General features: G+C 50.3%; 2 protein-coding genes and 1 pseudogene across 3 annotated transcripts; 2 read left to right on the forward strand and 1 right to left on the reverse strand.

Annotated features, from left to right (window-relative positions):
* Positions 1-31259: 31259 nt before the first annotated feature.
* Positions 31260-34856, forward strand: LOC103639378 (type IV inositol polyphosphate 5-phosphatase 9). The gene is made up of 5 exons (XM_008662130.3): positions 31260-31689; positions 31895-32130; positions 32316-32811; positions 32907-33097; positions 34018-34856. The coding sequence occupies exons 1-5, from the start codon at positions 31663-31665 to the stop codon at positions 34556-34558; spliced, it is 1491 nt and encodes a 496-aa protein (XP_008660352.1). The 5' UTR covers positions 31260-31662; the 3' UTR covers positions 34559-34856.
* A 1372-nt stretch (positions 34857-36228) lies between these two features.
* On the reverse strand, positions 36229-36743 carry LOC103639379 (uncharacterized; annotated as a pseudogene).
* Positions 36365-42723, forward strand: LOC100274822 (uncharacterized). 2 transcript variants are annotated; one of them, XM_035962164.1, is made up of 5 exons: positions 36365-36544; positions 36680-37233; positions 37833-37896; positions 37973-39914; positions 41871-42723. In XM_035962164.1, coding segments are annotated over exons 4-5 (684 nt in total). In that variant the 5' UTR covers positions 36365-36544; positions 36680-37233; positions 37833-37896; positions 37973-39912; the 3' UTR covers positions 42553-42723. The 2 variants fall into 2 exon arrangements, with proteins under 2 accessions (XP_035818057.1, NP_001142563.2); NM_001149091.2 differs by lacking the exons at positions 36365-36544; positions 36680-37233; positions 37833-37896 and having other exon boundaries at positions 39414-39914; positions 41871-42656.
* Positions 42724-71519: the final 28796 nt, after the last annotated feature.

Here is a 71519-nt window from a genome sequence, read left to right on the forward strand (position 1 = left end):
GCTTGGCATGCACTACAAATCCTGTCTTTCTCAAAATGAACATTTGTTAATCCTAAAATTTGTTCTCCCTTTAGAAGCTTATGAAAATTCTTCATCCCAACATGGGCTAGTCGGCGGTGCCAGAGCCAACCCATGCTAGTCTTAGCAATTAAGCAAGTGTCGAGTTTAGCTCTATCAAAATCTACCAAGCATAGCTGACCCTCCAACACTCCCTTAAATGCTATTGAATCATCACTTCTTCTAAAGACAGTGACACCTACATCAGTGAATAAACAGTTGTAGCCCATTTGACATAATTGAGAAACGGAAAGCAAATTGTAATCTAATGAATCTACAAGAAAAACATTGGAAATAGAATGGTCATGAGATATAGCAATTTTACCCAATCCTTTGACCAAACCTTGATTTCCATCCCCTAATGTGATCGCTCTTTGGGGAATTTTGGTTTTTCTCGTAAGAGGAGAACATCTTCTTCTCCCCTATCATGTGGTTTGTGCACCCGCTGTCGATGATCCAACTTGAGCCCCCGGATGCATAAACCTACAAAACATGTTTAGTTCTTGACTTTAGGTACCCAAATGGTTTTGGGTCCTTTGGCATTAGATACAAGAACTTTGGGTACCCAAACACAAGTCTTTGACCCCTTGTGCTTGCCCCCAACATACTTGGCAACTACTTTGCCGGATTTGTTAGTTAACACATATGATGCATCAAAAGTTTTAAATGAAATGTCATGATCATTTGGTGCACTAGGAGTTTTCTTCTTAGACAACTTAGCACGGGTTGGTTGCCTAGAACTAGATGTCTCACCCTTATACATAAAAGCATGGTTAGGGCCAGAGTGAGACTTCCTAGAGTGAATTCTCCTAATTTTGCTCTTAGGATAGCCGACAGGGTACAAAATGTAACCCTCGTTATCCTGAGGCATGGGAGCCTTGCCCTTAACAAAATTAGACAATTTCTTAGGAGGGGCATTAAGTTTGACATTGCCTCCCTGTTGGAAGCCAATGTCATCCTTGATGCCAGGGCGTCTCCCTTTATAAAGCATGCTTCTAGCAAATTTAAACTTTTCGTTTTCTAAGTCATGCTCGGCAATTTTAGCATCTAACTTTGCTATATGATCATTTTGTTGTTTAATTAAAGCCATGTGATCATGAATAGCATCAATGTTAACATCTCTACATCTAGTGCAAATAGTAGTGTGCTCAACGGTAGATGTAGATGGTTTGCAAGATTTTAATTCTACAACCTTAGTATGTAATATGTCATTTTTACTTCTAAGGTCGGAAATGGTAGTGTTGCAAACATCAAAATCTTTAGCCTTAGCAAGTAATTTTTCATTTTCATCTCTAAGGCTAGCAAGAGAAATGTTCAATTTTTCAATCTTAGCAAGCAAATCATCATTATCATTTCTACGATTGGGAATTGAAACATTACAAGCAATAGAATCAACCTTAGCTAACAAATTAGTATTCTCATTTCTAAGGTTGTCTATAGTCTCATGGCAAGTGCTTAGCTCACTAGATAATTTTTCATATTTTTCAACTTCTAGAGCATAAGCATTTTTAACTTTAACATGCTTTTTGTTTTCCTTGATTAGGAAGTCCTCTTGGGAGTCCAAGAGATCATCCTTCTCATGGATGGCACTAATTAATTCATTCAATTTCTCTTTTTGTTGCATGTTTAAGTTAGCAAAAAGAGTATGCAAATTATCTTCTTCATCACTAGCATTATCATCGCTAGAGGATTCATATCTAGTGGAGGATTTAGATTTAACCTTTTTCTTTTTGCCGTCCTTTGCCATGAGGCACTTGTGGCCGACGTTGGGGAAGAGAAGTCCCTTGGTGACGGCGATGTTGGCGGCGTCCTCGTCGTCGGAGGAGTCGCTAGAGCTTTCGTCGGAGTCCCACTCGCGACAAACATGGGCATCGCCGCCCTTCTTCTTGTAGTACCTCTTCTTCTCCTTTCTTCTCCCCTTCTTGTCGTCGCCCCTGTCATTGTCACTAGAAATAGGACATTTTGCTATAAAGTGACCGGGCTTACCACACTTGTAGCAAACCTTCTTGGAGCGGGGTTTGTAATCTTTCCCCCTCCTTTGCTTGAGGATTTGGCGGAAGCTCTTGATGACGAGCGTCATTTCCTCGTTGTCGAGCTTGGAGGCGTCGATGGGTGTTCTACTCGGTGTAGACTCCTCCTTCTTATCTTCCGTCGCCTTGAATGCGACCGGTTGTGCTTCGGACGTGGAGGGACCGTCAAGCTCGTTGATCTTCCGTGAGCCCTTGATCATAAACTCAAAGCTCACAAAATTCCCGATTACTTCCTCGGGAGTCATTAGTGTATATCTAGGATTACCACGAATTAATTGTACTTGAGTAGGGTTAAGGAAAATAAGTGATCTTAGAATAACCTTAACCACCTCGTGGTCATCCCATTTCTTGCTCTCGAGGTTGCGCACTTGATTCACCAAGGTTTTGAGCCGGTTGTACATATCTTGTGGCTCCTCCCCTTGGCGAAGACGGAAGCGACCGAGCTCCCCCTCGATTGTTTCCCGCTTGGTGATCTTGGTTAGTTCATCACCCTCGTGGGCGGTCTTGAGTACGTCCCAAACTTCCTTGGCGCTCTTTAATCCTTGCACCTTGTTGTACTCCTCCCTACTTAGAGAAGCGAGGAGTATGGTTGTGGCTTGGGAGTTGAAGTGCTCGATTTGGGCCACCTCGTCCTCATCATAATCCCCATCCCCTATGGATGGTACCTGTGCTCCAAACTCAACAACATTCCATATACTTTTGTGGAGTGAGGTTAGGTGAAATTTCATTAAATCACTCCACCTAGCATAATCTTCACCGTCAAAGGTTGGCGGTTTGCCTAATGGAACGGAAAGTAATGGAGTATGTCTGGAAGTGCAAGGATAGTGTAAGGGGATCTTACTAAACTTCTTACGCTCATGGTGCTTAGAAGTTATGGAGGGCGCGTCGGAGCCGGAGGTGGAAGGTGATGAAGTGTCGGTCTCGTAGTAGACCACCTTCCTCATCTTCTTTTTCTTGTCGCCACTCCGATGCGACTTGTGGGAAGAGGCTTTCTTCTCCTTCCCTTTCCCCTTTTTGCGGGACTCTTCCGATGAAGCCTTCCCGTGGCTTGTAGTGGGCTTTTCGCCGGTCTCCATCTCCTTCTTGGCGTGTTCTCCCGACATCACTTCGAGCGGTTAGGCTCTTGAAAGCATCTAGGCCCCTGGTTGGTTTTAGTGATTAATGACAACGTAGTATTATATGTGACTAACGTGTGTTTTGCAGAGACAAATGGTAAGTTAGGTCGCATGACAGGTAGAAGTACTAAAACGGTGAAAACAATCCCGGAAATAAGAACTCGAAGCGACGGCTAAAACAACGGAACAAAAGGTGAAGGTCTACGGAGTCCGAGTGTCAAGGAGATGTGGACACTCACGATTTAGTTAGGTCTTTTATTCTCTTTTAGCCGTACTATAAAGAGGGGTTGTCGATGAGTAGTTTGACCAAGAGAGTTCTAGTGTAGTGTTGGTGCACAATCACACTCATATACAGTGCTAGGTGTCACTCTAGAACTCACACACAAGTTAGAGCAAAAACCGATTTGAAAATCAGCTGAAAAACAAGAGATAGGGTTTCTGGCTTAGGGGCACCGGACTGTCCGGTGTGCACCGGACTGTCCGGTGCACCCTCTGCCAGGTGGGGCCAGGCTGGTCCACGGCAGTGTTTTTCCTTCGCAGAAACCCGAGAGCGCAGCGTTCAGAGTTGAATTTTAGTGGCACACCGGACACCGCACCGGACTGTCCGGTGTGCACCGGACAGTGGACTGTTCACTGTCTGGTGCGCCATGAGTCCAACGGCTCTCTGTCAGAACTAGCCGTTGGAAGTGACCGTTGGCGCACCGGTGGCGCACCGGTGGCGCACCGGACTGTCCGGTGCGCCATCGCGCAGTAAAGTGCCTGTAACGGCTAGTTGGTGGGTGAGGGCTATTTATACCCCCTCCACCCACCATATTCAATGTCTTGCACTCCACATTTATTCCAGCACATTGGTAGAGCATTGCAAGCACCAAAAGGCTAGTGAGGAGATTAGAGAATCATAATCCACGCTTGTTCCTCATTAGCGCTAGTGAGAGCCACCTAGAGCACACACCACTTGCATTAGGCTTCTCTTGGTCAAGCGAAAGTCTACGGCTTGTTACTCTTGGTGATCGGCATCACCTAGACGGCTTGGTGATGTTGGGAGCTCGGTGATCACCGTGAAGATCTTGTTGGTGACCCGACTCAAGTTTGTAAGCGGTCTCGAGGGATCCACCGCGCCGGAGTGGCAAAGGATCATCTCGTAGTGAGCACTTGGTTCTTGCGAGGACCAAGGGGGAGCGATACCCTTGCGCGGGTGCTCCAACGAGGACTAGTGGAGAGTGCCGACTCTTCGATACCTCGGGAAAAAATTGGAGGAGTCTTCTAAACTTTGCTTTACATTCCGCACTTAATTCAAGCACTTTACATTGTGCATTTGTTTAGCAAGTATTTGAAGTATTATCTTAGCTTTGTTACATTTCTAGTATTATATTCTTAGTGCTAGTTGTTGGGGTGAAGTTGGGCTCTTGTTTAGCTCTTGCTTAGGTTTTAATTAGTGTTGATTTTTAGAAAAGCCCAATTCACCCCCCCTCTTGGGCATCGTGATCCTTTCAATTGGTATCAGAGCCTTGTTGCTCATTGATTAGCTTAACCGCTAGAGTTACGATGTCCGGTGGGGATGGACCTCCTCCCGTTTTTGATGGTGACGATTTTCCTTATTGGAAAATTCGTATGGAAGCATACTTAGAGGCTATAGACATTGGTGTCTATAAAGCCGCCACACAAGGGTTCCCCGAACCTAGAGATCCCACAAATCTTGTAGGTGATGAGTTCAATTATGAGAAATGGAATGCTAAGGCCAAAAACACCCTTTTTAGAGGCCTTTGCAAAGATGTGTTCAATAGAGTAAGGAATCATAAAAATGCTCATGATTTGTGGATGGACATTTGTGCTCTACATGAAGGAACTAGAAGTGAACGTGAGGAAAGATATCACATAGCCATGCGAAAGTTAAATTCCTTTGAAATGCTTACTAATGAAAATGCAAATGCTATGTACTCACGACTTAATATTCTTGTAGAGGAAGTCAATGGATTGGGGCTTACTCAAATCTCACAACCGGATGTTGTGAGGAAGATTCTCAGTGTCCTCCCAATAGACAAATATGGACACATTGTCACTGTGCTACATCAAATGGATCTTTCAGTTACCACACCTACACAAATTTTGGGAAAGATCAATGCCCATGAAATGTACATGCACATCAACGACAAAGAAGAATCATCTTCCAAAAGAAAGGATTTGGCTCTCAAAGCAAATCATGAAAGAAAAGGAAAAGCAAAAATACAAGTTGAGGAAGAATCCTCAAGTGATGATGACCTTGATGCAAACATTGCCTTGATGGTAAGGAAGACCACCAAGATGTTGAAGAAGCTAAATAGAGAAGGCATCAAATTTGATTCAAGAAAGAAGAAGTTCTTTTCCAACAAAAGAAAGCCCATTTCTGAGATGGACTGCTACAACTGTGGTGAGCTTGGTCATCTTGCTCATCAATGCAACAAGCCCAAGAAGAACAAGTTCAAGGGCAAGAAGGAAGATGACAGCGATGATGAAAAGAAGGAAAAGAAATTCTTCAAGAGGAAGGATGGGAAGCAAAAAAGGTTCCACAAGAAGAAGAATGGAAAGGCATATATTGTTGGCGACTGGCTCACCGACATCGAATCATCAAGTGGGTCTTCTTCAAGTGAAGAAGAGGAATGATGAAAAAGTTGCGGCCATCGCCGGGGACTTCTCTTCACCACCACCATCGCCATCATCCACTTCTCACCTATGCCTCATGGCTAGGGGTGAACGAAAGGTACAAAATGATATTAATATTGATGATGATAGTGATAGTGATAGTGATAGTGATGAAGAATTTGCTTCACCTTCATATGATGAGTTAGCTGACTTACTTAAAGAATATACTCAAATCATTAGAAAGACAAAAGCTAAATGTGATAGGTTGAAAAATGAAAATGAATCTTTAAATGCCAAGTATGACATAGTTATAAAGGCTAGTGATGAAATAAAAGAAGAAAATAAAACTATGTCATCAACTGTAAATGAGCTCACAAACTCCCTAAAAGATGCTAAGGAAAAATATGACAAATTAAATGAAGCTAATAGGGAGTTGCAAACTAGACTAGTAAAGATCAAGGAAGACTATACTCAAATTAAATTTGATCATGACAATATTCTTGTTGAAAATGAACTTTTATCTTGCAAAACACATGAGGCTATTAACCCTGTTGTTAAGCTTGATGTAGCAACCTCATGTGATGATTTGATTCAAGAAGAGCAAACTAGTCTACATGCTGAATTGACAGAAAAAGTTGAAGTCCTGACTTTAGACAACCAAAAATTGAAGAATTACTTGACTGATGCAACTACTAGAGGAAAAGTTGCTATTGAGAACAATGATTTCAACAATGAGTTGGCAGTGGATAACCAAAGGCTTAAGAATGAGGTCAAGAAACTAAAAAGTGAAAATGAACATCTTGCAACAAGTGTGCAAAAGTTCAACAAGGGTCAATACCTCCAAAATGAGCTGCTTATGAACACTGTTATGAAAAATAACAAGAGTGGTATTGGATACAATGCTTTTGTGCAAAAGAAAGCTATCACTCAATACAAGCCAAAGCAGACTCACAAGCCTATCAAATGCTTTGAGTGTGGAAATGAAGGTCATTTTGCCCACAACTGCAAAGCTAAACCACCAACTCCCTTGCCTAAGCACTCAAGACCATTTGCTTTCAATGCTCATTATGTCCTAAGAAAGGTGGCAAATGGAAAGATTAAGGTTACATTCCTAGGTCCACCAAATAAGAGTAGACCTAGACAAATCTGGGTGGCAAAGTCCTTAATTGAGAGAGTCACTGGTCCTATGCAATATAGGGCCCTCAAAACTCAAGCTTGAATTGTCTGTGAATGTAGGTGAACTACAAGACTGGTGGGAGCCATTGGGTTATTGACAGTGGATGCACACAACATATGACAGGCAACCCATGGATGTTCACCTCACTAGATGAGAATGTTGATGCTCAAGATAAAATCACATTTGGAGACAACTCAAAAGGAAAAGTGCAAGGACTTGGCAAGGTGGCAATCTCAAATGACTTATCAATATCAAATGTTCTCTTAGTTGCACCCTTGAGCTTCAATTTATTATCAGTGGGACAACTCTGTGATCTTGGACTTCAATGCTTATTCACTCCATCAGAGGTTATTGTAACAAAAATAGATGATGAATCAATGGTATTCAAGGGATTTAGATACAACAACCTCTACTTAGTGGATTTCACTTCAGAAGATGCAGACTTAAGAACTTGCCTCTTCACCAAAGCTTCTCTTGGATGGCTTTGGCATAGGAGGCTTGCACATGTTGGGATGAGCACACTCAAGAAGGTATTTAAAAAAGATATGGTTAGAGGTTTAAAGGATGTGGTGTTTGAAAAAGACAAGCCATGAAGTGCATGTCAAGCTGGAAAGCAAGTTGCTAATACACATCCTACTAAAGATTTCATGTCAACATCAAGGCCACTGGAACTACTTCACATGGATTTATTTGGACCTACAAATTATGTCAGTGCCGGTGGCAACCTCTACTGTCTAGTGATTGTTGATGACTTCTCAAGATACACTTGGGTGTTCTTTCTCCATGACAAATCTGAAGTTGCATCTATATTCAAGAAGTTTGCCAAGAAAGCACAAAATGAATTTGATTGCAAGATTAAGAAGATTAGAAGTGACAATGGCAAAGAATTTGACAACACCAACATTCATGAGTACTGTGATGAAATTGGGATCAAGCATGAAGTATCTGCCACATATACACCTCAACAAAATGGAGTTGTTGAAAGGAAAAGCAGGACCTTGATCACCCTTGCAAGAACAATGATTGATGAGTATAACACACCGGAGAGGTTTTGGGCCGAAGCTGTCAACACTGCTTGTTATGCATCAAATAGGCTATTTCCTCACCGGCTACTTGCGAAGACTCCTTATGAACTGCTAAATGGGAAAAAGCCAGACGTCTCTTTCTTCCGGGTATTTGGGTGCAAATGCTACATCTACAAGAAACGCCATCACCTAGGGAAGTTTCAAAGACGTTGTGATATTGGTTTTCTTTTGGGTTATTCATTAAAGTCCAAAGCATATCGAGTATTCAACCATGCCACTGGCGTGGTAGAAGAAACATATGATGTGGAATTTGATGAGACTAATGGCTCCCAAGGAGCACTTGAAAATCTTGATGATGTAGGTGATGAGCCACTTAGGGAAGCAATGAAGAACATGCCTATTGGAGCTATCAAACCAAAAGAAGATGAAGAAGAGGTGCAAATCATTGACAGGCCTTCTTCATCAAATGTACCACAAGATGATGAAAAAGATGAGAGGCATGCAAATGAAGATACATTTGTCTCTCATGAACAAGCAAGGGTACAAGCCGAAGATGTTGATGCTCCAGGATCTTCTTCCCAAGTGGTTGATAGGAGAAACTCATCACTACTTCAAGCTCATCCTCAAAACCAAATCATCGGGAGTCCTTCACAAGGGGTTATTACTCGATCACATAAACATGCTAATTTTATTAAACATCACTCTTTTGTTTCTTGTGTTGAGCCTACTTGTATAGATGAGGCGCTACAGGATCCGGACTGGGTGAATGCCATGCATGAAGAACTTAACAACTTCACCCGTAACGAAGTTTGGACCCTGGAGAAGCCCCCCACAAGATGCAAGAATCATTGGAACAAAGTGGGTGTTCAGAAACAAACAAGATGATCAAGGTGTGATTGTAAGAAACAAGGCAAGACTTGTCGCAAAGGGATTCTCTCAAGTTGAAGGCTTAGATTTTGGAGAGACCTTTGCACCGGTTGCTCGACTGGAAGCCATCCGTATCCTACTTGCATATGCATCATGCTATGATATAAAACTTTATCAAATGGATGTAAAAAGTGCATTTTTAAATGGCTTCACAAATGAACTTGTATATGTTGAGCAACCGCCTGGATTTGAAGACCCTAGATATCCTAACCATGCTTACAGGTTATCCAAAGCGCTTTATGGGCTAAAGCAAGCTCCAAGGGCTTGGTATGTGCGTCTTCGCGACTTCCTCATCGAAAAGGGCTTCAAAATCGGGACCGTCGACACAACTCTCTTCACAAAGAAACATAACGGTGATATTTTCATTTGTCAAGTATATGTTGATGATATAATCTTTGGCTCGACAAATGACCATCATTGCAAGGAATTTGGTGAGTTGATGTCGAAGGAGTTCGAGATGTCAATGATTGGTGAGCTAACATACTTCCTCGGCTTTCAAGTCAAGCAAATGAAAGATGGTAACTTTCTCTCACAAGAGAAGTATACCAAAGACTTGTTGAAAAGATTGAACATGGAGAAGTGCAAACCAATCAAGACCCCCATGCCTACAAATGGACATCTCGACCTAGATGAGGGAGGTAACCCGGTTAATCAAACTCTCTACCGTTCTATGATTGGTAGTTTATTGTACCTTACCGCATCTAGGCCCGATATTATGTTCAGTGTTTGCATGTGTGCTAGATTCCAATCTAATCCTAAGAAAGCTCATCTTCGCGCTGTTAAGAGAATTCTTAGGTATCTCAGGCACACCACAAGCGTTGGTCTGTGGTATCCCAAAGGAGCTACTTTTGATTTAATTGGCTATTCCGATTCGGATTATGCCGGTTGCAAAATTGATAGGAAAAGTACTTCTGGGGGATGCCATCTGCTTGGTAGATCACTAGTTTCATGGACATCCAAAAAGCAAAATAGTGTTGCCTTGTCAACTGCCGAAGCAGAATACATTGCCGCAGGTGCTTGTTGCACACAGATTTTATATATGAAACAAACTCTTCTAGACTATGGCGTAGTTCTAGAAAAGGTACCTTTGTTGTGTGATAATGAGAGTGCTGTTAAAATTGCTAATAATCCTGTACAACACTCTCGCACCAAGCACATTGATATCCGTCATCACTTCCTTAGAGATCATGTTGCTAAAGGAGATATCATTTTAGAAGGAGTGAGGTCGGAAGATCAATTAGCGGATATTTTCACTAAGCCACTTGATAAGACCCGCTTTTGCATGTTGAGAAATGAACTAAACATTCTTGATCTCAGAAACTTTATGTGAAATGTCAAATGGTGTTGTCACTTGCATTGCATATTTAAATTCCTTGTACTGCATCTAGGATTTGTCTAACCTAGTTGAGATAACCGCCAACCAAGCGAGTGAAAAAGCTTAACTCGGGTCAAACCTGACAAGTCTTAGTTTTAAGTTTTTAGCACTTAAATTCTTACTTTTTATGCGATTATTGGTTCTTGAAATATGCATGAGGTACTGCACTTAGGGGGAGTATTCAAAACTCAAATCACTCATGAAAACCCCTAGTGTAAACCAAAATGCAAATTTCACCATTTGCCTATTTTCTCTAAAAATTATCTAGCCTATGGCAAAATATTTTGAAAAGTATATGAGGGTGCCAATACCTGTCCCAACAAGTGTTATTTTGAGTTATTATAAGTTGGGATTTGGTTTGGTTAGGAGTTAGATAGAAAAATTCAAAATTTTCCAAACTCCCCTCTGTCTGGGCTCACCGGACAGTCCGGTGTGCACCGGACACTGCACTGTGCAATGTCCGGTGCACCGGCAGCCGCGCGCTAAAATTCCTTTTCCTGTGCGCTGTCCGGTGGTTCACCGGACAGCTACTGTGCGCTGTCCGGTGTGCACCGGACAGGCACTGTAGACTGTCCGGTGCGTCCATATCGCGTTTTTAAAAAAAGGCCTCCAGCCCACACAGCCGAGCCAGAGGCTCTCTGTTTCTCCCTGTCAGCGCCTGCTCTCGGTCTCTGGTGTTTTCCCTCCCCTCTCCGGCGATCTCCTCACCGGTGGCGACTCTCCGGCGACCCTGTGCCTGCGCCTGTCCTCTCCCTCTCTCGGTCAGCTGCTCTCCCCTCTCCTCTCCCTTTACTCTCTTGTTTCTCTGACTGGAAGGCAGTGAAGCTCCATTTTCTCTCCTTTGTGAAAAATTCAAATCCTTGTGAAATTTTGTGAATCCAGTTGGTGGAATGCATTGCATTATCCCTTTTATGTATCCCTGCAAACTTTTAGCTCCTTTAGGAGGGCATTCCCACCTCAAATGGCCATTTCCCTAAAACCCTAATTCCTCGCCCTTCACGTGTTCGGTGAAATGCCCAAACCACCCATACTTGCTCCAATTGAACCCAAATTTTTCAGGCACCTTCACCACACTTCCAGTAACCTACTTGCCAAATTTCACGCCAATCCGAGATCCCAGGCTTAAATTTCACCAAAAATTCCCGTTTTGAGCGATCGTTTCCGAGCCGAGTGCCCAAATATCTTTTTCTTCGACTAAATTCAAACCAAGCACACACTTCACTCATATTCACCTATATAAACCTATTCGTGAAGTATCAGCTCAATTCCATATCATTTCGTGCCTCATTTCGAATTCCAAACCTCCTATGTCACTATTTGTCTGTCAAACGTCGTTTTCACGTCGTTTGACTTCTCGATCGTCCCGTCTCGTGCCATATCTCTCTGTGTATGTATTTATTCACATTTCATATGCTTATGACTATGTGACTAATACGTGCTCACCTCTTCTGTCATTTCAGTGACCTTGTGTGACCGTGTGCCGTCTCCCGTCCTGCCTGGATCGTCACCTCTCGTGTGAGCTTTCCAGGTAGATATCTCACTCTTTGCTAAATCTATCGGTCACTGTTGCTCTGTGCTTAGTCACTCTCTCTAATATGCAGACTTCAGATCAGGATGCCGCGCACGAAGAATGCGTCGGCGTCAGGGGGTGGCGACGATGAGGACCCTCGTCGCCCCTTCAGGCAGGTGAAGGGCAAGACTGTGTATTTGGAGCAGCAAGAAGGCCGCAAGAAGCGGCGTACGAACAGAGAGGCTCGTGCAGCGGCAGCAGCTGCAGCAGCCGCTGCGCAGGCAGCACTTGGAGATCAGCCGCATGTTCCATCCGATCAGATTGCATTCCGTGCTCGTCGTCTCACCTCCCGGTCTCGCTCCTCCACTCATACCTCCGCTTCCACTCCGCCACCCACTCTGCCTGCTCCCGTCACTCCTATTGCTCCATCCACCTCCACAGCCATACCCACTACCACCACTATGCCAGCTTCCACTGCTTCCCCTGCTCCCGCTCCCGCTTCAGCTCCTCCTGTCCCTCCACCTCGTTTCCGGGAGCGTGATGAGACTGAGGTCCGTCCTCTGGTTTCGGATCCTCGTCTGTTTGATCTTCAACGTGCTACTGCAGCACGGGTACGTCGGTTCAGGTACGTACCCGTGGAGTCTTGGCTGCCAGCTCAGAGAGACCCAGCAGCAGGTGTTCTTTTCAGCACACGGATTCAGGAGTCATTCTTCAGAGCTCAGATGTCTGCTCAGATAGCGCTGCGAGTGCACCGCCTTTTGGATCTTCCAGCTTTTCTGCTTGCAGCCGGTGCTGAGACTGAGGCGCATCTCACCTATCTGCCTGGCCTCTTGACCCTTCTGACTATCAGCGGCAGATATGTTGAGGAGTGGGTCTGAGTCTTCTACGCCTCTGTTTGGATTGACCCGGATCATCACTGGATGAGGTTCCGCTTTGAGCGAGAGGATGTCACGATCACTGCCAGTCAGATCCGTCAGCTATTTGGATTCCCAGAGTCGACGACTCGCCTTCACAGCCTCTGCTACGGCTCTTCTGACCCTCCTCGTCGCCCTCACGGCGGTGTGGCTCCAGGGACAGCTCACGTCGCGGCTCTGTTTCGCCCGCCTTTCACAGATGGGTCGCGACGTTCTCCAACAGACTTTACTACAGCAGCGAAGTACTTATATGAGCTCGTCAGACGGACACTCCTGCCGAGGATGGGATACAGGGAGGCTACCACTCATATTCAGCTTTGGCTCCTTGGTGCCCTGGTATCCCACTCTGAGTTTGATGTTGTGGACTTCCTGATCTGTGAGATCGAGGACACAGTTCTGGATGGGATTCGTGCTCGTCGGCAGCTACCTTATGCTCACTACTTGTGCCACATCTTTGCGCAGCTGATTCAGCCACCTCGATTTCAGAGCACTCTTGAGGCCTCACGCCTTGTGTTTGGATCTTACCGCCCTGCTCCTGAGATTCCAGTGCCAGCTTCCGCTTCTGTGTTTGACTCTCAGGCCGAGGATGCAGCTCTACGATAGTTTGACACTCAGGGTACATCAGCTGATGTTGTTGATGATGATGATGATTTTGGGGTTCCTCCTCCGCCTCCTATGCCTCCACGCTCACATGATCATGAGGCTGGGAGTTCTAGTGCTGCCCCTCCTCATCCTCAGGCTATGGACCCTGCCCTTGCTTCGATTCTTCAGACTCTCACCCAGCAGCAGCAGACTCTCACCCAGCAGCAGGCTCTCCTGGCAGCCGAGCAGGCCCGTTTATCCGACAGGATGCTCTCGATGTTTCAGAGCATACAGGACAGGCAGGATGCACTTCAGCAGCAGCTTATTCAGGATAGGGCAGAGAATAGGGCATTCATGGCTCTCATGCTCCAGCATTCTGGTATCTCAGCACCTCCGGTTCAGTCTGCTCCGCCTCCTCCGCTTCACGCTCCAGTGGTGCCTTCGATCTTGTCTGGACCCCCTGCTGGTACCTCTCCGCTCCGGCCGGTCACTTTGGCGTTCACCTCTCCGACTCTCAGCTCTATCTGTCCGCAGCCGTCAGTGCAACCAGCATCTGCTGTTACCACTACCGCTGTGGCAGTATCTGTGACCGCTTCTGTTCCGGTAGCTCCTGCAGCGCGGCCTCCGTCCGAGTCAGTACCAGCTCCAGCTTCTATCGCATATCCTGGATCCGAGACTGACTCTGACCCTCCGTCGGCGTTCGCTCTGCTACCTCGACCTCGACCGGATGCGCCCCCGCCACCTCCTCCTGCTTCCGATGTTTAGGTTCAGGTCCCTTTTGGTGTTTGACGCCAAAGGGGGAGAGATATGAATTGTGAGAGCTAGGGGGAGTTAGAGAGTTTGTAGAGAGTCAGAGTCATTTTGATTTAATATATGTGCCTGCTACTCTTTGTACTAGCTTGATGTTTTTGGCTCACAAACTCGTCATATACTCTCGTTGCGTATGATTGACTGTGTGTATTATGTTTTCACTTTATATCATATCACCAGTCTTCTAGCTCTTGTTTCATTAATTTACCTTCTCTTTTATATGAACAAGAATCTTATGATGTGTATGCGCTCACTCTTATTATTATGGTACACATTCTTTCTGTCAAAGATTACTGAGTATAACTAACCATTCTTTCCATTGACAGAATCTTCAAAACAAACTACTCTCACAAAACTTGTAGGGTTGTCATCAATCACCAAAAAGGGGGAGATTGAAAGCATCTAGGCCCCTGGTTGGTTTTAGTGATTAATGACAACGTAGTATTATATGTGACTAACGTGTGTTTTGCAAAGACAAATGGTAAGTTAGGTCGCATGACAGGTAGAAGTACTAAAACGGTGAAAACAATCCCGGAAATAAGAACTTGAAGCGACGGCTAAAACAACGGAACAAAAGGTGAAGGTCTACGGAGTCCGAGTGTCAAGGAGATGTGGACACTCGCGATTTAGTTAGGTCTTTTATTCTCTTTTAGTCGTACTATAAAGAGGGGTTGTCGATGAGTAGTTTGACCAAGAGAGTTCTAGTGTAGTGTTGGTGCACAATCACACTCATATACAGTGCTAGGTGTCACTCTAGAACTCACACACAAGTTAGAGCGAAAACCGATTTGAAAATCAGCTGAAAAACAAGAGATAGGGTTTCTGGCTTAGGGGCACCGGACTGTCCGGTGTGCACCGGACTGTCCGGTGCACCCTCTGCCAGGTGGGGCCAGGCTGGTCCACGGCAGTGTTTTTCCTTCGCAGAAACCCGAGAGCGCAGCGTTCAGAGTTGAATTTTAGTGGCACACCGGACACCGCACCGGACTGTCCGGTGTGCACCGGACAGTGGACTGTTCACTGTCCGGTGCGCCATGAGTCCAACGGCTCTCTGTCAGAACTAGCCGTTGGAAGTGACCGTTGGCGCACCGGTGGCGCACCGTTGGCGCACCGGTGGCGCACCGGACTGTCCGGTGCGCCATCGCGCAGTAAAGTGCCTGTAACGGCTAGTTGGTGGGTGAGGGCTATTTATACCCCCTCCACCCACCATATTCAATGTCTTGCACTCCACATTTATTCCAGCACATTGGTAGAGCATTGCAAGCACCAAAAGGCTAGTGAGGAGATTAGAGAATCATAATCCACGCTTGTTCCTCATTAGCGCTAGTGAGAGCCACCTAGAGCACACACCACTTGCATTAGGCTTCTCTTGGTCAAGCGAAAGTCTACGGCTTGTTACTCTTGGTGATCGGCATCACCTAGACGGCTTGGTGGTGTTGGGAGCTCGGTGATCACCGTGAAGATCTTGTTGGTGACCCGACTCAAGTTTGTAAGCGGTCTCGAGGGATCCACCGCGCCGGAGTGGCAAAGGATCATCTCGTAGTGAGCACTTGGTTCTTGCGAGGACCAAGGGGGAGCGATACCCTTGCGCGGGTGCTCCAACGAGGACTAGTGGAGAGTGCCGACTCTTCGATACCTCGGGAAAAAATTGGAGGAGTCTTCTAAACTTTGCTTTACATTCCGCACTTAATTCAAGCACTTTACATTGTGCATTTGTTTAGCAAGTATTTGAAGTATTATCTTAGCTTTGTTACATTTCTAGTATTATATTCTTAGTGCTAGTTGTTGGGGTGAAGTTGGGCTCTTGTTTAGCTCTTGCTTAGGTTTTAATTAGTGTTGATTTTTAGAAAAGCCCAATTCACCCCCCCCCCCTCTTGGGCATCGTGATCCTTTCAGCTCTAATGAAGCACCGGGCTCTGATACCAATTGAAAGTCGCCTAGAGGGGGGTGAATAGGGCGAAACTGAAATTTACAAAGTTAATCACAACTACAAGCCGGGTTAGCGTTAGAAATATAATCGAGTCCGAGAGAGAGGATGCAAAACAAATCCCAAGCAAATAAAGAGTGTGATACGCGGATTTGTTTTACCGAGGTTCGGTTCTTGCAAACCTACTCCCCATTGAGGTGGTCACAAAGACCGGGTCTCTTTCAACCCTTTCCCTCTCTCAAACGGTCCCTCGGACTGAGTGAGCTTTCTCTTCTCAAATCAACCGGGAATAAAACTTTCCCGTAAGGACCACCACACAATTAGTGTCTCTTGCCTTGGTTACAAGTGAGTGTTTGATCACAAGAAAAAATGAGAAAGAAGAAATCGATCCAAGTGCAAGAGCTCAAAAGAACACGACAAATCACTCTCACTAGTCACTAATGCTTTTGTGGATTTGGGAGAGGATTTGATCACTTGAGTGTGTCTTGTATTGAATGCTTAGCTCTTGTAAGTGGTTGGAAGATAGAAAACTTGGATGACTTGAATGTGGGGTGGTTGGGGGTATTTATAACCCCAACCACCAAACTAGCCGTTTGGTGGAGGCTGCTGTCGCATGGCGCACCGCACAGTCCGGGGCGCCACCGGACACTGTCCAGTGCGCCAGCCACGTCACCAGGCTGTTGGGTTCCGACCGTTGGAGCTCTGACTGTTGGGCCCGCCTGGATGTCCGGTGGCACACCAGACATGTACTGTAGAGTGTCCAGTGCGCCACATCGCGCGTGCCTGACTTCTGCACGCTCTGGCGCGCATTAAATGACTCTGCAGGTGACCGTTGGCGCGAAGTAGTGAAAGGGAAATGTGCCCTTGGGCCATTTCTAAGTATTTTGGTGATTGAGTGCCAACACAAGTGCTTAAATGTGAATTTATGCTCATGGATGGACAAAGTGCAAATCAAGAGTAAAGGTATGTTTCTAAGCCTTAGTACATTGGTTTTGTGTACTAATATACTTGTCTAAGTGTTAGAAACAGAAAGAAGAAGAAAAGAAAAAAAGGTGAAAAAGGCTTGGCTGTGTACAGCCAAGACTCAGCTCAGTCTGGCACACCGGACTGTCCGGTGGTGCACCGGACAGTGTCCGGTGCGCAAGGCTGACTCGGCGTGAAGTGGCCGCTCTCGGGAATTCGCCGACGACGTACGGCTAAAATTCACCGGACTGTCCGGTGTGCACCGGACTGTCCGGTGAGCCAACGGTCGGCCGGGCCAACGGTCGGCCGCGCGATCTGCGCGGGACACGTGGCCGAGTCAACGGCTAGAAGGGGGCACCGGACTGTCCGGTGTGCACCGGACATGTCCGGTGCGCCAACGGCTCTCTGGCAGCCAACGGTCGGCTGCGCCGTTTAAGGAAAGAAATCGGGCACCGGACAGTGTCCGGTGTGCACCGGACAGTGTCCGGTGTGCACCGGACTGTCCGGTGCACCAGTCGACAGAAGGCAAGATCAGCCTTCCAGATTTGCTCTCAACGGCTCCTAGCTGCCTTGGGGCTATAAAAGGGACCCCTAGGCGCATGGAGGAGTACACCAAGCAACCTTAGAGCATTCTTGATCATCCACACTCAGTCTTTGCGCATTCGTTTGTCATTCTCAGTGATTCGAGCTCCGTTCTAGTGAGAACTTTGAAATAGTCTTTTGAGCTCGATTCTTGGCCGTGTGTGTGCACATTTTGCTGTGGATTTGTGTGTGTTGCTAATCCCTCCCTTACTCCGTATTTCTTTGTGAATTTCAAGTGTAAGGGCGAGAGGCTCCAAGTTGTGGAGATTCCTCGCAAACGGGATATTGAAAGGCAAAGCAAAACACCATGGTATTCAAGTTGGTCTTTGGACCGCTTGAGAGGGGTTGGTTGCAACCCTCGTCCGTTGGGACGCCACAACGTGGAGTAGGCAAGCGTTGGTCTTGGCCGAACCACGGGATAAACCACTGTGTCATCTCTGTGTTTGATCTCTTGTGGTATTGTGTTTTGTTGAGACTCATCTCTAGCCACTTGGTGATTATTGTGCTAACACTTAACAAGTTTTTGTGGCTATAAGTTTAAGTTTCACAGGATCACCTATTCACCCTCCCCCCCTCTAGGTGCTCTCAATTGGTATCAGAGCAGCTCTCTTCAAGAAAGGGACTAACCGCCCGAAGAGATGGATCCTAAGGGGAAGGGAATCGTGATCAACGACAAGGAGAAGGAGTCCTTCATCAACGAGCCAAGGGATGACAAGTCCAACGACTCGGGCTCGGGCCACAGACGCAAAGATGGGAAGAAGAAGAAGACAAGACGCATCAAGGAGATCGTCTACTACGACAGCGATGAGTCTACTTCCTCCCAAAAGGACGACGACCACAACGACTACGAGAGAAAGAAACCGGTCAATTCGAACTTTTCTTTTGATTACTCTCGTATTCCTCAAAGTACTAATGCTCATTTACTATCTATTCCACTTGGTAAACCTCCTCATTTTGATGGAGAGGACTACGGATTTTGGAGTCACAAAATGCGTAGTCACTTGTTCTCTCTCCATCCTAGCATATGGGAGATTGTAGAGAGTGGAATGCACTTTGATAGTACGGATAGTCCCATGTTTATTAATGAACAGATTCATAAAAATGCACAAGCTACTACTGTGTTGCTAGCCTCCTTGTGCAGGGACGAGTACCATAAGGTGAGCGGCTTGGACAATGCCAAGCAGATCTGGGACACCCTCAAGATCTCTCATGAGGGGAATGATGTCACCCTGCTCACCAAGATGGAGTTGGTGGAGGGCGAGCTTGGACGATTCGCAATGATAAGGGGCGAGGAGCCAACACAAACATACAACCGGCTCAAGACCCTTATCAACAAAATAAGGAGCTACGGAAGCACGCGATGGACGGACCACGACGTCGTCCGCCTAATGCTAAGGTCCTTTACCGTTCTTGATCCTCATTTGGTGAACAACATTCGTGAAAATCCTAGGTACACCAAGATGTCGCCCGAAGAAGTTCTTGGGAAGTTCGTAAGCGGGCGAATGATGATCAAGGAGGCGAGATACGTGGACGACGCGTTGAACGGTCCTATTCATGAGCCTCAACCCATTGCTCTCAAGGCAACGAGGAGCAAGGAGGCGCTACCAAGCAAGGTGGCGCAAGTTGAGGCGGCCGGGCTAAATAATGAGGAGATGGCCCTCATCATTAAGCGCTTCAAGACGGCGCTTAAAGGTCGCAAGGGACAGCCAAGCAAGAACAAGACAAAGGAGAAACGCTCGTGCTTCAAATGTGGTAAGATTGGTCATTTCATTGCTAACTGTCCCGATAATGAAAGTGACCAGGAAAAGGGGAACAAAAGGGAGAAGAAGAAGCATTACAAGAAGGCCAAGGGCGAGGCACATATCGGAAAGGAGTGGGATTCGGATGGCTCCTCCTCCGACTCCGACAATGAAGGACTCGCCGCCACCGCCTTCAACAAGTCATCTCTCTTCCCCAACGAGCATCACACTTGCCTCATGGCAAGGGAGAAGAAAGTAAGCACTCATGATACTAGTACTTATACTTCAAGTGAGGATGAGTCTAGTGATGATGATGAGATAGATTACTCATGCTTATTCAAGGGATTAGATAGATCTAAAATTAATAAGATTAATGAGTTGATTGATGCTTTGAATGACAAGAATAGATTACTAGAAAAACAAGAGGATCTTTTATATGAGGAGCATGATAAATTTGTTAGTGCACAAAACTCTCTTGCTCTAGAAATTAAAAGGAATGAAATGCTCTCTAGTGAATTATCTACTTGTCATGAAACCATTTCTACTTTACAAGGTGTTAACAATGATTTAAATGCTAAATTAGAAGTAGCAAATAAATCTAATTCTTGTGTAGAACATGTTATAATTTGTACTAGGTGTAAGAATTTTGATATTGATGCATGTAGTGAACACCTAGTTTCAATTTCGAGATTAAATGATGAAGTTGCTAGTCTTAATGCCCAACTTAAGACTAGCAAAAATGATTTCGATAAGCTAAAATTTGCAAGGGATGCCTACACGATTGGTAGACACCCCTCAATTAAGGATGGACTTGGCTACAAGAGGGAAGCCAAGACTTGACAAGCCACAAGGCTCCTATCTCCGCCAAGGAGAAAGGGAAGGCTCCTATGGCTAGTAGTGCTAAAAAGTACCATGCTTTTATGTACCATGATAGGAGACAAACTAGAAATGCTTATAGGAGTTATAATGCTTATGATGATTTTGATTCTCATGCTATGTTTGCTTCTAGTTCTTCCTATGTGCATGATAGAAATATTGGTAGGAGAAATGTTGTTCATAATATGCCTAGGAAAAATGTTGTCAATGTTCCTAGAAAAGTTATGAATGGTCCCTCTACAATGTATTGTGCCTTAAATGCTTCCTTTGCTATTTGTAGAAAGGATAGGAAAATAGTTGCTAGAAAATTAGGGGCAAGATGCAAGGGAGACAAAACTTGCATTTGGGTCCCTAAGGATATTTGTGCTAACCTTGTAGGACCCAACATGAGTTGGGTACCTAAGACCCAAGCCTAAATTTGTCTTGCAGGTTTATGCATCCGGGGGTTCAAGCTGGATTATCGACAGCGGATGCACAAACCATATGACGGGGGAGAAGAATATGTTCACCTCCTACGTCAAGAATAAGGATTCCCAAGATTCAATTATTTTCGGTGATGGGAATCAAGGCAAGGTAAAAGGGTTAGGTAAAATTGCAATTTCCAATGAGCACTCTATCTCCAATGTGTTTTTAGTTGAGTCTCTTGGTTACAATTTACTATCTGTTAGTCAATTGTGCAATATGGGATATAACTGTTTATTCACAAACATAGATGTGTCTGTCTTTAGAAGATGTGATGGTTCACTAGCTTTTAAGGGTGTACTAGACGGCAAACTTTACTTAGTTGATTTTGCAAAAGAAGAGGCCGGTCTAGATGCATGCTTAATGGCTAAGACTTGCATGGGCTGGTTGTGGCATCGCCGCTTAGCACACGTGGGGATGAAGAACCTCCACAAGCTTCTAAAGGGAGAACACGTGATAGGTCTAACCAATGTTCATTTCGAAAAAGATAGACCTTGTGCAGCTTGTCAAACAGGTAAACAAGTGGGAGGAGCACATCACAGCAAGAATGTGATGACCACGTCAAGACCTCTGGAGCTGCTACATATGGACCTCTTCGGACCCGTCGCCTATCTGAGCATAGGAGGAAGTAAGTATGGTCTAGTTATTGTTGATGACTTTTCACGCTTCACTTGGGTGTTCTTTTTGCAGGATAAGTCTGAAACCCAAGGGACCCTCAAGCGCTTCCTCAGGAGAGCTCAAAATGAGTTTGAGCTCAAGGTGAAGAAGATAAGGAGCGACAACGGGTCCGAGTTCAAGAACCTTCAAGTGGAGGAGTTCCTTGAGGAGGAAGGGATCAAGCACGAGTTCTCCGCTCCCTACACACCACAGCAAAATGGTGTGGTAGAGAGGAAGAACAGGACGCTAATCGATATGGCGAGGACGATGCTTGGAGAATTCAAGACCCCCGAGCGTTTTTGGTCGGAAGCCGTGAACACGGCTTGCCACGCCATCAACAGGGTCTACCTTCACCGCCTCCTCAAGAAGACGTCGTATGAGCTACTAACCGGTAACAAACCCAATGTATCTTACTTTCGTGTATTTGGGAGCAGGTGCTACATTCTAGTGAAGAAGGGTAGAAATTCTAAATTTGCTCCCAAAGCTGTAGAAGGTTTTTTGTTAGGTTATGACTCAAATACAAAGGCGTATAGAGTCTTCAACAAATCATCGGGTTTGGTTGAAGTCTCTAGCGACGTTGTATTTGATGAGACTAATGGCTCTCCAAGAGAGCAAGTTGTTGATTATGATGATGTAGATGAAGAAAATGTTCTGACGGCCGCTATACGAACCATGGCGATTGGAGAAGTGCGGCCACAGGAACAAGATGAACGAGACCAACCTTCTTCCTCAACAACGGTGCATCCCCCAACTCAAGACGATGAACAGGTTCATCAAAAGGAGGCGTGTGATCAAGGGGGAGCACAAGATGATCCAGTGATGGAGGAAGAAGCACAACCGGCACCTCCAACCCAAGTTCGAGCGGTGATTCAAAGGGATCATCCCGTCGACCAAATTTTGGGTGACATTAGCAAGGGAGTAACTACTCGATCTCGATTAGTTAATTTTTGTGAGCATTACTCCTTTGTCTCTTCTACTGAGCCTTTCAGGGTAGAGGAGGCCTTGCTAGATCCGGACTGGGTGTTGGCCATGCAGGAGGAGCTCAACAACTTCAAGCGCAATGAAGTTTGGACACTGGTGCCTCGTCCCAAGCAAAATGTTGTGGGAACCAAGTGGGTGTTCCACAACAAACAGGACGAGCACGGGGTGGTGACGAGGAACAAGGCTCGATTTGTGGCAAAAGGTTATGCCCAAGTCGCAGGTTTGGACTTTGAGGAGACATTTTCTCCTGTGGCTAGGCTAGAATCGATTCGTATCTTGCTAGCATATGCCGCTCACCATTCTTTCAGGTTGTACCAAATGGATGTGAAGAGCGCTTTCCTCAATGGGCCAATCAAGGAGGAGGTGTACGTGGAGCAACCCCCTGGCTTCGAGGATGAACGGTACCCCGACCACGTGTGTAAGCTCTCTAAGGCGCTCTATGGACTTAAGCAAGCCCCAAGAGCATGGTATGAATGCCTTAGAGACTTTTTAATTGCTAATGCTTTCAAGGTTGGGAAAGCCGATCCAACTCTTTTTACAAAGACATGTGACGGTGATTTGTTTGTGTGCCAAATTTATGTCGATGACATAATATTTGGTTCTACTAACCAAAAGTCTTGTGAAGAGTTTAGCAGGGTGATGACGCAGAAATTCGAGATGTCGATGATGGGCGAGTTGAACTACTTCCTTGGGTTCCAAGTGAAGCAACTCAAGGACGGCACCTTCATCTCCCAAACGAAATACACGCAAGACTTGCTAAAGCGGTTTGGGATGAAGGACGCCAAGCCTGCAAAGACTCCGATGGGAACCGACGGACACACCGACCTCAACAAAGGAGGTAAGTCCATTGATCAAAAAGCATACCGGTCAATGATAGGGTCTTTACTTTATTTATGTGCTAGTAGACCGGATATTATGCTTAGTGTATGCATGTGTGCTAGATTTCAATCCGATCCTAAGGAGTGTCACTTAGTGGCGGTGAAGCGAATACTGAGATATTTAGTCGCTACGCCTTGCTTCGGGATCTGGTATCCTAAGGGGTCTAACTTTGACTTAATTGGATACTCAGATTCCGACTATGCTGGATGTAAGCTCGATAGGAAGAGTACATCGGGGACGTGCCAATTCTTAGGAAGGTCCCTGGTGTCGTGGAACTCTAAGAAACAAACTTCCGTTGTCCTATCCACCGCTGAGGCCGAGTACGTTGCCGCAGGACAGTGTTGCGCGCAACTACTTTGGATGAGGCAAACCCTCCGGGACTTTGGCTACAATCTGAGCAAAGTCCCACTCCTATGTGATAATGAGAGTGCTATCCGCATGGCGGAAAATCCTGTTGAACACAGCCGCACAAAGCACATAGACATCCGGCATCACTTTTTGAGAAACCACCAGCAAAAGGGAGATATCGAAGTGTTTCATGTTAGCACCGAGAACTAGCTAGCCGATATCTTTACCAAGCCTCTAGATGAGAAGACCTTTTGCAGGTTGCGTAGTGAGCTAAATGTCTTAGATTCGCGGAACTTGGATTGAATTATAACATACATGTGTTTATGCTTTTGATCATGTTCATTCTGCATTTTGTTGCATATTGTCGTGCTCAAGTTGTACAAACATTCCCCGGACCTCACAAGTCCTTGTGTAAGTGATGCACATATTTAGGGGGAGTTGTGCTACAACTTGACCCTTTGAGACTAACCATATGCTTGAGTTTGGTTGTTTTAGTCTCCAAGGAGGATTGAAAGGGAAAAGGTGGACTTGGACCATGCAAGACTTCCACTGCACTCCGATGAAAAGAGTAACTCATCCAAGTTCATCCTTAAACTCTTATTGCCTATTTTGCTCTTAATTGAAGAATTTAGTGAGGCAATGGGGTTACTGGGCCAAGATTGATCCCGTTTTGGTGCTTGATGCCAAAGGGGGAGAAAATAAAGGCCAAAGCAATAGATGGATCTGCTACCACTTGAGAAATTTTGAAAATAGTAGAATAGAGCTTTTGGTTTGTCAAAACTCTTGCATTGTCTCTTTTGTCAAAAGTTGGCCTCTTGTGGGGAGAAGTGTTGATTATGGGAAATAGGGGGAGTTTTTGAAATCTTTGATCAATCTTTTTTGGAATGACTCTCTTTATGCTTCAACATGTGCGTTTGACTTAGAGATAGAGATTTGAGTTTGATTTGCAAAAACAAACCAAGTGGTGGCAAAGGATGATCCATATATGCCAAAATTGAATCAAAATAAATTTGAGTTTTATTTGAAGTGATATTGCACTTGTTCTAGTTGCTTTATGTTGTGTTGGCATAAATCACCAAAAAGGGGGAGATTGAAAGGGAAATGTGCCCTTGGGCCATTTCTAAGTATTTTGGTGATTGAGTGCCAACACAAGTGCTTAAATGTGAATTTATGCTCATGGATGGACAAAGTGCAAATCAAGAGTAAAGGTATGTTTCTAAGCCTTAGTACATTGGTTTTGTGTACTAATATACTTGTCTAAGTGTTAGAAACAGAAAGAAGAAGAAAAGAAAAAAAGGTGAAAAAGGCTTGGCTGTGTACAGCCAAGACTCAGCTCAGTCTGGCACACCGGACAGTGTCCGGTGCGCAAGGCTGACTCGGCGTGAAGTGGCCGCTCTCGGGAATTCGCCGACGGCGTACGGCTAAAATTCACCGGACTGTCCGGTGTGCACCGGACTGTCCGGTGAGCCAACAGTCGGCCGGGCCAACGGTCGGCCGCGCGATCTGCGCGGGACACGTGGCCGAGCCAACGGCTAGAAGGGGGCACCGGACTGTCCGGTGTGCACCGGACATGTCCGGTGCGCCAACGGCTCTCTGGCAGCCAACGGTCGGCTGCGCCGTTTAAGGAAAGAAATCGGGCACCGGACAGTGTCCGGTGTGCACCGGACTGTCCGGTGCACCAGTCGACAGAAGGCAAGATCAGCCTTCCAGATTTGCTCTCAACGGCTCCTAGTTGCCTTGGGGCTATAAAAGGGACCCCTAGGCGCATGGAGGAGTACACCAAGTAACCTTAGAGCATTCTTGATCATCCACACTCAGTCTTTGCGCATTCGTTTGTCATTCTCAGTGATTCGAGCTCCGTTCTAGTGAGAACTTTGAGATAGTATTTTGAGCTCGATTCTTGGCCGTGTGTGTGCACATTTTGCTGTGGATTTGTGTGTGTTGCTAATCCCTCCCTTACTCCGTATTTCTTTGTGAATTTCAAGTGTAAGGGCGAGAGGCTCCAAGTTGTGGAGATTCCTCGCAAACGGGATATTGAAAGGCAAAGCAAAACACCGTGGTATTCAAGTTGGTCTTTGGACCGCTTGAGAGGGGTTGATTGCAACCCTCGTCCGTTGGGACGCCACAACGTGGAGTAGGCAAGCGTTGGTCTTGGCCGAACCACGGGATAAACCACTGTGTCATCTCTGTGTTTGATCTCTTGTGGTATTGTGTTTTGTTGAGACTCATCTCTAGCCACTTGGTGATTATTGTGCTAACACTTAACAAGTTTTTGTGGCTATAAGTTTAAGTTTCACAGGATCACCTATTCACCCCCCTCTAGGTGCTCTCAAGTAGCCGTTGCTCCGCTGGCTCACCGGACAGTCCGGTGTACACCGGACATGTCCGGTGAATTATAGCAGAGCGGTTTCCCGAAGCTGGCGAGTTCAGAGTCGCTTCATTCCTGGAGCACCGGACACTGTCCGGTGTACACCGGACAGTTCGGTGAATTATAGCGGAGCGCCTCTGAGTTTTCCCGAAGGTGAAGAGTTCAGCTTGGAGTTCCCTGGTGCACCGGACATTGTCCGGTGGCACACCGGACAGTCCGGTGCGCCAGACCAGGGCTGCCTTCGGTTATCCCTTGCTCTTTTTGTTGAACCCATTTCTTGGTCTTTTTATTGGCTAAGTGTGAACCTTTGACACCTGTATAACTTATACACTAGAGCAAACTAGTTAGTCCAATTGTTTGTGTTGGCCAATTCAACCACCAAAATCATTTAGGAATAGGTGTAAGCCTAATTCCCTTTCAGAGTTGTTCTGACTCAAGGGACCGAAGAATCGGAGCATGTTGTGACATATTTAAATCGAAAATTGGTAGATGCTGAAACAAGGTATACCTTAATTGAAAAATTATGTTTATGCTTGTTCTATGCATGCACCAAATTTAGACACTATTTGCTATCTAGTTCTTGCACTGTTTCCTACCAAGTCAATGTAATTAAATTTATGTTGTAAAATCCAATCATGAGCGAAAAAATTGGTAAATAGGCTTATGCACTTATAGAATATGACTTGGCCTCTAAGTCATTGAAATCTATGAAAGGCCAGGTTATAGCTTAGTTTAATGTAGAGCATCAGTTTGATGACATTCCTGAGCTAGATATATTATGTCTTACTATTACTCTATGGACTCTGTATTTTGATAGATCTGTTTGCAATGATGGACAAGGGATTGGCATCATGCTTGTTTTAACAAGGAATGTCACTTTTGACTTCTCTAGCCGATTGAAAGTTTATTGTACTAACAATCAAGTCGAATCTGAAGCTCTTTTGTTCAATTTAGAACTTTTAGATTATATGGAAGTAAGATATGTAAAAGTATTTGGTGATTCTCAGCTCGTTTTCCAACAAATTTTAGGAGAATATCAATATTTAGATGGTATTTTGAATGATTACCTTGAAAGATGTTGGAATATAGTGGCTCTTTTGATGAATTTGACATTCAGCATATATCTAGAGTTAAGAATTCCAAAGCTAATGACTTAAAATAGAAACCTTTAGATTATCGGGTAACACGAGGAAAATTATGCATTTATGAAAATCTGGTAATCAGAGGTGCACTGAGTTCCTAGGCCGCACACCGGTCGGACTGTCTGCCACTGACAGAAGCATGGCCTTGATCGAATCGACTAATAATGAGATCAATTCGATCGATTGGAGGACATCTTTTGTTACATACTCGCATGACCCAAATATTAGGATAGATAGGAACATTCAACAGGTGGCTTTCAAATATGTTATGATTGATGATAAACTTTATCGCCGAACTTCTAGTGATGTCATGCTTAAGTGTTTGGGCCTCAATGATGCTACATTAACTATGGCCGAAGTACATGAAGGAATTTGTGGTACTCATCAATCGACTCCAAAGATGAAGTGGCTTGTGAGGAGAGGTGACTTTTATTGATCTAATATGATGGCTGATTGTTTTAAGTACTATATATATATATGAAGGGTTACGACCGATTGCGCGCATCACCAATTGAACCAATCAATCAATCTACTTTATATATTTATTCTTCGTCGCATTAGGAGTAGGCATAATTTAGACCTAATTTGAGCTTCCCCAACCTCTAAATCTTCATCCCCTTCGACTCTACGTGGTATAGGGACGTCTCGGATGGCTTGTCGATCCTAGGGCACCCTCTAGAACTCTCCTCCCCGACAGGGTCCCTCTCTAGAGGCGAGATCTAGGGTTCTTCAACCCTTTGCGCGTGTTCGGACTGTCCGACCGATGAGCAGAGGAGACCTGCTCCTACAGTAGGGTCGAGGACCATCCGGTCCCATACCGCGGATCGTCCGCGCTGCCGCAGAGAGCACCGTCAAACTGTACAACCCCAAGTGTTTGGTCCCGAATTAGAGCCAACGGAAAACAAAATACAATAATACAACTAGTTATTGAGTACACAAAAGCTAACATTTTTTTGCAGGCATCCATGATCCATCCACTGGAGACACAATCTAATTGCTAGCTGAAGTGGTGTAGATTCAGCTGAGCTATTCCCTAAATACATCGCAGTTATTAAAACTTGACCCCTTTTGAAGCTCTCTCCGCGTTTGGCGGCCTCCGCGCCATTCGTCGCACGACGCGTGGAACTGCTCGCGGATGCGATTTTTCATTTCATTGCATTGGATACGACTTGTGTTCGCTTTCTCACCCAGTTGCGCACACCACTCGTTCTCCTTCTCGCCACCGTGCTGTCGCCTCTGTTGCTTCACCGCGTCGTCACCTCTCTGCTGCTCCACCGGTCCCTAAAGTGCTGCTGCTCCACCGCCATGGGCGGCGACTTGTGTCCGCTGTCAGTCACCCTCTGCCTGCGCACACCGCTCGTTCTCCGTCTCGCCTTTTGAAGCTCTGTCCGCGTTTGGCGGCCTCCGCGCCATTCGTCGCACGACGCGTGGAACTGCTTGCGGATGCGATTTTTCATTTCATTGCATTGGATACGACTTGTGTCCGCTTTCTCACCCAGTTGCGCACACCACTCGTTCTCCGTCTCGCCATCGTGTTGTCGCCTCTGCTACTTCACCGCGTCGTCACCTCTCTGCTGCTCCACCGGTCCCTAAAGTGTTGTTGCTCCGCCGCCATGGGCGGCGACTTGTGTCCGCTGTCAGTCACCCTCTGCATGCGCACACTGCTCGTTCTCCGTCTCGCCACCGTGTAGTCGCCTCTGCCGCTTCACCGCGTCGTCACAGGTCTGCTGCTCCACCGGTCCCTGAAGTGTTGCTGCTCCGGCACAATGGGCGGCGCCCTCTGGCAGCCGGCTGCCAGGGGCACATGGAGGACGCAGAATGGTCCTGGTAGCGGCGACAGCGGGGGGGCAACAACTACGAGCGGTACCGTGCTCCTGCGGTGGCTTCAGATGCAGGGGTCGGGGGTCCACAATAGCGCGCATCTAGCCGGCTCAGCATCGTGGATCTGACCGGAGGCCACGACTGTTGCTCCTCTGTCGGCAATGGTGAGGGTTCAGGATAGGGCGAAGCACTTCAAAGAGGTCGCGACGCTCTCACATGGATACACCGAGGTGTGTTGCGTCCTCAGCCTCTCCACCTGCACCCCCTCGTTAGCATAGTGAATTAGTGATAACGCCTCACCAATGGTACTCAGTTCTTCACACTCATTGGCTCATTGTGTTGGGTTGTGTATGCCATTCAATTAATGTAGGTTGTGCTTAGCCCAATTCATACTATTAATCTATGTCCTTTAGTGTTCTGGTCGGCTCACTCGTTTGCTTTTATTTTGCTTGATCTGTATTTTTAACTATATATGACACATGTTTTCTAAACGTTTGCTCCCACAAAAAATGAGGACCACTCGGAAACATCGCTTACTCTGGCTGAGGTAATGGAAAAATCACTAGGCATCCAAAACCAGCACTTTCAATCTTTAGAAAATAGCACTGGTTATTGGAGTCATTTTTTGATCGATGGAGTTCCTTTGATCCAGTCAGTATTTTTCCCTAAGAAACAATTAGTTGAACCTGCCAGAAAAACTTTTTGTTAGCCCTAATTTGGGAGGATTTCCCCAAACCAGCCAATAATATTATATTGGTAAAATTAAAATAAAGTGGACAAGGAAAGGCGCCTTGTCAGGCAAAGAGAAGAGCTGAAGATAGGATTACCTTCTATCTATATTGCAAAGTTTGCTGGTAGCAGGAAACACAAAAGAAATACAACACCTCCTATCTAGCACCTGTCTAGATCTCCTTCCAGAAAGAAACCATAGGCTGAATGGTGGGGCCACCAGCATAGCATGAGTATACAATGAGAGCAGATCATAACCACCAGCATTATAGCTGATTTTTAAAAGTAAGTGTTACTCTGAAAGTTTCTCCTTTTGAGGGTCACAAATGATTGGATTTTTTTGGTTATATACCATTTGTTTGCTTGCATTATAGTTGCTTTTTTGTGGTTTGAATCTAACAGAAATTTTCCTACTTTTGTTGTATTGTTTATTTTTTAGAAAAAAGTAAAAATATGGGCCTCCAGTTTATAAACACTCGCATGTAGGCTAGCGAGATAGTCTATAGATTAAACAACAGTCGATAAATGATATTAGAAAGAAGCTTGTGTAGCATCGGTGGCCCTATGGGGGCATGCTATGTTCACAAATGCATCAGTGGCCTTGTCAGTTTTATTTTGACCCCCCCTCAAGGCCTTGCAACCATTTCCCAAGCCACGGTATCCAAGAGATGTCAGTGTCACTCAAAGAAGCAGTTGTTCTTAGTATGTGATTTAGGAATTCTATGAATTATATCTATATATGGTTACACAAGTTCTATGCTGACAATATGTAACATGTGTATGCTTGTATTTGAACCTGAAACCTGTGTAGGCTGGTGTGAGATCTGTTTATGGTATTTTTGGTAACCTGAAACCTATTTTCTATGTTGTGTATGTTGCTTTTTGGTAACCTGAAACCTATTGTGTATGTTGTGCATACTACTTTGTAGAAACCTGAAATCCGTTTTGTATATAGCAACTTCTATGCTGGTACGAGATTGAAACCATAGAAGGTGTTGTTTTGTATGCTGCTTGCATGCCCAAGGTCCCACAAAGCTTCTATGGTTGAGACTAAAGAACCTACTGTTTTGTATGGCACATGGTTCCACAAGGTTACCAAAGAAGTTGATGTTTTGTATGTTTAACCTGAAACCTGTGTTTGCACAAGGTTCGGACAGCATCTTCCATGGTTCAGACAGCAACTTCTACATCAAATAGTTTCGTTTAGATTTAACATAGATTTATTCAGACTAAAAACTTTTCTCAACACAGATTCTGCATTGTCCTAATATGGCGCCCGTAAGGGCGCTTCGAGTTCTAGTACATTTATAATAGGTACCATTCGAATTGAGATAACTTTTTCGCGATTTTTTTTTAAAAAAATCCATGGGTTTCAGATGTAAATGTACCGGACGTACACATTAGCACTTGCGAATTGTGATTGCAGGCGCTGACTTGGAGTGGAGCTGTCGCCGACCGGCTGCTGGTGGAAGAGGCAAAGATTCCCATTCCAACAATCTCTCTCTATCGTGCCCTCCAGACAGGTCACTCCACGCTTTATTTGACCATCTATATATGGCGTCCAAAAGCCGACGTCATCCCCCTTTCCTCCACTTTCACTGCCATCCATCCTTCGTAGTAGCTAGTACTCCCTTTTTCCCCCTTGGCCAGGCACCATGCAGCGCACGCGCCCGACCGACCTCTAGTGACTAGTCCTACCCAAGTTAACATCCGGCGGTTAGCTCTGGCTGTGAGCTGTGCCTGTGAGAGTGCGTGAACATGGGCGGGCGGGCGCGAGCTGCTCCATAGATTTTTGTCTCCGCGCGGCGCGCGCCTTGTCATGTAGCCCCCGCGGCGCCTATTTAAGCCGCTGTTCTCTTCCCTTTCCGTCCTCTAGGCGGCCTCTCAGTTTCATCTCGTCTTCGTCCTCCGGCGTTCTTCTGCTCTTCTCCGCAGTCGTCGTCACGTCATCGCCCTATAGCTAGCTTAGCTAGACGACCGCTCGCGAGGGCATACGCGAGGCTACGACTCCATCGTGCTGGTGGTGCTACAAGCTCATCATCAGTTCATCATGCTAGAGAACCAAAAGCAAGCGGAGGTAGGCCAGCCCGGCCGAGCGCACTCATCATCACGCTCTGTTGCCGCCTTCTTGTAGATCTATCTCCTCTCCACTTGATGTCCGATCCCGCTACTCGCTCATCTTCCGAGCTAGCCCCAGCTCCGACACGGCCGGCGCCCTCTGCGACATGGTTTTGTGTGTATTGTAATATACTAACGCTAGCTGTGTGCGCACATGGGGCTAGGTTCTCTGGCCGCGGCTGGTGGCCAACAAGCTCTTCCGGAAGACCTCGGGCAGCCACGCCTTCGTCGCCGATTTCCCGGCCACCGATGGCGACGGCGATGTCGTCTTTGGTGGAACGGAGTTCGACGGCGGCGGGTGCAGCCCCGACCCCGACGACGCGGACGCCAGCCGCTGCGTGAAGCGGGCGCGGCCGCAGCCGCAGCCGCAGGAGCGCAACAAGAAGACCCTCAAGTACAAGTACGTGCTTCTCCTATTGGCCATGTGCACTCGAGCAGTAGCCAACCATGTATTCCTCAGGGAGAGGAGAGAGCCGTGAGTGACTACTGGCTGCTGCCTGCTGCTGCTGTGGAAGAAAGTCAAAATCGCCGCTAAGTAAGCTAAACTGGCGTCTCGCTATCGTCTGCTGGCATATGGCATATCAGGCTGTTCGCGAGCACGTGGAACGTCGGCGGCGTGGCGCCACCGGACGAGCTGGACCTGTCGGACTGGCTGGACGGCGGCGGCGGCGACGACGACGACGGGCCCTACGACATGTACGTGCTGGGGTTCCAGGAGGTGGTGCCGCTGCGCGCGCGCAACGTGCTGGGTGCCGACAAGAAGCGCGTCGGGATGCGGTGGATCGAGCTCACCCGCGCCGCGCTCAACCGGTCGTCGTCATCGCACGCGCAGCGCGGGGGAGGGAGCGGCGGCGGATCAGGCTCAGGCGACGGCGGCGGCGGCGGCAGGCAGAAGGTGCACCCGGTGCGGGACGGCGGCGGCGGCGGCGGGCTGGCCTGCAGGGACTACCGGTGCGTGGTGAGCAAGCAGATGGTGGGCGTCCTGCTCACGGTGTGGGTGCGCTCCGACCTCCGCCGCTTCGTCCGCCGCGCCAGCGTCTCCTGCGTCGGCTGCGGCGTCATGGGCTGCCTTGGCAACAAGGTGAGGAGTAATAATACTTGGTCCTCCGAAATGGTGGTGGCCGCCGCCGGCTGCGCAGGCAAAAAGCAACTGACGAAGCGATGGAATAATGGCAGGGTGCCGTGTCCGTCCGGTTCTGGCTGCATGAAACGAGCTTCTGCTTCGTGTGCTGTCACCTCGCGTCGGGCGGGCGCGACGGCGACGAGGCGCACCGCAACGCCGACGCCACGGAGATCCTCTCCCGGACGGCCTTCCCGCGGGGCCAAGCGCTCAACTTGCCCTTGCCGCACAAGATTCTAGACCACGAGTAAGCCACACGCTACTGCTACTACCTGCTCCGATCCATCGATCTATCCACTTCCACTACCACTTCATCCCATGCCAGCCAGGAACAGAAAACAGATGCACAGGGAAAACGAAAAAAAATAATAATAAAGAAAGCGAGATGCTGACGCGGAGACGCACCGCATGCATACGTATGTACATGCATGAACGCAACAACAAGTACACGGCCTCTCATTTTTATTTTACTCCATCGACGAATCGTATTATTGAATAATCCGGTAGCTGAACCGTCCACGGTACCGGTAAATCAAGGGCAGGTGTAGATATTTCCGTCACGATATATAAATATACTACCAATACTTTCACACACAAAAAAGGACCACTTAAACATATCATTTGAACGTGTCATATGTTGATTTCCATACGGCATATCCATAGAATAAAAGGAAACCGCAGCTAGAGAAGGCAAATTCAAAAGTATTTAGGCGGCGATCGTGGCAGGTCGTGTACCGACGCTGGTGCTGTACATATACGAGGTATAAAATACTTACATAACATCAGCTTAATTAATTGTTACTATTGTAACAATGCGATCGGTTGCATGCACGCACGTAGTCAAAACAAATACACGTACACACCCAGGCCCCAGTCCCACCGCCCCAGCGAAGACGGACCAGCGTTGAGGCAAAGGCAAGGCTTTGGCTTTGACGACCAGTTAAAACATATTAAAACTGCAATAAAAACATATTAAAATTATAAAACTAATTACAAAAAAACTATAATATCAAATATATATCCTATCAAAACATAATTACTGAAAAATAGTGCTATTTATTTAATACCATAAATGTTATTGTTTTATCATATAAACTCCGTTAAAGTTAAAACTATTTAAGTCCTTAATCTGATGACGAGCTCCGTTTTTTTTGTGTGTGTGTGCAGCCGGGTGATCCTTCTCGGGGACCTCAACTACAGGATCTCGCTGCCGGAGGCCAAGACGAGGCTGCTGGTGGAGCGGCAGGACTGGAAGACGCTGCTGGAGAACGACCAGCTGCGCGCCGAGGTGCGCCGCGGCGGCGCGTTCCAGGGCTGGAGCGAGGGGCCCATCGCCTTCTCCCCGACCTACAAGTACTGCCCCAACTCCGACGCCTACTACGGCTGCGCCACCGCCAGCGCCACCGCCGACGCCCGCCGGCACAAGCGGCGCGCGCCGGCGTGGTGCGACCGCATCCTGTGGCGCGGCGAGGGGATCCGGCAGGCCCGGTACGGCCGCTGCGAGTCCCGGCTGTCGGACCACCGCCCCGTGCGCGCCGTCTTCACGGTGGAGGTGGGCGCGCCCGCGCCCGGGAGTAACCTCAACTCGCTCAGGAGCTTCTTCATGTCCGAGAGGTTCGACGGGGCTGGCAGCAGGAGCCCCGCCGCCGACCAGCTACTCCGCAGGGACGACGACGTCAACAGCGCCAGATTCAGCGACGCGCTTTGAGACACGCATGGGATGGGAGGGTGGAGATGGAATTGTCACTCCACTTCTCCGGTTGCGGATTGTACTTGCGCACAGACAGAAGATCGTATCTACAACATGCTGCTAAGATACAGAGATGGTTTTTTTCTTTTTTTTTAAAAAAAAATCCACCCTGTTCCCAACGTTCTGTAACTACTATACATTTGTACTCTTGTTGATCCAGTGAGTATGATTGGGCCTCAAGTCAAGTTTGTTGCCATGGGCAACCATGAATGACAACAGAAATCACAGAGAAAACTATATATATTCAGAGACAGCAGAATTCATTTAGTCGTTAGCTGCCGGTTAACTGAGCTGTGTTCAGACTTCAGAAATCAGAACCATATATATATAGCCGATTTTGCGTACGTCAGCAGTGCCCATTCACACAGAAAACTATTGTGGGAACTGTGTAGAGGTGTTATCCAACAAAACAATTTGTTACAGAAAACAAATCGTGGTGTCGTCATGAGCCACATAGCAGTCGGGCAGTTAATACGAAGGCTGCCAGTGGTTTCGAGCTCTCAATCTCAATCCATCCCCCTAGATTCAAGGGCTCTGTTTTTTTTTTTAGATAAATGATTCAAGGGCTATGATGTGAACGTTAAGATTGCCTCCTTGTTTCCTGCAGAACAAATGTCTTGATCCAAGACAAGGGTTGCTGCCTTGCTCTTGCATCGCATGTGATGCGAGACAGGCGTTTTGTCTCTAGTCTCTGCTCATCATTTAAACACGCTACTGATGTAATTGCAGATGTATACGAATGGCTGGTTCAAATCATCCTTGAAAAAAAAATTTGGTAGTATCGATTCATTTCACTCTCCTTAAAACAGAGCTCAAAATCCATCCTAGGTCTATTCAGAAGAAGGTTTTATGCACGTTAATCATGTGAGTCCTGAATCTGTACTAGGATCGGAGGCACATACATTGCGTGAAACCCTGAACCATATCAGGAGTCCCGTTCCATACGTTTCACAGTCTGAAATTAACGTACGAAGCTGGTCCTAAACAAGTGATCCCTGAAGATTCCCTCCAGTGCCCAGAGTAATTTCTATATTATGAAAGCAGAACGAAAACGGCGTCGGCTAGGCCATCCACGTCGTCTGAAATTCAGGTGGCCGTCGGATTTTTCGTGGACGCTCCCTAGCGGCTCGGTGTCTCCATGTGCCGTGAAGGTTCGAGAACCATCGTATGTTCACGAATCGATTTCCTGTCACACACAGGCTCTCTACGATACGGGAAGTCGGGAACCTTCCGGATGGACTCCTTCCTCAGCCATCGTAGCTTGCCTCGCGGCACTGGCGGCGGCTCCGCCCGGCCAGCACAACCGCAGTCCCAGTCTTCTAGACGAAGCGAACGTGCGACGGGAAAAACACGGCCCCCGTTGGTCGAATCCACGCCGGCGACGTCCCCTGCCACCGCCCAACTGAGTGGTACAGGTACACCGTACACCAATCCATCCGATCTTTGGGCCTAATACCTTGGAACAAGCAAAGGGGTCGGACCCCTAAGGCGGCAGTGCTCCACTCCATCAAGCGATGCACGACGTCAATGGAAGACTCCGCCGGCCAGGAGGTCTGCGCCGTTCTTGGCATTGGGGACAACATCAAGGGCCTCTTGGCCACGCTGTCGCGCGTTGACACCATCATCTCCTATGATTCGTCCCCTCGCTCAACCTGCATCCTATCATACCCTATCCCGTGCCAAGTCCCTGATTCACGGTGGCTGTGTGGTAGTCGGTAACGCTGCATATGAACCTGGGCGACATCAAGTGCGAGGTGTTCTGCAACCAGGTGCCCCGCACGGCAGAGAACTTCTTGGCCCTCTACGCTAGCGGCTACTACGACAGCACTGTGTTCCACCGCAACATCAAGGCTTCATGGTATAAGGCGGCGACCCCATCGGTTCCGGCAATGCAGGGCCTCCATCTGGGCACCAAGTTCGCCGACGAGTTCAGGGAGTCCCAAGGTTGGTTGCTTGCTTAGTTCCTTTCTAGATTGCTTGCTTGCTTTGTCTGTTGTTTGATATTTATCCTCTGATAAGAGCACGAACGAACCCTCGCTTGCTGATTACTGCTGATTTATTACTGGAATTGGTTGGTAGGTAGCACACTATGCAGTGCAGGGCCTAACAGCGGACCCAACGTCAACGGCAGCCGGTTCTTCATCACCTACGCCAAGCAGCCGTTCTGAAAAAAAAATTGAACAGAGTCACCCAAGAATGTGCATGTCTGGAATGACAGCTTCAGATTAACGACAACCACAATTTTCCAATTGTGTGGTTTTGATGGAGTCATGTATGGGTAACCAGGAGACCATCTGAATAAATCCGTATGCACTTCAATCATGTGCTAATGTTGATTGTACAATACATACATATTAATATAGTGATTCATGATGTCTCAACATTTTTAGATGGTAATCGGTGCCTGCAAGTGTGAGAATAAACTTAGCTTATAATACTATTACTATCGTACTATGGTATCATGATTTATGTTTATTCTGTCTAGAATATCTGACATAGATATAAGTTTTTTCTCTCGAAAACGCAGGAGAACTACGACTCATTATATTAAGAAGATAGGAAAAAAAGGCTTGAGAATTACGCCTCATGATTCATCGCATTTTTCTTGATCGTTGTTGCTTCAAGGATAACAGGTATATTTACTGCAACTACTCAGCATGTTAGGTAATATCAATTTTTTAAGTTGTTGCATCATCATATCTCATTTTAAGTTGTTGTCTCACCACATGTACTACTTTATAACATGAATACTAAGTTGAGTGCATAATTATTTTGTGACCACTAAAACCAATATTTTGTATGTTCAGTACATGTATATATATATCCATTTAGGAATCTAATAGCTAGACTGCTCATGAGTCTGCATTTGTACACCGAACTGTTCCACTTCAAACGATTTTCTATTTAGGTAATTCTGTTATTTCTATGTGTATGTATCTATATATATTATTGTTACTATAAGTTTAAAGCAATACTCTTATTTTAACACCATAAACACAACGATTAAATTAACACTCGCGCGAGGCGCGAGTAAGTTACTAGTTATATATATACGCCAAGGGATTTGTTTAAGCTGCAGCTAACTCATTTGTGTTGCACTGTTACGCCCTTTCCACTTGATAACTCCATGACTGTCTTAGCGAGCGGGCAAAAAGAAATGAATTTGATCAATCATATTGAATCATGGAATGGATCACCTAACACCTGCTGCACCATGTTCGCATGGGTCCAGTCATACTCGAGAGAAATGGTGAAATGAAATCATTGGACGGCTAAGAACAGCGCGCCGATCGGTGGTGTGTATACATGAGAACAAGATAAGGTTTCCAAATTACGTTCGTCAATGATAATAACAAGTTGAAGTTCTTTCAGTGCAAGAAAGGCTTTCTCAATGATGAAAACTGCGTCTGTAAACCCCTCTATCAATCGCATCAGCGCACCAGCTCACGGAAAGAAGCTCAAGAACATGGTGCCTCCTTTTTTTTCTCTAAAACTTCTGAAAGTTCCTTTAATCCATGTTTTAGCTCTTATCGCGTGGTAGAACTAGCGTTGCAGACGACAAATACCACCTTTCATCCATGACATAAGGCAAAGGTTAGTCCGCGCATAGTTTAATTTGCAGGGGACGATAACACTTGTATTAGATGATGCAAGTTGCTTGTCTTACATTTTGAGGTAGGGGAAGAACACTTTTGGTGAGACAGGAACTGGTCTAGAGTTATCCCTCCGAAAAATCTTGCAGTTCAAAATCTGATCTCTTAGTTTTTGCCGGTTTCTTCTTCACATCTGTTCCTTTTCTTAGTGATGTGTTTAGCTTCCTCTGTACTGCTTTGTATGGAATCCGGTTGAATATTGGGTCAGGCTTGTGCAGTGCATCAGAAAAAACTCTTTTTATTTTCTGGATTTGGCATAGCATCTCCCAGTGCCTAGTGCCGGGAAACCATGACTGATGTCTCCAGAATCCAGCATATGTTCTCTCAACTCCACTTTATTAGGGCCAGTTCGGTAACTCCATTTTCCCAAACTAGTCTTTAGTGTAGACTACGTTACTTTGTGGTTTTGGTTGGTCTAGCCATAAGGACATGTACAATGGTAATTAATGTAGAGGCTCTTAAGGTGTTTAAAAAGTTATTTGCAAAAAAATCGTAGAGTCATCTCTCTGTGAAGAGACGCAGCTCGTAAACCAAGTACAAACAGACGACTCATTTATCACTGTACGAATTCGTCGTCTGTTATATCGATCCGATGACGTACAACCACATTTACTTCTGCATTTACTAATAGACTATATTTATAAACATTTTATTGTATAATAGAGTCTTTTAGTTGTCCCTTGTGTTTGGAAAGCTGTTTTAATGTCTCCACCGAACATACCCTAAAGTCTCTACCTAATACTGCTTTAGAGCTTTTTCTCTACGACAAGGGAGCTTAATTTCTGTGCGCAATTGTCTCTCCGAGGATCGGTGACGTGCTGACGGCAAACTCCTTGGACAACTACACGGCCGAAGCAAGCAAGGACGGCCCTCGTCAAGAACTCAAGACGCGCGTTTCAAGCCCTGCCTGTTGGTGTGGGGGGCATGACCTCGGGAGACAGCGCGCGGCCATGCAGCCGGATCCGGAATGGCCGGTCGCGCCGTGCGCCGGTGCCCATCCCCACGCCCGCCGCATGCTGCCTCCATCTGCCCTCGATCGGGAACTGAGGCCGTGAGGCGTACGAAATGCTTAATCAAACACAGTGATGCGCGGGCGCTCATCCATAGGCGTACAGCGTACTGATGCAGCATCCATGGACGTCCTGACCACGCCATCAATCAAGCAAAAATGAAACCAGCAACGGTAGCAAAGTGGCAATGGTTTCACTTCCAGTCCAATCAATTCCTTCGTTTGACGTTCTATCCCTGACTCAGGTAGTCAGGTGTAGTGCTGCTGCGGCCACAGTGCTCGGCGCTCGCTCGTGCTGCCTGCTGGTGCTCTGTGCTCGAGTGCTCGACGGCCGCTGCCCGCTGCGCTGGGAGCTTGCGACGAGCCAACGGGTCACCGGTCGACGGCCACCCGCGCGCCACCGCGCCAGACTGGGCGCGCCCTCCTCGCCGTGGGTCCTCCACTCCGGGATCCGGCGGCGGCGGCGGCCTCCCTGCGGCCCTGCCTGCGCCGTGCAGTGCCGCCCCTCGCCGGCGGTCGGCTCAACTCCCTGTCCACCACAGTGCCGAGCCGGCATCCACCTCCTGCTTCCACCGCCAGTTTGCCACAGTGCCGCGCCGGCCTCCCGTCCCTGGTCGAAGGCCGCCACCGCCACCTACTGAATTGTGATAATGTGAGTGATTCTCCTCTCCCCAATGGCCCAATTCCTCCCCTTTTCGGGAAAAATTTCTGTCTCATGCAAACACTTTTTTTATAGTCTATCACATCCACCACTTCCGAACAAAAAATAGATTAAAATTTACAGCTTAACTCTTCGATAATTTATTTTTTTCTATTTATATGGACCACTGTATATGATAGGCTGTCAAAGAGATTCTTTGCATCCCATACAAAGAAATTTTCCCCTTTTCGCTATCTATCCATTGGATTGTTGAATGTTGTATTGTTAATTTTAAAGATCTTAGAGAGTTTAAGTGATCATTAATTTGTATAGTGGCTCGGGGCGTCACTTTCACCTTGCATCCCATGCAAAGAATTTTTTCCCCTTTTCGCTATCTATCCATTGGATTGTTGAATGTTGTAATGTTAATTTTAAAGATCTTAGAGAGTTAAAGTGATCATTAATTTGTATAGTGACCCGGTGCGTCACTTTCACCTTGCATCCCATGCAAAGATATTTCCCCCTTTTCGCTATCTATCCATTGGATTGTTGAATGTTGTATTGTTAATTTTAAAGGTCTTAGAGAGTTAAAGTGGTCATTAATTTGTATAGTGGCTCGAGGCGTCACTTTCACCTACCTCCGGCACCGTGGGAGTTTTTTTTCTATTATAAACTCCATTTCAAGCTGAAATTCGATAAAAGTCCTTTATACCGCGTCATACCATTATAATAGAATTACTAGCCAACTTAAATCAATTGTGTTTTATTTTATTTCTCTTGTCACATGAATAGATATTTTTGCCCTTGCTCTGTTTAAGAACGCATTATAAAACGCTACCTACTTTAATCGGAAATGTTTTCTATTGTTCCTGCAATTTTGTCTCTATTATTACAATTGCAGTCCGAACAGCTGACTTTAATCTGAAACGAACAATATAATGATTTTAACTATTTTAACTGAAACGTCTACCTGCTAATCTGCATTATATGCAGTTATGTTTCTTTCATCTATAATGAATAAATCTGTGTAGCAAAGCTAGAATATGTTTACTGTAATATATCTGTGTGTAACAAAGCTAGAATATGTTTACTGTACTATATGGCATCTTGCTGCTGTCTGGATGACCACCGGCCTGCTGCCAGACTGGTCTTTATATCAGACTAGAGCTGGAGTAGAGCCCATGCCTTCGAGTGATTACGCTAATGAATCCATCATGTTGCTTGGCTTAATTAAGCTGGTAATAATTGCCTTCGAGTGATTACACTATAACAAGTCCTGATCGTCTGAGCTTTTTATGACGCTCTTGTTGCAGCTGGAGGCTATTCTTCAGAAGCCTGGTGTAGAAATGTTACAGGAATAGCAAAAAAACTGACATTTTTAGATTAAGAAACACTAGAACATTTTGTCAGACTTGATTTCTCACACAGAAATAGTAATTTTATTTGATGTTTAATCTATTCTTGCATGTTTGGGAGTTGGGACATTCCAAACAGAGCCCTCGATGGAGTGAGGGCCTGTTTGGTTCACGACTAACTATGCCACACTTTGCATAAGGTTAGTCGTCTGAATTGAAGAACTAATCTTAGGCAGAAAAGTTAGGCAAAGTGTGGCAAGTTAGGTAGTAAACCAAACAGGCCCTGAGTCTTCAGTTACTGTTTGGGACATTCCAAAATGCTCAGGCCAACTCTCTCAAAACAGAGCCCTCGATAGTATGTGTTCTCAAACAGAGCATGGGCAAAAATATCCGTTTGTATGACAGGAGAAATAAAAGAAAACGAAATTGATTTAAGTTGGCTAATAATTCTATTCTAACGGTATGACGCGGTAAAAAAAAGACTATTTTATCAAATCTCAAATTGTATCGACTATTATGTCGAAGCAGCTTGAAATGGAGTTTATAATAGAAAAAAACTGCCACTGCTCAGGTCTTCTAATGCATCCTTCCTCGGCCTCCTGCCACGCTACAGGAACGTGACGGCGGCGAGGCAGCGGAGGCTGCCCCCGCTCGGGCCACGGCGGCCACTCCCGCCGCCGCGCCTCCTCGCCGCTGTCATCGCCTTCGCCTTCGCGCTCCTCTTCCTGCTCCTCGTGCTTCTCTCCAGCTCCTCCCCTCACTCGCCGCCGCCATCCCACCACGCCGTCGTCGCAAGATCATCCTCGTCCTCGGCACCGCCGTGGCCTCGCTGCAGCAGCGCGGCGGCGAGCCTCGGGGAGCTCGGCGACGCGATGGTGTCCATGCTGCCCAAGGACCTCCCGTTCACCGTCTTCGTGCCCTCAGTGGACTCTTTCACCCGCGTCCTTAGGCTGCAGGGGTCCAAGTCCAACGCCAGCACTGGAGATCAGGAAGCGGCCACCGACACCGACACCAACACCTACGCCATCCTATCCCGCGTGCTCGGCTTCTCCGCGGTCCCTCGCCGCCTGCTCGCCGCGGACGTGCCGGTGCCGCCGCGCGGGGCCGGGGCGGTGCGCCTCCTGGACTCCGTGTCCGGGCTGAGGCTGTACGCCTCCAGGGACGCGCGCGGGGCGCTCGTCGTGAACGGCGTGCGGTCGGAGTGCGTCGATATTATCAGGGGCGAGACCGTGGTGCATGTCCTGGCGGGTGTCCTCATGGACGCCGAATTTGAGCGTTCGTTCGGTGGAATTTGACGGCCGATCATCAAGTCATCAACCCTTTGAGTTTGACGTGGCTCATTTCTTTATTCTGGAGAGGATTTGCAAGACAATGCATTTGGAAAATTTTAAATTGCGGCGAAAACAAGTTGCGACTTGCCTCGGATGAGGTTAGATGGATCTTGAATAAAAGGTTATCACTTATCAGCAGTCAGCACCACATATGAAAAAAGAGAAAACTTTACGTATAAAGAATAACTACGGAAAAGTTTTCAAGCATTTCATTGGATAAAAAAGAGTAAATTACATTCATCGTATAACAAACAACATGATAGACAGATTAGCCCAACAACTTATAAACCGTTAAAATAGATACAATACCATAGTAAATTGATACCCATATATGGCACAAACTCTACTGCTGTGATAAATATGTACTCTATTCCAATCATATCAAAGATGGGGCTCTCATACTAGGATGATCATATCTTTAAAACATAAATTTATTTTACTACTATTAGTTTATAAACTTGTACGACTGGAACTATGGTGTTTCTCCGACCTCTAATTTTGCAGTAACTGCTCTGTTCTTGATAGCATTACGATCGTACAAGATTGTGTCGTCAATGAAAGGTGATTGGCAATTTGTTACGTGATATTGGAGTGATAGTATAGGGTATGATAATTGATCGATCATGCATGTCCATGGTTTGTTGTGTGAATATTGCTACTCGTTTCAGGCAAAGTGCTTACACTTGACGAAACAATTCATCTCAACATGGAAATAGAGCAATGACCTGTACATATCATATCCAGTAGGGTAATCCTACTACAGAGCACACACACATCTACTATTGCTATTGGTGTAAATTTGACACTATCCTTGCGGATATCCACGCAGCAGGTACGGTGCTTTCCCGTTATTTCAGATTCTGACTACCTTTGGTACGTATATTATCAGCAGTGCCCCGTCCTCCATTTCATATATGGTTCCCACCTTCACATACTTTTGCTGGTGAACTTGTAACTAACATCGTCAGTCAGTACCAATGGCGAAATATAAGTGCATAGATCGGGGCTAAACGAAAGAGGAGGGGGGTGTTAATAATCTGGAGATTGCGAAAGAAGTGCATAACTCCATTGCCAAATCAGGTAATGGCCAAAATTTGGTCAGATTGTGGCTAAGCCAAAAAAAAAAATTAAAAAAAGACAGACTGGTGGTGCCGGGGTGAGACAGGTCTGCTGCACATAAGTCGAGGCAAAAATTCTACATCTGAACAAATCTGCACCTTAGCAAAGACTCTGAATAGGTGAATGACCTGCTGGAAGGCTAGCGGTGAACTGGCGATGAAGGTAAAAGCCTGGTTTGCAACTCATATTGCGTGCGGATTGGCTCATGCATGAGCTGTTTTTTTCTTCTTTTCCCTACTGAAACAAGCAGATGAAATCAGTATTTGTAGTTACATTAGAGCCGACGGAAACCAGCTGAGCCGTGCTAAACGAGGTTGAATTCCGAGGTCAAGGATTAGACACTAGAGGGCCACGGCCACCTGAATTTTGCCATCCTCTAGCAGAAAATAGACGACGTACGGTGTTCGGCTGCGTTTGAGTAGTATTTACCAGCATCACGATCGTTCAACATACATGACGACCATACACAAATGCCAATTAATTCCACGCACATGCATGGTGTGTGCCTGCATAGTATTCGCACATGAAGGGTTTGCAAATTGCAAGCGGCCCGGCCGGGGGTGTTCTATTCTATTATTCCTCTGTTGAGCTCCAGGGCGGCTCAATGATTTGGGTTACCCATGCCCGGGGATTGGAAGGCAAGGATAAGGCGATGGCACCTGGCACAGGTACGTACGGCTCCCCGAAGGCGCTCTGAGACTGAGTTTGTTTGTCCCTATCACGCCATGCATGTGGCTACTAGCTAGCTATAGCTGACAAGCCCCAGCATCCAAAATCTTCTCTGCAGGTTGGGTGTGACTAGTGTGCTGTTGGCCTCCGTCGATCGACGCTTTTTGTTTGCACACCTTTGGTCTGTCTCTCGTGCGCAATAATGATGCGTCGTCCCGGCCCCCTGTGTGCCGTCGTGAGCCCGTACGTGTGGCAACACGATCCGTCCCCATCGTTCCTTCTGCAGGGTATACGGTACGTGTTTTGTAGCTAGGGCAAGTGTGCAACTTGCTGATCGATCGACGATCGATTGAGCGAGGCCGAGACTGTTAACGGCATTGATTATATACCACATGGCCATATGCTGGTCTCCATCGCTCGCTCGTACGACGCCGATCGATCGATCGAGGTGGGAATGGGATGCGGCAATGCCATGGTGGTCGAACTGCACTGTGTGCATGCATGCATGCGAGGCTGACACTTGCATGCGTTGCTATCGCGCCCCTATAGATGGCCAAAAAGCACGAGGCCCGTGAGCCCGGCACGAAGCCCGCTTTTTGGGTCCGGTCCGAGCCCGGCACGGTAGAATAAGCGGGCGGGCTTGGACAGGAAACTAGGCACGGCGGGCTAGCCCGGCACGGCCCGTTTACCTTTAAGCCTGTTAAGCCCTTTTTTTACACTAAAATGTGCTTACCGGCTCGTTTAGCCCGCTTTTCGGCCCGTTTTTTTCGTGCTAAACGGGCTGGCCCGGCCCGTTTTGGTCCGCTGCGGGCCGAGCTTGGACAGAAAATTAAGTCCGCTGGCTCAGCAGGCTCGGCCCGGTTTTTTGGCCGGGCTTCACCGGGCCCGGGCCGGGCCGGGCGGCCCGTTTGGCCATCTCTACGCGCCCCCGTCGTTTTCGTGTGGAGTACGTATGTATGATCGACATCGGTCGCGCACGCACACGTCTCTCTCTCGATCCGGTTCTAGAGTCGCCGATCGATCAAAATCGGCAGTGTGTGTGTGCGTGCATGCAATCATGCATGCAGCTAGCTAGCTAGCGCGGCACATCGTCATCGATCATACGCGTGGGTACATCACATCGTCGAGATGGAATTGAACAAACCACCCAGGTATTTATTAGGTGCATGCCGTTCCTATCCACAGACCACAGGAAACACAGTACGACGTCTACGTGTACGTACGTACGTACGTACCGTCGCGGTTGTGTGTCTGTCTGTCTCGCTCTGTCCTTCACTCCTCTACATGCGGCCGGCCCCATCTACCAGGCAGTGGAAGGTATCCATGCATGCAAATATGGGACGACGACGGCTACTACTACAACAACAACGCTTGGTTGCTTTCCACAGGCAAAGAGGCGATCGACAGCGGCGCGCGTCGGGCGGGCGCTGGGCGCATTCCCTTGTCGCCGGGGCAGCGGAGGCGGGGTCGACCTCGCGTTCCGTTGCGTTTGTACGCCACCCGCCACCGTCTTATTCCCCCGGCCCGGCCGGATCAGCTAGCATCCCACATGCATGCATGCATGCGGATGCGCGCGCGCGGTGCTCTGCTACCACTATAGATGGCCAAAAAGCACGAGTCCCGTGAGCCCGGCACGAAGCCCGCTTTTTGGGCCCGGTCCGAGCCCGGCATGGTAGAATAAGCGGGCGGGCTTGGACAGGAAACTAGGCACGGCGGGCTAGCCCGGCACGGCCCGTTTACCTCTAAGCCCGTTAAGCCCGTTTTTTTTACACTAAAACGTGCTTAACGGCCCGTTTAGCCCGCTTTTTGGCCCGTTTTTTTGTGCTAAACGGGCCGGCCCGGCCCGTTTAGGCCCGCTGCGGGCCGGGCTTGGACAGAAACTTAAGCCCGCTGGCTCAGCAGGCCCGGCCCGATTTTGGCCGGGCTTCACCGGGCCCGGGCCGGGCCGGGCCGGGCCGGCCCGTTTGGCCATCTCTAGCTACCACACACAAGCATGCACGGACCAGAGCACAGGTGCATGGATGTGGTGTCTTCTCCATCGACCGAGCTATAGCCCATCTCCTGAGCTAGCAGAGCCTTTTCGATCCGATCGTCATTAGGGGTGGATATCGAGTCAGCTCGGCTTGTTATGGCTCGACTCGTTATGACTCGTTATCGTAACGAGTCAGCTCGGCTCGGCTTGTTATACTAACGAGCTAAACATCTGGCTCGGCTTGGCTCGTTAGAAAGCTCGAGTCAGCTCGTTAAGCTCGCAAGCTACACAACTAAATACAAAGATATATGTATATAAATATATATAACCGAAAAATTATATTTTAAGTGTTTAACACTACAAACCCAAAACTTTTATAATATTATTATCATATCATCGTCCTAGCTTCTAACTTTTAATATTAAATTAAATAACCAAATATGTATTAATGTACATATTTACAAACCCTTATTATAATAAGATAGCAACAAGCATCATTATAAAACAATTCATCATTCATTCCACAAACATGTAACATTTCATTGCACAACACTAACATCATATGTTGCTAGAAACAAACTTCGCAAAACCATAACCAATAATCGAATATTAAATATACAATGCAGGTATGTAGCCATACAATAATGCAAATATTTAAGCACATGACACGTCCACACATGTCCATATCACAGATCATAACTACGAGAAAACAAGACTATGAGAGATGAGACGACACTAATGACTAGACAAAATTGTGTTGTGGCTTGGCTCGTTTGGCTTGCGAGCTAGCTCACGAGCTAACCCGAGCTGGCTCATTAGAGAACCGAGCTAAAATGCTAGCTTGGCTCGCTATAAAATTAAAACGAGTCGAGTCAAGCCGAGCTACTAACGAGCCGAGTCGAGCGAGTTATCGAGCCACGAGTATTTCCTCCAGCCCTAATCGTCATCAATCGTGTGTGCATGAAGTGATGGGTTTTTACGCGCGACGTCCGCCGACACTGCAGGTACAGGTACAGCATGCTGATAGTAAGGCCAGCAGCGCTGCCAATTGATGCAAATGACAAACGGTAACGTACGCAAGCCTGCTCTTTTGCATGGATCCAGCTATATCCAGGTAAAACCCTCCATCCGTCACCCACAGCCCACAAAAGTTCGCTAATTTCCACCGGCTTCTAGTGACCTACGAAAAATCGGTAGCTTTTTTTGAACCATGTCGATATAAACTAGCTAATTTCCATGAGCCATACGAGGTCGACGAAAATTACCTAATTGTCGTGTTTAATGTGCAAGACCAAGTGCCGACAAAAAATAAGATGATGTTTAATGATATTAAGTATTTTTCGTAGTCTAAACCTGGCCTAATTTTGTGGGCATTTGGTCAATAGAAAAATAGATAGATTTTTTGAAGTAAAAAAAATAGATAGATTAATATTGTGATCAGTCCTTAAGGCATCAATGAAAATAATAGTATAGATGAACCAAAAGTTAAAGTAGTGCAAACAAATTATTGATAAAGCCATATCGTCAATAATAATCGCTAAAATCGATCGGAATTCAATTATTTGCTATCAAATAATCTACAGGTTGCAATAGGGTGCAATGACTGGATAGGAGTGTGCATGCGTAGCTATCGTCCCAGCTGTTTGTCTTGACAGATGAACATATACATTCTTCTAGTCAGTCGTACCTACCGACAGACGACAGCTAGCAGGTGCATGATTCCCGATCGTCGATCGCTACCCGCAACTGCAAGACCAATCTGCGTCCACAGCGTGCATGCATGACTAGTCAAAGGGTCCCCAAGCACTACTGCGAAAAACAATTGGATCTTGTTCCGTTAATCCGATTACCCATGTATTGGATGTGATTGGAAAAAATTAAGATGTCGTTCGGTTGTTTAGGTGTCGGGGACCATAATTAGGGGTACCCTCAAGACTCCTAATTCTCAGCTGGTAACCCCCATCAGCACAAAGCTGCAAAGGCCTGATGGATGCGACTAAGTCAGGGATCAGTCCATTCGAGGGACAAGATCACGCATCGCCCGAGCCTAGCCTCGGACAAGGGCAGCCGACCCCGGAGGATTTCCGTCTCGCCCGAGGCCCCCCTTCAGCGGCGAACATATTACCGGCTCGCCCGAGGCCCTGCCTTCGCTAAGAAGCAACCCTGACCAAATCGCCGCACCGACCGACCAAGTCGCAGGAGCATTTAATGCAAAGGTGGCCTGACACCCTTATCCTGACGCGCGCGCCCCAGCCGGCAGAGCCGAAGTGACCGCCGTCACTTCGCCGCTCCACTGATCGGCCTGACAGAAGGACAGCGCCGCCTGCGCCACTCCGACTGCGGTGCCACTTGACAGAGTGAGACTGACAGGCAGTCAGACCCGGCCGAAGGCTCCATAGGAAGCTCCGCCTCGCCCGACCCCAGGGCTCGGACTCGGGCTAAGTCTCGGAAGACGACGAACTCCGCCCGACCCAGGGCTCGGACTCGGGCTAAGTCCCGGAAGACGGCGAACTCCGCCCGACCCAGGGCTCGGACTCGGGCTAAGTCCCGGAAGACGGCGAACTCCGCCCCGCCTGACCCAGGGCTCGGACTCGGGCTAAGTCCCGGAAGACGACGAACTCCGCCCGACCCAGGGCTCGGACTCGGGCTAAGTCTCGGAAGACGGCGAACTCCGCCCGACTCAGGGCTCGGACTCGGGCTAAGTCCCAGAAGACGGCGAACTACGCTCCGCCCGAGCCAGGGCTCGGACTCGGGCTAAGTCCCAGAAGACAACGATCTCCGCCTCGCCCGACCCAGGGCTCGGACTTGGGCTCGGCCCCAGAAGACGACGATCTCCGCCTCGCCCGACCCAGGGCTCGGACTTGGGCTCGGCCCCAGAAGACGATGAACTCCGCTTCGCCCGACCCCGGGGCTCGGACTCCCCCCGGCACCAGCCGGCAATCTACACCTCGCCCGACCCGGGGGGATCGGACTCGACCTCGGCTTCGGAGGAGCTTCCACATCGCCCAACCTAGGGCGCAGACCAGCCATGTCAACAGGAGGCGCCATCATCACCCTACCCCGAGCTGACTCGGGCCGCAGGGAACAAGACCGGCGTCCCATCTGGCTCGCTCCGCCAGATAGGCAATGATGGCGCCCCGCATGCTCTGTGACGACGGCGGCTCTCAGCCCCCTTACGGAAGCAAGAGGACATCAGCAAGGACTCAACCGCTCCGACAGCTGTCCCTCCGCCAAGCTCCATCGCTCCTCCGACGGCCACGACATCACACCAGCTGGGTGCCAAGATTTCTCCGGCTGCCACAACGGCATGTACCTAGGGCGCTAGCTCTCCTCCGCTAGACACGTAGCACTCTGCTACACCCCCCATTGTACACCTGGATCCTCTCCTTGCGCCTATAAAAGGGAGGACCAGGGCCCTCTTAGAGAAGGTTGGCCGCGCGGGGACGAGGACGAGAACAGGCGCTCACCGGAGGCCGCTCGCTCCCTCTCCCGCGTGGACGCTTGTAACCCCCTACTGCAAGCGCACCCGACCTGGGCGCGGGACGAACACGAAGGCCGCGGGATTCCCACCTCTCTCACGCTGGTCTCCGGCCGCCTCGCTCTCCCCCCTTCGCGCTCGCCCTCGCGCTCGACCCATCTGGGTTGGGGCACGCGGCGACATTCACTCGTCGGCTCAGGGACCCCCTCGGTCTCGGAACGCCGACAGTTGGCACGCCAGGTAGGGGCCTGTTGCGTGTTGACGAACAGCTTCCCGTCGAGCTCCAGATGGGCAGTCTCCAGCAACCTCTCCAACCCGGGACGGTGCTCCGTTTCGGGAGCCTTGAGTTCATGTCCCTCGACGGTAGCTACGACATGATACTCCTTCCACCGCCGTGCGACAACGACAGTGGCGGCCGACAACCCGCCCGCCGGCGGCGGAATCGGCGACGTCTTCCCCGCATGGTGGAAGAACAACCTTCGAGCTCACCCTGTCCTCTCCCCCGCCGACGGAGGAGGAGGCGGGGCAACCAAGGCCAAGCAGGAGACAGCGCCTCGTCGGCTGTCGAGCGAGTCGATGGCCCCAGCGCCCCAACGGGGGGCGCACCGGGCGTCGACCTCGCGTTTGAGACGAAGGCGAGCGCCGTCTCCCCGCGACACGCCAAACCCGAGCAAGCGGACGACGCCAGCACGCTCGCGAAAAGCTTGCTGGATGTCACCCTCGTACCTGAGACGACGGCGCAGTCAGTCCCCGACGTGACCTCATCGCCGCCCGTCGACCAAAAGGTACCGACCGATTCCCATCCCACGTCTTTCGGATCCAGCCTCAACCCGCCTAGCGACTTCGCTTTGGCAGGCGCTCTCGTAGAGGCAAGTGCAAACCCTCTGGGTTTCGTATGCGGTCACCTTGGGACCGGCTAACGGACGTCTCGACCTACGGGCCCTCTGGGTCCGAGGAAGACGACGAGCCCAGCATCTGTTGGGATTTCTCTGGACTTGGCAACCCCAGCGCTATGCGGGACTTCATGGCCGCATGCGACTACTGCCTTTCCGGCTGTTCCGACGGTAGCCGTAGCCTCGGCGACGAGGACTGCGGCCCAAGCCGCGAATGCTTCCACGTCGATCTAGGGGGTCCCCCCAAAGGCAACCATCTCGGCATGCCGGAGGACGGTGACCTCCCTAGGCCGGTGCCTCGCGTTGACATCCCACGGGAGCTAGCTGTGGTCCCCGTTCAGGCGGGGGGCCATGACCCACAGCTCAAGCAAATCCGCGGGGTGCAGGCCAGGCTCGACGAGGGAGCAGGAGCGCTTGAGCCGATCCGTCGGGACGTCGGGCAGGCATGGGTGGGCCAACCTCCGGCCGGAGAAATACGTCATCTACCCAGGGCTTCCAGCACCGCATCACCGACGACGTCAGGGTCAGGCCACCACCCGCATCCAGTGGGGTCGGCCAGAACCTGGCGGCAGCAGCAATGCTTCTTCGCGCGATGCCGGAGCCATCAACCACCGAGGGGTGGCGAATCCAGGGAGAGCTCAAGAATCTCCTGGAAGGCGCCGCGGTCCGATGGGCCGAGAGCTCTGCCTCCCGAAGGCAGGGGTACCCCTCGGAACCTCATGCCGCGACTTCCCGATTCATGCGGGAAGCCTCGGTCTACACCGGGCGCACGCGCAACACCGCGCCTGCGGCCCAGGTCGCCTCGGCAACGAGCACCATCACCGCGACCGTCGGGCCCACCTCGATGAGAGGGTGCGCCGAGGCTACCACCCCAGGCGTGGGGGACGCTACGACAGCGAGGAGGATCGGAGTCCCTCGCCCGAACCACCCGGTTCGCAAGCCTTCAGCCGAGCCATCCGACGGGCGCCGTTCCCGACCCGGTTCTGACCCCCGACTACTATCACAAAGTACTCGGGGGAGACGAGACCGGAACTGTGGCTCGCGGACTACCGTCTGGCCTGCCAACTGGGTGGAACGGACGATGACAACTTCATTATCCGTAACCTCCCCCTGTTCCTCTCCGACACCGCTCGCGCCTAGTTGGAGCACCTGCCTCCGGGGCAGATCTCCAACTGGGACGACCTAGTCCAAGCTTTCGCCGGCAATTTCCAGGGCACTTACGTGCGCCCCGGGAATTCCTGGGACCTCTGAAGCTGCCGACAGCAGCCGGGAGAGTCTCTCCGAGACTACATCCGACGATTCTCGAAGCAGCGCACCGAGCTGCCCAACATCACCGACTCGGATGTCATCGGCGCGTTCCTCACTGGCACCACCTGCCGCGACCTGGTGAGCAAGCTGGGTCGCAAGACCCCCATCAGGGCGAGCGAGCTGATGGACATCGCCACCAAGTTCGCCTCCGGCCAGGAGGCGGTCGAGGCTATCTTCCGAAAGGACAAGCAGCCCCAGGGCCGCCCATCGGAAGATGCTCCCGAGGCGTCAACTCAGCGCGGCGCCAAGAAGAAGGGCAAGAAGAAGTCGCAAGCGAAACGCGACGCCGCCAACGCGGACCTTGTCGCCGCCGCCGAGTACAAGAACCCTCGGAAGCCCCCCGGAGGTGCCAACCTCTTCGACAAGATGCTCAAGGAGCCGTGCCCCTATTACTAGGGACCCGTCAAGCACACCCTTGAGGAGTGCGTCATGCTTCGGCGCCACTTCCACAAGGCCGGGCCACCCGCGGAGGGTGGCAAGGCCCGCGACAACGACAAGAAGGAAGATCACCAGGCAGGAGAGTTCCCTGAGGTCCGTGACTGCTTCATGATCTATGGTGGGCAAGCGGCGAATGCCTCAGCTCGGCACCGCAAGCAAGAGCGCTGGGAGGTCTGCTCGGTGAAGGTGGCGGCGCCAGTCTATCTAGACTGGTCCGACGAGCCTATCACCTTCGACCGAGACGATCACCCCGACCATGTGCCGAGCCCGGGGAGATACCCGCTCGTCGTCGACCCCGTCATCGGCGATGTCAGGCTCTCCAAGGTCCTCATGGACGGGGGCAGCAGCCTCAACATCATCTACGCCGAAACCCTTGGACTCCTGCGTGTCGGTCTGTCCTCCGTCCGAGCAGGTGCTGTGCCCTTCCATGGGATCATTCCCGGGAAGCGCGTCCAGCCCCTCGGACAACTCGACCTTCCCGTCTGCTTCGGAACACCCTCCAACTTCCGAAGGGAGACCCTGACGTTCGAGGTGGTCGGGTTCCGAGGAACCTACCACGCGGTGCTGGGGAGGCCATGCTACGCGAAGTTCATGGCCGTCCCCAACTACACCTACCTGAAGCTCAAGATGCCGGGCCCCAACGGGGTCATCACCGTCGGCCCCACGTACAAACACGCGTTCGAATGCGACGTGGAGTGCGTGGAGTACGCCGAGGCCCTCGCCGAGTCCGAGGCCCTCATCGCCGACCTGGAGAGCCTCTCTAAGGAGGTGCCAGACGTGAAGCGTCATGCCGGCAACTTTGAGCCAGCGGAGACGGTTAAGTCCGTCCCCCTCGACCCCAGCGGCGACGCCTCCAAGCAGATCCGGATCGGCTCCGGGCTCGATCCCAAATAGGAAGCAGTGCTCGTCGACTTTCTCCGCGTGAATGCCGACGTCTTCGCGTGGAGTCCCTCGGACATGCCCGACATACCGAGGGATGTCGCCGAGCACTCGCTGGACATCCGAGCCGGAGCCCGGCCCGTCAAGCAGCCCCTGCGCCGATTCGACGAGGAGAAGCGTAGAGCCATAGGCGAGGAGATCCACAAGCTAATGGCGGCAGGGTTCATCAAAGAGGTATTCCATCCCGAATGGCTTGCCAACCCTGTGCTTGTGAGAAAGAAAGGGGGGAAATGGCGGATGTGTGTAGACTACACTGGTCTCAACAAAGCATGTCCGAAGGTTCCCTACCCTCTGCCTCGCATCGACCAAATCGTGGATTCCACTGCTGGGTGCGAAACCCTGTCTTTCCTCGATGCCTACTCAGGGTATCACCAAATCAGGATGAAAGAGTCCGACCAGCTCGCGACTTCTTTCATCACACCCTTCGGCATGTACTGCTATGTCACCATGCCGTTCGGCTTGAGGAATGCGGGCGCGACGTACCAGCGGTGCATGAACCATGTGTTCGGCGAACACATCGGTCGCACGGTCGAGGCCTACGTCGATGACATCGTAGTCAAGACGAGGAAAGCCTCCGACCTCCTTTCCGACCTTGGAGCGACATTCCGATGTCTCAAGGCGAAAGGCGTCAAGCTCAATCCCGAAAAGTGTGTTTTCGAAGTACCCCGAGGCATGCTCTTGGGGTTCATCGTCTCCGAGCGAGGCATCAAAGCCAACCCGGAGAAGAATGCAGCTATCACCAGCATGGGGCCCATCAAGGACTTGAAAGGCGTACAGAGGGTCATGGGATGTCTCGCGGCTCTGAGCCACTTCATCTCACGCCTCGGCGAAAGAGGTCTACCTCTGTACCGCCTCTTAAGGAAGGCCGAGTGCTTCACTTGGACCCCTGAGGCCGAGGAAGCCCTCGGGAACCTGAAGGCGCTCCTCACAAAGGCGCCTATCTTGGTGCCCCCAGCTGCCGAAGAAGCCCTCCTGGTCTACGTCGCCGCGACCACTCAGGTGGTTAGCGCCGCGATTGTGGTCGAGAGGCAAGAAGAGGGGCATGTGTTGCCCGTTCAGAGGCCAGTCTACTTCGTCAGCGAGGTACTGTCCGAAACCAAGATCCGCTACCCACAAGTTCAGAAGCTGCTGTACGCGGTGATCCTGACACGGCGGAAGCTGCGACACTACTTCGAGTCTCATCCGGTAACTGTGGTGTCATCCTTCCCCCTGGGAGAGATCATCCAGTGCCGAGAGGCCTCAGGTAGGATTGCAAAGTGGGCGGTGGAGATCATGGGCGAGACAATCTCGTTCGCTCCCCGGAAGGCCATTAAGTCCCAGGTCTTGGCGGACTTCGTGGCTGAATGGGTCAACACCCAGCTACCGACGGCTCCGATCCAACCGGAGCTCTGGACCATGTTCTTCGACGGGTCGCTGATGAAGACAGGAGCCGGCGCAGGCCTACTCTTCATCTCACCCCTCGGAAAGCATCTACGCTACGTGCTACGCCTCCACTTCCCGGCGTCCAACAATGTGGCCAAGTATGAGGCTCTGGTCAACGGGTTGCGGATCGCCATCGAGCTAGGGGTCCGACGCCTCGACGCTCGCGGTGACTCGCAGCTCGTCATCGACCAAGTCATGAAGAACTCCCATTGCCGCGACCCGAAGATGGAGGCCTACTGCGATGAGGTTCGGCGCCTCGAAGACAAGTTCTACGGGCTCGAGCTCAACCACATCGCTCGGCGCTACAACGAGACTGCGGACGAGCTGGCTAAAATAGCCTCGGGGCGAACGACGGTTCCCCCGGACGTCTTCTCCCGAGACCTGCATCAACCCTCCGTCAAGATCGACGACACGTCCGAGCCCGAGGTACCCTCGGCTCAGTCCGAGGCACCCTCGGCTCATCTCGAGGCACCCTCAGCTCGGCCCGAGGCGCCCTCGGTTCAGTCCGAGGTACCCTCGGCCCTCGAAGGTGAGGCACTGCGCGTCGAGGAGGAGCGAAGCGGGGTCACGCCTAATCGAAACTGGCAGACCCCATACCTGCAATATCTCCACCGAGGAGAGCTACCCCTCGATCGAGCCGAGGCTCGGCGGTTGGCGCGGTGCGCCAAGTCGTTCGTCTTGCTGGGAGATGAGAAGGAGCTCTACCACCGCAGCCCCTCAGGCATCCTCCAGCGATGCATCTCCATCGCTGAAGGTCAGGAACTCCTGCGAGAGATACACTCGGGGGCTTGCGGCCATCACGCAGCGCCTCGAGCCCTTGTCGGGAATGCTTTCCGGCAAGGCTTCTACTGGCCGACGGCGGTGGCCGACGCCACTAGAATTGTGCGCACCTGCGAAGGGTGTCAGTTCTACGCAAGGCAGACCCACCTGCCTGCTCAGGCTCTGCAGACGATACCCATCACCTGGCCTTTTGCTGTGTGGGGTCTGGATCTCGTCGGCCCCTTGCAGAAGGCACCCGGGGGCTACATGCACCTGCTAGTCGCCATCGACAAATTCTCCAAGTGGATCAAGGTCCGACCCCTGAACAGCATCAGGTCCGAGCAGGCGGTGGTGTTCTTCACCAACATCATCCATCGCTTCGGGGTCCCGAACTCCATCATCACCGACAACGGCACCCAGTTCACCGGCAGAAAGTTCCTGGACTTCTGCGAGGATCACCACATCCGGGTGGACTGGGCCGCCGTGGCTCATCCCATGACGAATGGGCAGGTGGAGCGTGCCAACGACATGATTCTACAAGGGCTCAAGCCTCGGATCTACAACGACCTCAACAAGTTCGGCAGGCGGTGGATGAAGGAACTCCCCTCGGTGGTCTGGAGTCTGAGGACAACGCCGAGCCGAGCCACGGGCTTCACGCCGTTCTTTCTAGTCTATGGGGCCGAAGCCATCTTGCCCACAGACTTAGAATACGGTTCCCTGAGGACGAGGGCCTACACCGACCAAAGCAACCAAGCTAGCCGAGAAGACTCCCTGGACCAGCTGGAGGAGGCTCGGGACAAGGCCTTACTCCACTCGGCGCGATACCAGCAGTCCCTACGACGCTACCACGCCCGAGGGGTCCGGTCTCGAGACCTCCAGGTGGGCGACCTGGTGCTTCGGCTGCGACAAGACGCCCGAGGGTGGCACAAGCTCACGCCTCCCTGGGAGGGGCCATTCGTCATCGCCAAGGTTCTGAAGCCCGGAACGTACAAGCTGGCCAACAGTCAAGGCGAGGTCTACGGCAACGCCTGGAACATCCAACAGCTACGTCGCTTCTACCCTTAAGATGTTTTCAAGTTGATCATATACCTCGCACCCACGCAAAGTTTAGTCATCAAGGAAGGGTCGGCCTCGCCTCGGCAAAGCCCGACCCTCCCTCGGGGGCTAAAAAGGGGGGAACCCCCTCCGCGTCAAGATTGGGGAACCTCTTTGCGTCCAAAATTTTCAATCAAAAAAGCTTTTGCGTTCCCCCGGCTATGTCGGAAGCAAGGCCCCAAGGAGCGAACGCGGGTGCATGTAAGTGGCAAGGCCGACTGAGCCGAGGGACTCCTACGCCTCTGGGTTAGGAACACCTCACTCGTCACCCACCGCGAAAAGTGACCCCTACTTGGGGAAACCACCCTGTTACTAACAGGCAAAGCCGGACACGCAAAATAAAAAGGAAAGGAGTACGACTTCATGCAACGGTAACAAAGTGTTCAGGCCTCAGCGGCCGCAGAAAGACACACGTGCATCCGACAGAAACTGTTCCAACAGAGTTAGGCATCGCCTTGGGAAGGAGCCGCGCCTTCGGCTTCATCCCCACCATCGGCAAAGTCCATCCCGGCTTCCGGCGACGACGCAGGTGGGAGGATCTCTGCCTCAAAGGTGGTCGCCAGCACTGCGCTCGGACCCGCGGCGGCCGCATCGAGCCTCTGGACTTCTGCCAGGGCGGCTTCATCTTCGTCGGGAAGGCAATACCCCTCGCTAACCCGCTCCAGGTCCACAACGTAGTGGGAAGCGAGTACGGCGAAGGCCCGCCTGACGTCATGGTGTAACGCCTCGCGGAGTCTGCCGCGCACATGATCGCCCAAGACTTGAAGGCGACTTCGACGGGAGCTTCGTGAGGGGACGTCGCCGGAGCCAAGGACCCGGTAAACGTCCGAGACGGCCTCGAACATGGCCGCGTGGTCGGTTTCCCTCTGCTCGGTCGCCCCGGCAAGCGCCTCGGCAAGCGCCTTGGCGGACTCATCGAGGGCGGACTCGAGCTCTTCGAACAGCCAAAGGAAGGGTCTCAAACACAAGCAGAGGAAACAAGCAGGAACGAAAACCAAAGATGGCCAAGGCGTACCTCCGGCTCGGGCACGCTGCTCCGAGGCTGCGACCTAGGCTACGGCTAGGTCGGTCGCAAGGGTTTCAGCCCGGCTTTCGGCCTCGGCAGCCCGGCCCCGAGATTGGTCCCGCTCCTTGACGACCCGGTCGAACTCCGACTGCTGTCGTTGCGCTTCTGCGCGCGCCGCGGCCGCCTCTGCGCGCGCCGCTGCCGCCTCGGCTCTCAGATCGGTACAGAGCAACCGAAGGTCCGTCACCTCGGCATCCTGCTGAGAGAGGCGCGCAGTAGCCCCGGCAAGCGAGGTCCTCAGGGATCGCAGCGAGCCCCAGACGTCGACCTCGCGGCGGATGAACGACGACTTGGCGGCGCTCCGATCCGTCAGATCCTGAGGGAAGGAAGCGGGGCGTCACAAAAGACACCTTGGTCACAAAAAAGAAAAGGTATGACTGAAACCGTTACCTGGAGGATTTTGGGGACGTCCCTGCAAAAAACCTCCAGCGACGACCGGAGCGACCCCACCGTTGCTTCGGCACACTCGCGGAGCTCATCCCAGGACTGGTCCTCCCGCTCATCGTCGAGAACAAAGCCGGGATCCGAGGCCTCACGAGTCCGGAACCGGAGCAACTGGCGCCGGCCCTCGGAGCTCCGCCGCACAGCGACGAGGCTGCCGCCCGGCGGGACAGATCGCGCCTCCATGCCCCCTCTTCCGAGGCACCGAGCGCCGACGCCTCAGCCGTCTCGACGTCGGCAGCATCCGGTCGCTCCCCGATTGGGACGGCGGCGACTTCAGTAGCGACAGGTGCTGGCATCGCCGGCACGTCCGGTGGGCCCGGGGCCACATCCGCGTCAGCCGCCACCCCTATCACAATGGCCGCCCCAGCAGAAGCGCCAGCCTCGGGAACCCGCTCCACGACGACTGGTGCCGCCTGAGCCCCCTGCTGTGGAGCGCCTTGCGAGAAGGTCACCTGAACGGCAAGGCCCGGAGCGGCGCTGGCCGCGCAAGCCGGTGTCGTCTTAAGGGCCTTCCAGGATGCCAGGTCAGTCAACCCATGGCTTCGCTTGCTGAGGAAAAAAGAAAAATCACGGCCGGGACATACGAATGAAAAGCCAGGACGAAGACATTCCAGGATACTCACCCGCTCCGGGCCATGATCAACCATGCCTGGGGGGAGGTCTCTCGGATCTCGACCCCCGGCGCCACCGCCGAGGTCTGCTTCGCCGGCAGCTTCGGCATCACCCTTGCTTTGGGCGCCCTGGACGCCTAGGAAGCGGGCTGCTCAGGCACTGCCACGACGACCTGGGGGCCGCTCCCCTGCGCTGCCGGCGTGGGCGGCGACTCTCGGGGAGCAGACGCCCCGGCCTGGCTCCCCGGGGTCGCCTCAGCTCCTCCAGCCGAGGGGTCAAGTACCCTCTCGGATTGCCCCCGCTCCTCGGGCCGGGACCACGGCGTCCCGACTCCGAGGACTGACGGCATCAACCCGCTCGGGGGCTGGATTGATGGCTCCTGGCCTAACCCCAAGTCGGGGCTGAGGCCAAGGCGGGCAGCCATGTCGTCTTCCTCGTCATCATCTTCATCATCGTCATCGTCGTCGGGCGTTTCCGGCGACGACTCCCTCGGGAGCCCCTCCCTCTCCTGCCGGCGACGAAGCTTTTCCAAGGTGTCCCGAGCCCGCCTCCGCTCGCGGGCCCGGGCCTTCTCCACGTCCTTCTTTTTCTTCTTCTCCTCCGCGGCGACCCGCCGCGCTACTTGGTCCGCCGCATCTTGCGGGACCCGTGGCAGGGAAGACTTGTGCCACCCTACCTCCTAAAGACGGGTGGAAATCCCGACCTTAGAAACCAGGGGCAATCCGACGCAAGAAGAAAGAAGTGGACACTCACCAGAGTCACGCACCCTTGGTCAGGGCGCATCAAAGCCTGAGAGAAGGCGCTGGGGTCCGGCTTCCCCAACGCAACGGACACCCGCCCGTGGAGGACGTCAAGGGGAAGAGGATCAGAGGACATCTGCGAGCCCTCCAAGTCCGCCTCCGGTGTCATTTCCCAAAGCGGCAGCCGTCGCTCCGCCAAGGGAAGCACCCTCCGGCGGTGGATGGCGGCAATCAACCCTGCAGCGGTGAGTCCCCCCTTCCGCAACGCCTCTAAGGCCTTGAGGAGGGGTTCGAGGTTCTTCTGTCTTTCGTGAGGGGTCCCGTGGCGCCAAGCATCAGCGGCGGCGGTGACTACTCGCTGAGAGAACGGCGGGAGCAACTCGCCGTCATTCCGGAGGTAGAACCACCGGCGCTGCCACCCCTTGTTCGAGGACGCGAGGATGGCGGGAATATACAGCGACGCCCGCGACTGCCTCAGCAGGAGGGTGCAGCCACCGGCCCGCACCGCTGCGCGGACCTTCCTCTCCCCCGTCAGCGAGGCAAAAAGCTCCGCGAAAAAGAGATGGGTCCACAGATCCCAATGGGGGGCAATCCCCAAGTACCCCTCGCACACCGCTACGAAGATGGTGGCCTGCGAGATGGAGTTGGGGCTGAGGTTGTGCAACTCCACCCCGTAGTGGTGCAGGATCGCCCGCATGAAGCGGCTCGCCGGCACACCAAATCCCCGCTCGTGGAAGGAGACGAAGCTCACGATGTACCCCGACGGTGGGGATGGAGCGGCTCCGCCCACGGGGGAATCCATTTCGGTCGCTGCTCATCGGTGAGAGGGCGAAGTAAACCCTCGCCAACGAGATCCTCCATATCACTCGCCGTCACCGTGGAGAAAGGCCATGGGTCGCGCGGCGAGATGATGGTCACCCGGTCAGCCATCGCCGAGTGGAAGGGGTGGCGGCGCAAAGGACAGGGAGGGTGGTTTCCTTTTCTCTGGCTAAGTCTCTCAGGCTGCGAAAAACCTAAGAGGGAGACAGGAAGCGAAGCAAAGAACCATCGCCAGACCCTCTCCCGAGTATATGAAGACCAAGGCGCGACCGGTTCAAACGTTCCGCCCGGACCGGACGTGGGATTCAAAAACGCGAAGCGAAACAGCCGTCCCTCGAACGGCTCGCGCACGTGCAACGGTCGCCCCTCCAACCACTCGCCCCGTCGCATTAACTCTGCAGCGGGACAGGCGGCGCCTCTGGCAGGAGAAGCGGGCGACGCTTCGCCTTCGCCACAATGACCGCGTCAAAAAAGGTACGCCGCATCGTTCGATTTCGTATCCTTTTCCGTTTTTCCTCTTTCTCTCTCTTGCAACAGGGACCGGGAAAGGGGGATACCTCGAAAAGGATCCTTCCCCGTGAAGGAACTAGGCTCCGAGCCTCCCTACTGATCAGAGGTTCGAAGGCTGGCCCCTCGGAAGGGTTCGACAGCCGCCTCAGATCACGTGGGCCCTACACCCACTACTGGTCAGAGGTTCGAAGGCCGGCCCCTCGGAAGGGTTCAACGACCGCCTCAGGCTACTCGGGCTCCGCGCCCAATACTGATCAGGGGTTCGAAGGCTGGCCCCCGAAGGGTTCACAGCTGCCTCAGACGCCGAGCGAGGGATGACCATGGGTACGTTCGATACATAACCAAGGCTCGGGTTGCGCTCCCGAGGTACCCTAGGACATTTCCGAGACCAGCGGGAACGATCTTGTAACGGAATCCTATCAGAGGGAGGCATCGAGCCCTCGGACCCCGTCGCTAGGGGACCGGGTCCGGCAGATCACCCGCAGGTACTTTTGGGCGTGCCTCTGGGCCCCTAGCCGACCCCTAACGAATGGGGCACGGACGTCCACTCGGATCACCCGCTTGCAGCTCAACGGAGACACCAGGTTCGGCGCCCTTCGAGGGCAACATGGTGCTTTCCCCCCTCCTCCTTGCGGAAAGGCGACGCAGGGGCGTATGTAAAAAAGCCGAGTCTGTCCCTGATCGCCCTCTCGCCCTGTGCAGAGGCTCGGGGGCTGCTCTCGCAAACCCGGCTCCGGCCGAACCGTTGACAGCGTCAACATACCAGCCCGAGAACTTGGGACCCGACCGTACACCTGGGCTACGGCCAGCTCGCATGAGGGGACGACCAGACCAGCCGAAGCATTACGCGAGGCATTAAGACCTCGAAGGAGTGAAACCACTCCTCCGAGGCCTCGGGGGCTACACCCGGCGGGTGCGCTCACGCGCACCCACCGGAACAAAACGCAACCGAGAAAGGCTGGTCCCCTTGCAAAAAAGTGCGACGAAAGCATCCAAGCGAGTGCAAACACTCCCTTCGAGGCTCGGGGGCTACTGTCGGGGACCATAATTAGGGGTACCCTCAAGGCTCCTAATTCTCAGCTGGTAACCCCCATCAGCACAAAGCTGCAAAGGCCTGATGGGTGCGATTAAGTCAGGGATCAGTCCATTCGAGGGACACGATCACGCCTCGCCCGAGCCTAGCCTCGGACAAGGGCAGCCGACCCCGGAGGATTTCCGTCTCGCCCGAGGCCCCCCTTCAGCGGCGAACATATTCCCGGCTCGCCTGAGGCCCTGCCTTCGCTAAGAAGCAACCCTGACCAAATCGCCGCACCGACCGACCAAGTCGCAGGAGCATTTAATGCAAAGGTGGCCTGACACCCTTATCCTGACGCGCGCCCCCCAGCCGGCAGAGCCGAAGTGACCGTCGTCACTTCGCCGCTCCAATGATCGGCCTGACAGAAGGACAGCGCCGCCTGCGCCACTCCGACTGCGGTGCCACTTGACAAAGTGAGACTGACAGGCAGTCAGGCCCGGCCGAAGGCTCCATAGGAAGCTCCGCCTCGCCCGACCCCAGGGCTCGGACTCGGGCTAAGTCCCGGAAGACGACGAACTCCGCCCGACCTAGGGCTCGGACTCGGGCTAAGTCCCGGAAGACGGCGAACTCCGCCTGACCTAGGGCTCGGACTCGGGCTAAGTCCCGGAAGACGGCGAACTCCGCCCCGCCCGACCCAGGGCTCGGACTCGGGCTAAGTCCCGGAAGACGACGAACTCCGCCCGACCCAGGGCTCGGACTCGGGCTAAGTCCCGGAAGACGGCGAACTCCGCCCGACCCAGGGCTCGGACTCGGGCTAAGTCCCAGAAGACGGCGAACTCCGCTCCGCCCGACCTAGGGCTCGAACTCGGGCTAAGTCCCAGAAGATAACGATCTCCGCCTCGCCCGACCCAGGGCTCGGACTTGGGCTCGGCCCCAGAAGACGACGATCTTCGCCTCGCCCGACCCAGGGCTCGGACTTGGGCTCGGCCCCAGAAGACGACGAACTCCGCTTCGCCCGACCCCGGGGCTCGGACTCCGCCCCGGCACCAGCCGGCAATCTCCGCCTCGCCCGACCCGGGGGGATCGGACTCGACCTCGGCTTCGGAGGAGCTTCCACATCGCCCAACCTAGGGCGCAGACCAGCCACGTCAACAGGAGGCGCCATCATCACCCTACCCCGAGCTGACTCGGGCCGCAGGGAACAAGACCGGCGTCCCATCTGGCTCGCTCCGCCAGATAGGCAATGATGGCGCCCTGCATGCTCTGTGACGACGGCGGCTCTCAGCCCCCTTACGGAAGCAAGAGGACGTCAGCAAGGACTCAACCGCTCCGACAGCTGTCCCTCCACCAAGCTCCATCGCTCCTCCGACGGCCACGACATCACACCAGCTGGGTGCCAAGATCTCTCCGGCTGCCACAACGGCATGTACCTAGGGCGCTAGCTCTCCTCCGCTAGACACGTAGCACTCTGCTACACCCCCCATTGTACACCTGGATCCTCTCCTTGCGCCTATAAAAGGGAGGACCAGGGCCCTCTTAGAGAAGGTTGGCCGCGCGGGGACGAGGACGAGAACAGGCGCTCGCCGGAGGCCGCTCGCTCCCTCTCCCGCGTGGACGCTTGTAACCCCCTACTGCAAGCGCACCCGACCTGGGCGCGGGACGAACACGAAGGCCGCGGGATTCCCGCCTCTCTCACGCCGGTCTCCGGCCGCCTCGCTCTCCCCCCTTCGCGCTCGCCCTCGCGCTCGACCCATCTGGGCTGGGGCACGCGGCGACATTCACTCGTCGGCTCAGGGACCCCCCGGTCTCGGAACGCCGACATTAGGATTGGTGGGTCGGAACAATTTTTAATCGGATTGCTTCTCTAATTTATATAAACTTTAAGTAACTCGAACGATTCCATGTGCAATCCGGCACAAATGAACAAGGCCTAAGGAGATCTCACTCAATTCACATGGATTGTGAGCTAACCGAACAAGCTGTTATAGAGACTTCTGTTTTTTTGTTCGGTAGACAGTACGTAGGGGTGGCTGACCAAAAAAAAGATTCGTAGAATTCTAGAGACGTTTTTAGGGGTGGCTTAATTTAAAATCGTCTCTAAAAATAGTTTTTAAAAATAAGCCATTTCTAGAAATGCATTTATACGGACGGCTAGGTTTTTTAGCCGCCTCTACAAATGGCATTGCTTATAGATTTGTAGAGACGGCTGAATCTAGAGCCGCCTCTAAAAATAAGCATCAAACTGTAAACTTACACACTAAAATTTATGTTTTTTGAATGGGGCACAACCAAAACAAAAAATGTCAGTCTCGAAAAGATATGCAATTTCATAGGTGGTAACTTCTTTGAAAAAAAATAATCTATCCATAAAAATTATGTTTCAAATTCTAACATTTAAATTTTGATTTTTTCCAAACAACATCGAATGGAGATCTGACCAAAATGAAAGTAGTAGATCTAAAAATTATAAACTTTTTTTTATTTGAAATCACTTATCTAAGATACATTTGTTATTGAAATTTTTAAATGACAACATATGTAGACATGATCAAAATAAAAGTTACAAATCTAAAAAGGTTATATAACTTTGTAGTTAGCAACTTTTTAATTTAAACTAATCCATCTATGAAAAAATATGTTCGGAATTATCGCATTAAAAAAACAATTTCTTGAAACGACGTTAGATAGAGAACAATCAAAACTATTACAATACCCGATTAGGGTTTGGGGTTCTCCCTGTGTAATTACTGTCTCGCTCCTCTGTAATGGGTCTGGCCCAGTTACTCCAGTCTATTTAATAGATTGCCCAACCCCTGTTAGGGTTAGGGTTTCCAATATGGTATAGAGTCAGTGTTTTTTCTCTCTCTCCTCCCAGCTGCCGCCAACTCCTGCTGGCCGCCGCCAACCCCTTTCCCCTTAGCCGCCGCCAGCCCTCCTCTGCTGGCCACCTCTCCTCCCCTGCCGGTCGCGCCCCAGACGCCACCCACCCCTCCTCTGCTGTCTGCCGGTCCTCCCCTGCAGGTCGTGCCCCGGTCGTCGCCAGCTCCTCCCCTGCTGGCCGCCGCCCCTTCACCTCCTCCATCTCCGACCTGCTCCGGCGCCGCCGTCCCGCGACGTCCAGGAGCACCCGCCAGGAGGACGCCTGACGCCAAGCACCCGGCCGCGTCGCCCTTCCTGTCGCAGTGCGCACTCCTGCGGCTGTCCAGGCCGCGCCTCCCTGCGCCCGCGCCCTAGTCAGGTCCAGGAGCGCCCGTCAGGCGGACCCGCGCCCCTATCGAGGAGGCGAGGGGTGAGAAGATCTTGCTGCTGCCGCGTGCACTCCCCACCGCGCCCCCTGTTCCCTGCCGTCGAGCGCCATCGGCTCCAGCTCCCGTCCTCGCCGCCCGACCCGTTCCCGGCGGCTGCGCGCGCCCTTCTTGACGCCCCCAGTGGTCGTCCCCTCACCATCCCTCCTCGCTACTCGCGCTGTTGCACTTCTCCCACCAGTGTTGCCTCTACCCTCACCGATTTCATGACGTCACCCCCACCATACATGAACTTTACCTCACTCGCTGCTCTCGTGACTGTGCGTGCACTCCTCCACGACGGCCAGCTCATCCAGGGCATGTTCGTGTCCTTCGATCCTGCCTGGGACCCTATTCTCCAGGACTGCGTCGAGCTCCACCCTCAGGCGGGCCGTCACGTGCCTAGACCGCTTGTCTTCCCACGTGCTGTGATCGCCTCCTTAGCGGTTGAGCTCGTGTCATCTCCCTCCCTTCCTAGTGCCTCTATCGGGGCACCTCCTTTGGCCCTCTCCGCTCACACCGTACCTTCGCCACCACCACCTCCCCCAACCACCACCGATTGGGTGGTTGACTCCGGGGCCTCCTTCCACACTACCCCCACAACTAGTTCGTTACTCCACTCCCATCCACCCCACCCCTCACATCCTTCCTCCATCGTCGTCGGCAACGGTTCCACCCTCCCGGTCACCTCAGTAGGTACATCGGTTCTTCCAGGACCATTCTGCCTTAACGATGTCCTTGTTGCTCCCGGACTGACTCATCCCCTGATAGTCGCCTAGAGGGGGGGTGAATAGGGCGAAACTGAAATTCTCAAAAATAATCACAACTACAAGCCGGGTTAGCGTTAGAAATATAATCAAGTCCACGAGAGAGGGCGGAAAACAAATCGCAAGCAAATAATGAATTGAGACACGCGGATTTGTTTTACCGAGGTTCGGTTCTCTCAAACCTACTCCCCGTTGAGGAGGCCACAAAGGCCGGGTCTCTTTCAACCCTTCCCTCTCTCAAACGGTCCCTTGGACCGAGTGAGCTTCTCTTCTCAAATTACTTGGGAATCAAACTTCCCGCAAGGGCCACCACACGATTGGTGCCTCTTGCCTCAATTACAAGTGAGTGTTTGATCACAAGAAAGAATGCGAAAGAAAAGAAGCGATCCAAGCGCAAGAGCTCAAATGAACACTACAAATCACTCTCACTAGTCACTAGGGCTTTGTGTGGAGTTGGGAGAGGATTTGATCTCTTTTTGGTGTGCTTTGCAATGAATGCTAGCTCTTGTATAGTGGTTGGAAGCTGGAAACTTGGATGCAATAAATGGTGGGGTGGTTGGGGTATTTATAGCCCCAACCACCAAAAGTGGCCGTTGGGAGGCTGTCTGTTCGATGGCACACCGGACAGTCCGGTGCACACCGGACAGTCCGGTGCCCCCGCCACGTCATCAGTGCCGTTGGAAATTGACCGTTGGAGTTCTGACTTCTGGGCCCGCCTTGATGTCCGGTGGCGCACCGGACATGCACTGTTCACTGTCCGGTGCGCCGGCATGGGCGATTCTGACTTCTGCGCGCGCTGCGCACGCATTAAATGCCGTCGCAGGTAGCCGTTGGCATGAAGTAGCCGTTGCTCCGAGGATGCACCGGACAGTCCGGTGTACACCGGACAGTCCGGTGAATTTTAGCGGAGCAGCTGAAGTGAAAACCCGAGGCTGGCGAGTTCCGGAGGCCGCCCTTCCTTGGAGCACCGGACATGTCCGGTGCACACCGGACAGTCCGGTGAATTATAGCGGAGTTGCCTCTGGAAATTCCCGAAGGTGGCGAGTTTGTGTTGAAGTCCTCTGGTGCACCGGACATGTCCGGTGGTGCACCGGACACTGTCCGGTGTACACCGGACAGTCCGGTGCCCCCAGACCAGAGGTGCCTTCGGTTGCCTTTAGCTCTCTATTTGAACCCAACTTTGGTCCTTTTAATTGGCTTGATGTGAACCTTTGACACCTGTATAACTTATTAACTAGAGCAAACTAGTTAGTCCAAAGATTTGTGTTGGGCAATTCAACCACCAAAATTATATAGGAACTAGGTGTAAGCCTAATTCCCTTTCAATCTCCCCCTTTTTGGTGATTGATGCAAACACAAACCAAAGCAAATATAGAATTGCATAATTGAACTAGTTTGTATGATGTAAGTGCAAAGGTTGCTTGGAATTGAGCCAATATAAGTACTTACAAGATATGTATGGATTGTTTCTTCTTCTTTAACATTTTGGACCACTCTTGCACCACATGTTTTGTTTTTGCAAAAATCTTTTGTAAATCTTTTCAAAGTTCTTTTGCAAATAGTCAAGGGTAAATGAATAAGAGTTTGCAAAGCATTTTTAAATTTTGAAATTTTCTCCCCCTGTTTCAAATGCTTTTCCTTTGACTAAACAAAACTCCCCCTAAATGAAATCATCCTCTTAGTGTTCAAGAGGGTTTTGATGATTGAAATACTATTTTCTCCCCCTTTTTAACTCAAAAAGATACCAATTGAAAATGCTCTTGGAAAACACTAAATTTTTGAAATGGTTTTGAAATGGGTGGTGGTGCGGTCCTTTTGCTTTGGGCTCATACTTTCTCCCCCTTTGGCATGAATCGCCAAAAACGGAATCATTAGAGCCCTCGAAGTATTTTCTCCTCCTTTGGTCATAAAATAAATGAATGAAGAGTATACCAAAGTTGGAGAGATGCTCGGAGTGACGGCGAAGGAAGAGTAGTGGAGTGGAGTGGAAGCCGTTGTCTTCGCCGAAGACTCCAATTCCCTTTCAATATACCTATGACTTGGTTTGAAATACTCTTGAAAACACATTAGTCATAGTATATACAAAAGAGACATGATCAAAGGTATATTTATGAGCTATGTGGCAAGTTAGCAAAAGAAATTCCTAGAATCAAGAATATTGAGCTCATGCCTAAGTTTGGTAAAAGTTTGTTCGTCAAGAGGCTTGGTAAAGATATCGGCTAATTGATCTTTAGTATTAATGTATGCAATCTCGATATCTCCCTTTTGTTGGTGATCCCTAAGAAAATGATACCGAATGGCTATGTGCTTAGTGCGGCTATGCTCGACGGGATTGTCGGCCATTTTAATTGCACTCTCATTATCACATAGCAAAGGGACTTTGGTTAATTTGTAACCGTAGTCCCGCAAGGTTTGCCTCATCCAAAGCAATTGCGCGCAACAATGGCCTGCGGCAATATATTCGGCTTCGGCAGTAGAAAGAGCGACCGAATTTTGCTTCTTTGAAGCCCAAGACACCAAGGATCTTCCCAAGAACTGGCAAGTCCCCGATGTGCTCTTTCTATTAATCTTACACCCTGCCCAATCGGCATCCGAATAACCAATCAAATCAAATGTGGATCCCCGAGGGTACCAAAGCCCAAACTTAGGTGTATAAGCCAAATATCTCAAGATTCGTTTTACGGCCGTAAGGTGTGATTCCTTAGGGTCGGCTTGGAATCTTGCACACATGCAAACGGAAAGCATAATGTCCGGTCGAGATGCACATAAATAAAGCAATGAACCAATCATCGACCGGTATACCTTTTGATCCACGGACTTACCTCCCGTGTCGAGGTCGAGATGCCCATTGGTTCCCATGGGTGTCTTGATGGGCTTGGCATCCTTCATCCCAAACTTGTTTAGAATGTCTTGAGTGTACTTCGTTTGGCTAATGAAGGTGCCTGCTTGGAGTTGCTTTACTTGGAATCCTAAGAAATACTTCAACTCCCCCATCATAGACATCTCAAATTTCTGTGTCATAATCCTACTAAACTCTTCACATGTAGACTCGTTAGTAGACCCAAATATAATATCATCAACATAAATTTGGCATACAAACAAGTCATTTTCAAGAGTTTTAGTAAAGAGTGTAGGATCGGCTTTTCCAACTTTGAAGCCATTAGCAATAAGGAAATCTCTAAGGCATTCATACCATGCTCTTGGGGCTTGCTTGAGCCCATAAAGCGCCTTAGAGAGCTTATAGACATGGTTAGGATACTCACTGTCTTCAAAGCCGGGAGGTTGCTCAACATAGACCTCTTCCTTGATTGGTCCATTGAGGAAGGCACTTTTCACGTCCATTTGATAAAGCTTAAAGCCATGGTAAGTAGCATAGGCCAATAATATACGAATTGATTCAAGCCTAGCTACGGGTGCATAGGTTTCACCGAAATCCAAACCTTCGACTTGGGAGTATCCCTTGGCCACAAGTTGAGCTTTGTTCCTTGTCACCACACCATGCTCATCTTGCTTGTTGCGGAAGACCCATTTGGTTCCTACAACATTTTGGTTAGGACGTGGAACTAAATGTCATACCTCATTTCTAGTGAAGTTGTTGAGCTCCTCTTGCATTGCCACCACCCAATCGGAATCTTGTAGTGCTTCCTCTACCCTGTGTGGCTCAATAGAGGAAACAAACGAGTAATGTTCACAAAAATGTGCAATACGAGATCTAGTAGTTACCCCCTTATGAATGTCGCCGAGGATGGTGTCAACGGGGTGATCTCGTTGGATTGCTTGGTGGACTCTTGGGTGTGGCGGCCTTTGCTCTTCATCCTCCTTGTCTTGATCATTTGCATCTCCCCCTTGATCATTGCCGTCATCTTGAGGTGGCTCATTTGCTTGATCTTCTACTTCATCAACTTGAGCTTCATCCTCATTTTGAGTTGGTGGAGATGCTAGCGTGGAGGAGGATGGTTGATCTTGTGCATGTGGAGGCTCTTCGGATTCCTTAGGACACACATCCCCAATGGACATGTTCCTTAGCGCTATGCATGGAGCCTGTTCTTCACCTATCTCATCAAGATCAACTTGCTCTACTTGAGAGCCGTTAGTTTCATCAAACACAACGTCACATGAGACTTCAACAAGTCCTGAGGACTTGTTAAAGACTCTATATGCCCTTGTGTTTGAGTCATATCCTAGTAAAAAGCCTTCTACAGTTTTAGGAGCAAATTTAGATTTTCTACCTCTCTTAACAAGAATAAAGCATTTGCTACCAAAAACTCTAAAATATGAAATGTTGGGCTTTTTACCGGTTAGGAGTTCATAGGATGTCTTCTTGAGGATTCGGTGTAGATATAACCGGTTGATGGCATAGCAAGCGGTGTTGACCGCCTCGGCCCAAAACCGATCCGAAGTCTTGTATTCATCAAGCATGGTCCTTGCCATGTCCAATAGAGTTCGATTCTTCCTCTCCACTACACCATTTTGTTGAGGTGTGTAGGGAGAGGAGAACTCATGCTTGATGCCCTCCTCTTCAAGGAAACTTTCAATTTGAGAGTTCTTGAACTCCGTCCCGTTGTCGCTTCTTATTTTCTTGATCCTTAAGCCGAACTCATTTTGAGCCCGTCTCAAGAATCCCTTTAAGGTCTCTTGGGTTTGAGATTTTTCCTGTAAAAAGAATACCCAAGTGAAGCGAGAATAATCATCCACAATAACTAGACAGTACTTACTCCCGCCGATGCTTATGTAAGCGATCGGGCCGAATAGGTCCATGTGTAGGAGCTCCAGTGGCCTGTCACTAGTCATGATGTTCTTGTGTGGATGATGAGCACCAACTTGCTTCCCTGCCTGGCATGCGCTACAAATCCTATCTTTCTCAAAATGAACATTTGTTAATCCTAATATGTGTTCTCCCTTTAGAAGCTTATGAAGATTCTTCATCCCAACATGGGCTAGTCGGCGGTGCCAGAGCCATCCCATGTTAGTTTTAGCAATTAAGCAAGTGTCGAGTTCAGCTCTATCAAAATCTACCAAGTATAGCTGACCCTCTAACACTCCCTTAAATGCTATTGAATCATCACTTCTTCTAAAGACAGTGACACCTACATCAGTGAATAGACAGTTGTAGCCCATTTGACATAATTGGGATACGGAAAGCAAATTGTAATCTAATGAATCAACAAGAAAAACATTTGAAATGGAATGGTCAGGAGATATAGCAATTTTACCAAGACCTTTGACCAAACCTTGATTTCCATCCCCGAATGTGATAGCTCGTTGGGGATCTTGGTTTTTCTCATATGAGGAGAACATCCTTTTCTCCCCTGTCATGTGGTTTGTGCACCCGCTGTCGAGTATCCAACTTGAGCCCCCGGATGCATAAACCTACAAAACAAGTTTAGTTCTTGACTTTAGGTACCCAAATGGTTTTGGGTCCTTTGGCATTAGACACAAGAACTTTGGGTACCCAAACACAAGTCTTTGACCCCTTGTGCTTGCCCCCAACATATTTGGCAACTACCTTGCCGGATTTGTTAGTTAAAACATAAGATGCATCAAAAGTTTTAAAAGAAATGTTATGATCATTTGATGCAATA

The sequence above is a fragment of the Zea mays genome, chromosome 9 (genome assembly GCF_902167145.1).
Source record: "Zea mays cultivar B73 chromosome 9, Zm-B73-REFERENCE-NAM-5.0, whole genome shotgun sequence".
In the NCBI taxonomy this organism is placed as follows: domain Eukaryota; kingdom Viridiplantae; phylum Streptophyta; class Magnoliopsida; order Poales; family Poaceae; genus Zea; species Zea mays.

Bases quoted from the DNA above. Each gene is read 5' to 3' on its own strand.
- LOC103639378 (XM_008662130.3), top strand. From the start codon at position 31,663: ATGCTAGAGAACCAAAAGCAAGCGGAG. The intron at 31,690-31,894 runs GTAGGCCAGCCC...ACATGGGGCTAG, and splicing joins AGAACCAAAAGCAAGCGGAG to GTTCTCTGGCCGCGGCTGGT. The intron at 33,098-34,017 runs GTAAGCCACACG...GTGTGTGTGCAG, and splicing joins CACAAGATTCTAGACCACGA to CCGGGTGATCCTTCTCGGGG.